General features: G+C 38.5%; 3 protein-coding genes and 1 long non-coding RNA gene across 6 annotated transcripts; 3 read left to right on the plus strand and 1 right to left on the minus strand.

Annotated features, from left to right (window-relative positions):
* Positions 1-8,843: 8,843 nt before the first annotated feature.
* Positions 8,844-24,012, plus strand: LOC122642723 (ER membrane protein complex subunit 2). The gene is made up of 9 exons (XM_043836292.1): positions 8,844-9,191; positions 10,473-10,537; positions 17,879-17,927; positions 18,023-18,117; positions 18,228-18,313; positions 18,414-18,473; positions 18,811-18,892; positions 23,198-23,311; positions 23,607-24,012. Exons 1-9 carry the CDS (start codon positions 9,005-9,007, stop codon positions 23,769-23,771), a joined length of 903 nt encoding a protein of 300 aa, XP_043692227.1. The 5' UTR covers positions 8,844-9,004; the 3' UTR covers positions 23,772-24,012.
* A 1,998-nt stretch (positions 24,013-26,010) lies between these two features.
* Positions 26,011-31,366, plus strand: LOC122642420 (40S ribosomal protein S3a). The gene is made up of 7 exons (XM_043835884.1): positions 26,011-26,113; positions 26,202-26,249; positions 26,345-26,450; positions 27,847-27,984; positions 28,078-28,263; positions 28,488-28,688; positions 31,115-31,366. Exons 1-7 carry the CDS (start codon positions 26,103-26,105, stop codon positions 31,205-31,207), a joined length of 783 nt encoding a protein of 260 aa, XP_043691819.1. The 5' UTR covers positions 26,011-26,102; the 3' UTR covers positions 31,208-31,366.
* A 2,294-nt stretch (positions 31,367-33,660) lies between these two features.
* On the minus strand, positions 33,661-46,239 carry LOC122642419 (protein NETWORKED 1D-like). Of its 3 annotated transcripts, none has more exons than XM_043835883.1 (6): positions 46,127-46,239; positions 45,677-45,749; positions 45,456-45,529; positions 45,261-45,365; positions 36,330-40,591; positions 33,661-35,115 (listed from the first exon to the last, which is right to left on the minus strand). In XM_043835883.1, exons 4-6 carry the CDS (start codon positions 45,361-45,363, stop codon positions 33,904-33,906), a joined length of 5,577 nt encoding a protein of 1,858 aa, XP_043691818.1. In that variant the 5' UTR covers positions 45,364-45,365; positions 45,456-45,529; positions 45,677-45,749; positions 46,127-46,239; the 3' UTR covers positions 33,661-33,903. The 3 variants fall into 3 exon arrangements, with proteins under 3 accessions (XP_043691818.1, XP_043691817.1, XP_043691816.1); XM_043835882.1 differs by lacking the exon at positions 46,127-46,239 and adding an exon at positions 45,914-45,929; XM_043835881.1 differs by lacking the exons at positions 45,677-45,749; positions 46,127-46,239 and having other exon boundaries at positions 45,261-45,529.
* LOC122642421 lies at positions 35,123-35,439 on the plus strand. The gene is made up of 2 exons (XR_006330040.1): positions 35,123-35,264; positions 35,321-35,439. It is a non-coding gene; the product is annotated as an uncharacterized LOC122642421 (long non-coding RNA).
* Positions 46,240-51,955: the final 5,716 nt, after the last annotated feature.

The raw sequence follows: 51,955 nt of genomic DNA on the forward strand, positions 1-51,955 counted from the left end.
TAGTTCTGGTGGATTGACCTAGATGACAGATATGTCCATAGGGATTTGAATGTAATTATTGAATCTATGCCTACATATTGGTGTGATAAATATATATAGATATACCTTAGAACCTTGGACTTGTGTGACTAGAGTGATTCTCTGGTACTACAAGTATGACTTACCTCGACCTTGCTGTGAAACTAGTTGGAGCCCTGACCTTGGTTGACCAAACCTTAGGGTAATGAATAATGAATTTAATGACCGGATAGGTTAAATTATGGAGACTGCTTGAAGAGTTGACTTGGACAAAAGCTAGTAAAGGTTGTTGGTTCTCGAAAGAGGACTGATGTGGATTCTTCCCTGTGGGATAACTGTGTAGTAGGTTTAAAGGTTGTGAAAGCTAAAACTGAAGGATGTAACAAGACCTTCTCCAACGACAGATATGAATGGGGTAATGGATCACCAAATGCGTTCCCTCCGTACTGGGAGTGAACAATAGGAGATTCCATCAATATTTCAAATCATTCTAAAGTTGGGTTAGGTAATGAGACAACCAGATGTGAAAGCCTTTAGAATGTGAACCCTATGTTGGGACATGGACAGGTTAAATCCTGTAACCCAAGACTGACCAGAGTAGTGAAGGCTAGAATGGTATCACCTGATCTGGAAGATTTAGGGAACTCTGTTCCTTGAGACTTAACTTAGTAGTTGGAACCCTGTTTTCTAGGGTTATTGTGAACCACACCCCCGTGGTAATGCGACCTGTAAGGAAAAGAGAATTGTGGAACCCGACTTGCCGTGTGCCACGTAGGCACTGCCTCATCTTGACCCGACCTTTGACTTAGTTCAAGATGTGGGTGACTTGGGATGTTGTTATCCAACAGCCCTTCTCACTTGAGACCCTAGCTGCCTCAAATTTCGGGGACGAAATTTCTTGTAAGGTGGGGAGGATGTTATACCCGCACCCCGGATCATAATTAAATATTATTTCTTCCCCGTGACGTGTGGTTATCACTGCCACGTGCTGGTGAGCTGTTCTCACTGGTGGTCAAACCCAGTTACAAATTATTGACCATGATACGGGCTTACCATTGACACACCATGGCAATGGAGAAGTAAGTTTTAGCCCTTGGCTTATTTATTTATCTTTTTCCCTCGATGCCCTCGAAGTGCGGGTCAAGATTTGGACAGCCCGGGCTATTTTAGTTGAGTTGGGAATATTCCATTTGTGGGTCCCACTTATTTAAGGGAGCGTGTGATGGGCTTATAATCCCATGGTGGATGGACCCATCCCCAAGTGGGTTCTTTTCTATTTGAAACCTATGGGCAGGCCCATTTAGTTAAGAGGCCCATTTGGCTCTATTTGACCCATCTAACTTAGAGTACCCATTTAACTTGGGTGACCCATTTAACTTAAACTACCCATTTAGCCTAATGACCCATTTAACTTGGATCCACCCATTTAACTCTTGACCCATTTAACTTAAACTATCCATTTAGCTATTTGACCCATTTAACTTAGAGGATCCAAGGTCCATTTTCTTTAAATAAGACAAAGGGGGGGGGGGAGAAGCATTCATTTCATTTCTTCTCCCATCTAACCTAAATCGTGGAGGAGAGAAAGAGGAGAGAAAGGAGAAAGAAGAAAGAAGAAAGAAGGAAGAAGGAAGGAGAGAAGGAGGAAGAAGGGTGGAGAAACTTGGTTGGAGGTTGGAAGAGCACTTCTTGGAGCCTCAACATGGAGCCTTCTATATTGGGGGTAGGTAAGTTATTCAAACCCACATCTCTTCATCTATTTTGATTTTTGAGGTTTGGGAAATGGGAGAAATTCAACCTAGGGTTCTCTTGGAACCCAAGGAATCGATGGAACCTCTAAACCTAGACTATGGTGGAGTTATTTCACTCCATTACAAGCCCTAAGCCTAAGTAATCTCTTTCCATTTAAGAAATTTAAGGTTTCTACCATATTATGTCCTAATTTAGGTTCTCTTTGTTTTCTCTTAAATCCATGGGATTACATGGACCTAATGAGGTCTTAGAACCCTAATGGACCTAGGAGGAAGCTTTCTTGAAGCCTCCCTACCTTTAAACCCCTTGGAAAATGAATCCCTAGTGAGAAACCCTTCAATTTTCGGTTCTCGCGGTATGTGGTTTTACACTCGGATTGATTTTGAAACCACACCGCAACCGACCTTGACTAAAACTATCCTAAGCCCCTGGTTAGCTAGGATTTACATGTGGTTTCAGACTGCAAGAAACCACCCTGAAATTACCTTCCCGAGAAGGATTCTGTGAAGGTCGGATTTACACTCGGATTCAGTTTTCTGAAACCACATCTGCATCCGACCTTGACAAAAATTGTCCCGAGCCCCTGTGAAGCTCGGATTTACACTCGGATTCAGTTTTCCAAACCACATCCGCATCCGACCTTGACTAAACGTCCCGAACCCCGGTTTCCTAGGATTTACATGTGGTTGCAGAATTTGGGCATGAAACCACTCCTGCAACCACTTTGTCTCGAAACCTTATACTTAAGTGTTTATGGGAGACCTTTTGGGGATCCGTTCCTTTCGCTCGTGTAACCTTATTCCACTCTTTGTGTAGGTTAATATATTCATTTTTGTGGCTTATTGCTTGATCGAGGCGACAACTGATAATCGTGGTGCTTGGCGTATACGTAGTGAGTGGGTTTGGTTGTTTGGGCTTGATATTATTATTGCATTGTATATTATGTCATCATTATAAATTATTAAGCATGCTTGCGCATATTGCATACTTTTATATATGAATGTTATGATGTTAATTGGAGATGTTTTACTTTGATGGGTCTCAGTGCGGTGGGTGCGGTCTGAAACCCGGATAATATATATATTTATGAAGAAATTATGTTGAATGTCATGTTGAATCGTATGCGCGTGCGTCTTGTGTAAGGCACTAAACCGGATGAAAAGTTGATGCGCCCGGATTACCTCTCGGGACGATAGGACTTGCATGTAGCGTGGCTAGGATTTTACACCCTTATGCTACGACCCTTACCAACAGGGGTTTAGGTGTTGGGTAATCAGTATACCGGATTCTGTGGAGGTGGGAGAGGCCATCATGGTAGTATTGGTTATCGTGGGTGCCACCGAGTGGTCTTGGAGGCTTCGATCGGCGTAGGTCCCAGGTGACAATTGAGGTTTCATTGTGGCGATAAGTTAAGTGACCCACAGTGTCTCCCGAGTTGTCACAGTAGCATATGCCATTGACTTAGTTGTGATGTTAGGTGGAAAAATTACTTAACATATGCATGCATCATTGGACTATGTGAATTGTGTGTTTGTGCATCCCCATCCCCTCACTGGCTCGTGGAGAGCTAACCCCTCGTGTACACAATTTTTAGATTATGATGCAGAACGGAGGAGCGAAGTCGTGTTAGAGGAACATGGCAACGGGTGTCCTTGTGACGATTGCGCCTACGGGCCGTGAGAATTCTAGGGACTTGTTCCCCTTTTGTTTATTTTAGGGCGTAGGCCCATGTAAAAACATTTACTGTTATACCCTTGTTAATCATTACTAGGTGGTAATGAAAAATGGATTAACTACAGTATTTATCATCTAGGCTTTGATCATCTTGTAACTATTGATTTTATACGCTTCCGCAAAACTACTGATCATTTGGAATGTAATATTTCCCTTTCCGCACTCTGATATTATATTGTTTTAATATTAGTTATGACTGTGCGTTGGGACACTGTGTCAGTGATCCTGGCAGCTTAGTAGGATGACAAGCGTCGTCCTAGTCACCCCTTATAATGTATTTTATTCCTTGTTGGGATGGGGGCGTGACACCAAGGGTGGGGGATAAGGAGTTGAAAGGGTTCGACAGATGGCAAGGGTGGGGGTTAGGGTTGGGGTGGGGTTGGAAGAACAAAGGGTAGGGGAGGGGGATAGAGATGCAAGGGATGGAGGTAGAGGTGAAGACAGAGGACAAATATGCGGGCAAAGGTTAGAGGAGAGGGGTGAGAAAATGTGCTGTGGTAAAATTGGGAAATATTTTAAATCTTAAACATCATTGATTAATGAAGAATCCCAAACATAATATTTCAAAGGGAGGTGGATCGTTGCTAAGCTATGTGGCCCCTGCACTAGCATGTGCAAGGGCATCCAACAATGGTTGAATTTTTCATTTTAGGGGGAGGGGGCAGGGCGATCATTTCGCCCTTCATGTGTCTGGGCATAGGCACCACCCAGCCTGAGTGCCTGACAACCTATTTTTTGCAATTTCAAATACGAGATACCTCAAATGTAATTTTCTTAAAGGGAAAAGGATCTTTGTCCAAGAGCGTGGCTTCTGCCAATGCTAACATGTGTCTCTCCTCCCTACATGAAAAGACATCTTTGCCCCTTTTTTGGGGAAGAGAGAGTTAGACACACATGTTCTTAAATATTGGGTATCCAGTTGGAATTTAACTATTTTATTTTTGGGAAAAAAGAACGTTGTCTGGTCACGTGGGACATAGGAGTGCATGAAATTACCGCCTCGACCTAGTGAAATAAAAAATCCCATCCATGTCGATGCCCAATGCGTACTCTCATTGTGCCCCGCATTGGTGCGAGGCCACACGATCAGGCAACAATCTCTTGCCCTTTTGGGAAGAGGTCCTTTGAGCAACGGGGTAGGGTACACTAGCACTTTGGTATCTATCTATATATCTCCTCCTCATATGAAATGACTTTGATGCCCTCCTATAGGAGAATCCTCTCCCTAATTATGGGTGGGGATTTGCTACTAGTTCTCATGGCCCCTACAATGAGACTCAAGAAGGGTGAAATGACCACTCCACCATGTGAGTCCACCAAGGACCAAGCGACTTGACATCATTCTTTTTCCAATTTTTTGTTTTTTTAAGTGCTTATGTTCTTTGTGCCGCAACGCAGGGTGCGCCCAGACACATGGGCCTGCTACTCAGGGGGACAGGGTGGTCATTGTGCCCACCCCCATCTGCGCCCAGACACAGAGAACATTCTCCCTTTTTTGATTTTGGGTAAATTTCACAGACACCCCCTATAAGTATATGAAATATCACGGACATACCAAACTTTGAAAAAATATCACAGACTACCCTTATTTTATGTTTTTATTTTAACTTAGTCCACTCGATTAGGTTTGTGCAGGTAAATTGCTGTTAATTCTTTTATAATGGCAAGATTACCCTTACCATAAGATGAATTTACCATAATACCCTTAAGGGTAAGACCACAAATACAAACCATTCATCGGCCATGTTGATTCCACCGGTAATCGATAGGGGCAATATTCCCTGCAAAGACAAGCAAAAATGGAGGCAACGAACCCAATTCGTAAATCCTCATTCTCTTCTGTAACTCCATCCACTCCACAATCTTGGTAGTGTAGTCCCCAGCATGCCATCGCTCGAGATCGATTACCATGACTCCGGTGTTAAAGTAGCAAGCTTTACGAATTACGACCCGCGAAGATCAAGGAGAGAGCAGGATTAGACCAGAAGGTTGGAGTGAAGTAAGAGGTGAAATTGGCATTGCAGTACTCCGAAGCGAAAAAAATCTGAAGCTGTTAATAATCTCCAATTCTCCAAAACAAACTCTGAAAAAATTCTAAACCTAATCTTTCTTAATTAAAAAATCTTATAATCTAACAAATATCCAAAACATAAACCATATCTAACTTGACTTCCCGTGTAATGGTGAAACTGAAGGAGCTTCTTTTTCTTCTTCTGTAGATGCGACGGTGACTTCGTCGTCGCTGCTATTAATCTTATCGACTTTCGTGTTTGCAAGCTGCGGGACCACCTGTAAGCAGACAACACGTGTCAAAGAGAAGGAATTCAATCGTTAAAGAAAAGTGAAAAAACAAAGAAAAGGCTCTGCGGCTTCACCGGAGGCGAGGTTGGAGTTAAAAACAGAGACTAATCGGTGTTATAGAACCTCACTGCCGTTTGATTTCGAGTTTAACGAGAAGGTCTTATAAGATAGTTTCGTAAGCAAAACACACAGTGATCGGTTCTTTACGATCAACCGGAATAATATCTTGGAACAGGCTAAGAAGTTATAATGACTCTCACCTGGTCTTCTGATGCATCGCGTGGCTGCCTTGACCGTCTTTTGTTACATTCCACCATTCTGGCGTCAGAAGTCATGTTCGGATGCAAGACATCAACACTGACTACTAAAAATTTCAACAAAAAAAAAAGAAGAGGAAGAGAAAGAAGGATTCCGTTTCTCGTGAAACAAGAGGCCGTTACACTACATAACTTAACTCTGATCTGCAACCAATCGAGAGAGCTGCTGGAACCGGCGAAAAGTAAAAAACAAAAAAGATGAGAGAAACAGAGAAAGAGATAATTACCAGGGAAATACACTCGTTTTCTCCAAAACGGTTAGAATATGGAAGAAGGGGAAGAAGATGAAATGACAGTTTTTTTATGAGGAAATTACTCCCCCCTCCTCTCGATTATGCTTGAATGACAATCCCCTCCCCTGGGTATTGAGTAATAACTCTCCCCTCCCCTGCATTAACAAGATTCTATCAACCATACCCATTCAGTTAAAAATGGCTGTTAAGTGATGACATCACCCAAAATATTTTCATTTAAACCCCAAAATGCCCTTAACTTTCTAATATACCAATAATACACTTTGTGATATACCAATAATACCCCTTAATAATAATAGACAAAATGACCTAAAATCTCTTCTTCTTCCTTTCGTTCCAACATTGCATGGGTACTATTTGTTTGGCTCTTTCTTTTTCCCCATCCACGAGCTAGAGTCCCAAATCCTCTGTTCGCCTCAAGCATCTCCATCTCCATCTCCTCTGCAACTCGGTGAAGCTAATCAAAGGCTCGACAAGCAAGTAACAGGTACACGTCTATCTGTTCCTCTTTCCTCTTATTTCTTCTCCCCCTCCTCCGACAGTGGCCGTGATGGTGGTCACTGTTGCTTCCTACTCTTCTTCTCTGGCACTGGCAGTGAGTCAGTTACGGAATTTTTGTTTCTGCTTTTTTTAATCTTATTTGTTTCTTCTCCGAGTAAAGTAGGCACATTATTTTCGTGGATTTCTTCTTTTTTTCATAAATTAACCAGAATTTTTATTCCTCCCCCCCCCTTATTTCATGTTTGAGTGCCTAAACAACTTGGCGACGATCTCTTAGGACTTTAAAAATCGCCTTGTCGTGTGAGCAGCGACGACGCTTGACAACTCCTGTACCAATTTCCTTAAGCTGGAACTCCACCGTTGTCATCGTCTTCCTCTCCGTTATTATCATCAATTGCTTCGTCACCCCCTCCATCGCTCATTCTAAGATCAGCAGTACCCCTCTCGTCTTCTTCTTCCGCTCCCTGTTTTTGAATCGACGCCATTTCCATCCACCCCAAGCCGAACCAACCAACGCAAGATAAACAGAACCCACAAACGGAAAAAGAAATTTATCCTTACCAAACCAAGTTTTCCCTCGGAGATTTTTCGTTGCAAGGTAGGAGAGAAAAATATAAATGGGATGAAAGAAAAAAAATTTGGCTTCCTCTGACATTGAGGAGATACCAAAGAAAGAAAAAGATGTTACCGATAACGTGCTTCAATCAATCAATCTACGAGAAGGTCTTCTTCAAAAGGCGCTCTCGCTCTCTTCTCCTTCTTGTTAATCCTCTTGTCTTCACTAACACGGAGGAGACACAGAAAAATTGAACTTTTATCCATAGAATTTTGCCTTACAATAATAATAATGAAAGAGGGAAAAGGGCAAAGAGAACAAACCCTAAGAAAACAACCTTTTAAGTTTTATCCCTTCTCCAAGTTCCAGCTCCAACCTTGAACAGAGACTTTTCCTCCCCCCTCCCAATTTCCTACTGTACCAATTTTCTTTAAAAAGATAATGAATTTCTATGGATTTCAGATTGCTTCTTTAATCATGGCTAATCTGTATTGTACTTTGCTCAATACACACTGAAAAAGAAAATATTTAGGGTTATGCACTCCCCAAAACAAGGTTCTCTTGAAGCTCTTCCGTTGTGGTCATATTCATGTTCACGTTGAGGGGAGTTGCAGGTCCAAGCCGAGCCAAGATGGGAGTCGCAGGTCCAAGCTGAGATGGGATGGTAGTTGCAGGTCCAAACCGATTTGGGAGGAGAGTTGCAGGTCTAAGCTGAGGTCGGAGGTGGGAGTTGCAGGCGGTTTGAGCTCCTCAACTTCGACTTTCTCTCTTCCGAGGGTTGAAGACGTTAGGGAAAGGAGAAAGAAGTAGAATGAATAGAATGTTTAGGGTACCCAATCCCAATGCTTTAACACTTAACCCTGGAGGGTAATATGATCTTTTTAAAACATGTAACTCTTAGAGGGTAATATGATCTTTTTAAATACTTAACTCTCAGAGGGTAATATGGTATTTTCCTATTACTTAACAGTCCTTTTTAACGGAATGGGTACGATTGATAGAATCTTATTAATACAGGAGAGGAGAGAGTCATTACTCAATACCCAGGGAGGGGTATGTCATTAGAGCATAGTCGAGGGGAGGGGGGAGTAATTTATTCTTTTTTTATTTAAATAATTAAGGGGTAAAATGGATATTTCATCTTTGGATCCTATGCTTAACGTCAGGGGGAAGGTTGCCATTTTGACCAAGTTTGGCAAGTCCATGACATATTGAATACTTAGAGGGGGTGTCCGTGAAATTTGCCCTTTTAATTTTATTTTTGGGGGTTGGGTTCTGGTTCTAGTGGAGGCCGTGTTGCAGTGGAGTAGCGTGGTACTTGTATGCTTTTCTCCGTTACAAATTTCAACCCTATAAAATTCTGGTAGTCATCTGTGTCTACTTGTTTGTTTTCTCTCCTCAATTGAATAGAATCCAACAGCAATCCCTCCAGTGTCAACTCTCCACCAATAGATCCAGAGCTGGGAAGCGGGTGAGCGAGCAAGCGCAGAGATCAATTCCTTCCTCTCTTGCATTCGCTTGTTGGGACGAGGCTTGTTGACTCCAGTAGTGTTATTGTGAATTTTGCGAAGATGGTGGGGGCTGCAGAGGAGACCCAATTGAACAGGCTTGAAAACCAGGTCGACAATGGTGGGGGAGGTGCTTGGGAGTATCTCTGTCTCGTTCGGAAGCTTAAGGTTCGGCGTTCGGAAAAGGTTTTGAAGCATGGCTTGTCTATTTTGAACGATACAAAGAAGCGATCCAAACTCGGCGGAGACGGTGAGTTTCGTTTTCTTCCATAGTCCTTAACATTAGGTTTGATCTTTTCTTCAAAATAATACTTTACTTTTAAGTTTCTAAATCTTTGAAACTCTGTAACTGGTTATCAAATTTAAACATCTACTGTATTTGCTCTGATTGGATAAATAATGATAAGGGTTGAAATATTTTGGATCTCTGTCACAAATGCTCGTTCTGATATGGTTCTTAACTGAAAATTCGCACAACTTTTATCAGTTCTTTGTCCCACTTCTGAATACTTGGTTCAGGGGAACTTCATTTTTTGTACATGTCCTGTAACTCAACAGCGATAATATGTTTCTTGTTATCTGGACTTATTGTACACCTGACCAAACTTCTACTGAATCACTGGAGATGATGGGATCTATCCTTAGTCAGCCAAGGGGGATTAGTACTGCATCTCAGCTTCTTTCCACTTTCAGGAGGAAAAATGGAAAATTCTCATCTTTCATTCCAAAGAGGAAATTGATTTATATTGGTATGAGTAGATTGTAAAGACAGAGCTTGTGGAGAGGTCATTTCTTTACTTTGTAGTACAGGTAGATTAGAGATGCTTCAGTTACATTTATTATCACTTGAAATCCACCTCAATAGTCAATAGTCTTCTGAAGTTCAAATTTCATGCATATGTTGTCAAAATAATTAACAGATTAAATAGTCAATGATAATACTAAACAAGCTATGCTTCTACCTTGTGAGAAAAATTAGGATCGACACTCAAAACTCTCCCAGCCAGTGGTTGACCTGCGAGAAAGCAAACTGGGGTGGACAGGCCCATGTTTGTGGAATATAAAACACATTAAGCCCCGATGTATAAATCTAATAAATTGGAATCAGCACCATCTCATTTGTTTGCAACAATAGGACTAAAAAATATATGATTCGGTAAATAGGCCACTGATCGCATCCAAGATTCCCAATGCTCTCCCCCCAAACCACTACCCACCCGAGCTGAGGGAGTGGGTCCTTCTTATTCCACTAATATAAGGTTTCTCTTTTCCAGAATTTCTTTTTCTTATCAAGTTATCCATAATCTATTCAGTTGATTTTGTTGTTCTAGATAGTTCTCTTGTTTCTCTTGAATTGTAGAATTGTTATATAAATGAATGGATAGTAGAGTCAGTACTTGCAGTGGTAGTGCATAAATATTTATTTTCTCCAAATTTTATACTAATCTCTAAATATTTTTTTTATACAGAATTTAATACTAATTCTTATCTTCTCGCTCACCCCTCTTTTTTTTGTTTTAAATAAATGTAGAGTGGACTCTTTATGAGCAGGTGGCTATCGCAGCCATGGACTGCCAATGCCTCGAAATTGCAGAGGTAACTATATATGTTTTTTATAAATTTTTCTTCCAAGGATCAATATTTCCTTTGGGATTTCATATTTGAATATGGTCTCAAATGCTTATTGAAAGGTGGAATTTTTATTGCGATGGTTTCAAAACACACACACACACATACAGTTAATGGTTTCACTTTATTGTTAATGGTTCTCACTTTAGGGCGTGCTTAATCATTTTTCTAATCTATGTCCATTGGTTATATGCTAGATGTTTATGGTTCTCACTTTATGACATCCTTAATTATTTTTCATATCTGTGTATGTGTGTAAATTCTCACATTGTAATTTATTCCACATATATATGATTCAATGTTCACAAGGTTGTCTGGCATAATTTACAAAAAACAGCGATAATCTGGCGCATGAATTGTGCTAGATAACTTTTGGCTTTGTGTGGTTTGCAGACATGTCAGCATAAGCCTATTTAACTGAATGTATTTTACTTATTGGACTCATTAAATATATATAAATATCTGCAGTAAAGGCGTCTAGGGAACATTGAGGTGCTCAAAAACCAATTCTACTCTTCGAATTCAGAAAATTTGAGCCTTTTTTTTTTTGACAGGGGGTAGAGCATACAGATATTGGCCATACTTTCAATCTATCAGGGGAAACATTGTTGCTAAGCCCAAAAGTGCATGGTCATGTCCTCTCTTATAAAACCACAGACAAAGCTTTTGAGGGAATGCCACACACATACACATACACAGAGTGAGAGAGAGAAACCTCTGGCAACTCTCAGCTTGAATGTTATTATATCCATCTGTCAGCTTTCAGCCCAAAATCAATTTTTCACAAGGATGCCTTTTTCCATGTGGCCATATAAAGCCTTGTAAAATAGTCGAGTAATCAACTTTATAATCTTTGATATTAGATAAATGGCTACAAGTTAACACTCAGTTTATTTCTCTTTAATACCCACTAGTTTTGTTTTTGAAAAATAAAATAAAATAAAAGACACTTTGAATTCTATTGTTAAGCTCCGGTCTGAACCCTGAGTTAGTTTTTTGAATTGTAACTAAATTATAGGTAGGAACTGGCTGTCTTATGTCTTGAAATATCATTTTCCACTGCTTAGCAATTAGCAATCGGGAAGTGTAAATACCATATCTTAAATGGAGTCAAACGAGTCTTTCTAGTGGAGGAAGTTATTTTACCAGTGGTTGGAAAGTCTGCATAATTACTTCTCGAGTTTTAGGTCTATATCCTATCTCCTAGGCTGTTACTCGATGCAATTTATGTCTTGAAAGCACCATTACCATATTTAGTTAATTTTAAAGAAAGCACCTTTATGCAGTAGCATTTCCGTGGATCGGCCTGAACCCGTTTGAAAGCCTAGACCAAGAACCAGGTTCAAATCTGATTTGGGTCTAGTAGGATTTTAGGCATTAATTGGGGTTGATATTGTAATTTTTTATTTTATTTGCTGGGTAGATTATGTAGGACTTATTTGGTAGTTTTCTTATTTGAGTTTATTTACTAGTAGAGTAGGTTTCCATATCGAGTTGGGTTTCTTAATTTATATGTAATGTAAGCACATCCAATGGAGTAGTAACTAGTGATAGGAATACAATGAATAGTGATTGAGTTGCAGTGGTGTGCAAGCGTGGTCTGTTGGCCAATGTTATCATTCTCTTTCTTTGTCTCATATCTCCTGTCCCTCACGTACAACCCTATTCTTTCCTCTTCCTTCCTCGTAGTTTCTTTACTTTATTTATTGATATTATTCTTTACTAGCTCATGGTGTTCTGGGCGGTAGTTTGCAGCCCAAAAGAATCAAGTTGATCTACTTCATCCTTTTTTCTTTCTTACTAAGAATTTGGGTGGGAGTTCCTTAACCTGAACTCCAATCATGACCACTTGCTTGTTGGAGTTCCTTTGGCTTGGATTCAATAAAGTTGGAGATTACGAACCCAAGGTACTAAAACTCGGGTCTCGGTACCAACTCGGCTCTTGGAAAAACCGAGACGAGTCGAGATCTCGCTGAGTTGGTGCATTTTTTTTTCCCAACTCGAAGCCTCAACTTTGGGTCAACCCGAGATCTGGACCCGAGATCCGAGATCTCGCCGAGATATGTGGAGTTTTGGCAAGTTAGGTAAGGTATTTAAGTGGTAGGTGGGGGTAAAAAAAGGGTCGAAACCGAGATCCAAACCGAGATCCGAGATCTCGGGTGAGATCTCGCCGAGATATTGCACTTTTGAGACTCGCAAGCAGTCTCGTCTTGGCTTTTCCAAAAACCGAGAAACTCGGCGAGATCTCGCGAGTTCTCGATCTATGTACGAACCTGATCACAGATTTTTCTGAGATTTGGAGCCTTGGTTAGGTGGCTGGATTGATTGCAAGGAATCTGGGTTACAGTCTCTGTTTTTCTTATTGCAAGGAAGAAGAAAGCCTTGTGTCTTTTTTTATTCAACACCATTTTTCCCTTGTCCCCAAAATATCCCTCGTCTTATCTCGAACTCTGGTTCTATACTTATTTTGTTTTAATTCCAGAATTACCTCCCATTTACAAGTCCACCTCCAGCCACGTACAATACATAACTACTTGCTTCCCCTTGTTAGTTTGAGTTTTATGCTATCCACATATTATTTGAGTTGTGTAGTATCTGGATGGGCCCATAGCGAACCCAAACAGGGTTTTCGGACCCGGGATTGTATCAATTTGTATCAATGCCCAATTTCCTCCTCCCTACCCTTTAGCCATGGATATCTTTGATTTACAAACTCGAGTTGTCTGCCCAAAAGATTTCTTCCCTAATTCATAATTGAAGGGCTTGGTGAACGTCTAGTTTCAAAATCGGTGGTAGATATGTTGTCGACAACTAGTGAAATCATCATTAATTCTGATGATTTTTGTTGAGTTCTTTATTTGCTCTTATTTCGATGGGGGCACAATGCCACATGTTTCCTTCTCCTAAACATGCAATTGTAGTGGGTCCATCACGGCTGGAAGCTCGACAAGGTGTTCTCGGTCTTGAAGCAAATTTATGTATGTTAAAATCCTCTCATTCACAACAAACTATTGTCTTGAAAGGGCTGCAACATGATAACTCTTAAAAGCCGATCGAAGCAACATCAATAGTGCAACCACAGAAAGAGTTGGAAAAGATCAAACAAGATGAAGAACTTGTTGTTTCTAGTTTCTACTGATGAGCTAACTGAAGATGTTCAATCCCTTCGAGCAGAAAATGAGTTTGTGAAAGATCCTATTACAACCGAAGTTGTTTCATATCATGAGTTCATTCTTCCTCACATGCTTCAAGACATGGACATTTGGTCGAAGCTTCATATTTTGGATTTTGTTTCAATTGAAGACAATGAACAACGAGCACCCTTTAAAGTGTTCTTATTCCTACCGTTCTACAAAACTCGAGGGTGAGTTTTTTTCAACACCGTGGGAATTGATGCAATACCACTTCCGTGGATTGGTCTGAACCCATTTGAAAGCCCAGACTGAGAACCGGGTTTAAATATGATTTGGGTCTAGTAGGATATTTAGGCATTAAATTGGTTGTTATTGTAATATACCCTTTATTTTATTATGATGGATAGATTACTTGTGAATTATTTTGTAGTTTCCTTATTTAAGTTTATTTCCTTGTTGAGTAGGCTTCCATATTGAGTTGGGTTTCTTAATTTATATGTAATGTAAGCACTTACAATGGAGTAGTGATTGGAATGGAATAAATAGTGACTAAGTTGCAGTGGTGTGCAAGTGTAGTCTGTTGCCCGATGGTATATTTCTCTTTCTCTCTCTCATATCTCCTCTCTCTGAACTACAACCTCTTCTTTCCTCTTCCTTCCTCCTAGTTTCTTTTCTTTATTTATTGATATTATTCTTTGCTGGTTCATGTTGTCTGGGCGGTAGTTTACAGCCCAAAAGAATCAAATCAGTCTCCTTTATGCCATTTTCTTTCTTACTAAGAATTTGGGTGGGAGTCCCTCTAGCCTAGGCGACCCTAGCCCTAGGTTGCTGGTTGCAGAAGCCCTTCCTGTTGAGAATTTCTTACTTGAACTCCAACCATGACCTGCAACTGCCGTTAATCCCAATTTCAGAAATTTATTGTTCAATTATTACTTGCTTGTTGGAGTTCCTTTGGCTTGGACTCAATAAAGTTGGAGATTACGACCCTATTCACAACTTTTTCTGAGGCCTCGGTTAGGTGGCTGGATTGATTGCAAGGAATCTGGGTTACCGCCTCTGATACTCTTATCACAAGGAAGAAGACGACCTTGTGTCTTTTTTTCTATTCAACACCATTTTTCTCTTCTTCTTAATATATCCCTCCTTTTATCTCAAACTCTAGTTCTATCCTTATTTTTTTTAATTCCAGAATTACCCCCATTTACAAGTCCACTTCCACCCACGTACAGTACATAACTAGTTCCTTTCTCTTGTTAGTTTGAATTTCATTTAATTGCAGAACTGCTGTCCACTTAGTATTTAAGTTGTGTAGTATCCAGGTGGGGCCCATAGCGAACCAAACAGGGTTTCGGACCTGGGATTGTATCGCACCTTCTTTTTGTTGTGGGGAGGGGGGGGGGAAACTCTGTTATCAGATCTTGTATTAATTTCTTTCTGAAACTAATATAAAAGAGTGGTAGGATAGGATGAAGCTCTATCATTTACCAGCTACCACCACATCCTATGTTGGTCCTCTATAACAAGGACATGTCAATAGCATCTCCTTTATGTATACCACAATTATTTACAATATCCAAGAATTTGGTTATAGCAGTGAGAAGCATCCAACATCCCATGGATTTTTTCTGGAGCCAAAGCAAGAGCATTACAATATTGACCTTCAATCATTTAAATCAAAAGATTGTTCAAAATGGAAAATACAAACATGTTTGTATATGCATATGCACATAAAGCATGAATAGATAGAGATGTGTGAGGTTCTTCTCCGGAGAACCCCAACAAGGGAATGACAGAATGGTTTCACATGTTTGAGTTCCCTCCCCCCCCAGCCTCTGTCTCTCACAGACGACAGTTTTTCTTTATATCCTGTTGCAGATTGATTTTGGGTGAAGTTAGGTTAAACTTGCACTGGTTCAAGTGAGACTAACGTGTATGAAAGTTTACCATGTTGCCATCCCTAACAGTATCTCTTAAAAATTAATAAAGAAGGAATTATCTTTTGTTGGCTATATTACTCATATGATGTTGGTCAAACCTCAGTTTTTTTAACCCTTGTACGGGGAACATTTTAATCACCCTTGATTTCCACGATGATGTATGATCACACCTTCATTCTTCAAGCTGTATTTATTCAACCCTTGTATCAAGCTTAGTTAGTAAGTTCGCGTATTATACATGTATCCGAATGTATCAATGTTAAAAATCGTTTTTTACGTATTTTTCATAGATACAGAAAAATTCGCTGATTTATAGGGGGACATATTAAACACGTATAATACACAATTATACGTATTTTATAGTAACACGTTTGTTGTTGGGAAGGCCAGTGGGGGATCTTTTTTCGCCACCTGCAAGTTGGGCTTCTTCTACAGCAACAAAAAAGAGGGGAAGAGGGAATGGAATCATGGATCTTCTAATATTTATCCAGCAGGCAGCGATGTCTCTTCTTCTTAAGACACCGTGGGAAAACAAAATAAACAAGATATATCTTTTTCTTAGATAAACCCCAAATCTGTTGAAGCTTAAAACTCCCCAAGAAACAGAAATGTAGCCGCGAATCCATCATGGAAGATCTCTCCATCGTAGTTGCAGATGCGGCGAAGTGGGTTTCGTTCAGCAAAAGGAGAGGAAAGAAGAAGAAAGAAGAGGGCATTGCCGAGAAGGAGTAGTGTTAGGGTTGAGGCGGTTTAGTTTGGCAGGAAATTGTGGGAGGCAGGGGTTGAGGTGAGAGAAAAGGGGTCTATTTATTTTCTTTAATTATTGAAGACACGTGATGATGATGGTCTATTTATTTTATTTAATTATTATTTAATGACAGTTCATCTCCCCCCAAACATTTGTAGGGTTAATTTAAGAATACCTTTTGCAATTATGAATTTATGATTAAAAAAGTGGAAAAGCATTTCTTTTGTCTTGTAAATATTTTTATTTTATTTTATTTCCACCCCCACTAGTAGGCCTCTGCCCCTCGATAGAAATGAAAACAAAAATTGTTTAGGGATGAAGATGCTAATTCAATAGCTATGATCAAGAATATATATCCAAAATTTTGCTCTTAAAAGAAACCGTATTAAACACGTATCGTATTATTGCCGTACGTGTTTTATTATGTCGGATTTTTTAAAAGTATTATTGCCGTCTGGTTCATTTAATTGCCGTACGTATCCATACCCGTTTTATTGCCGTTCCCGAACTTGCTAAGGTATCAAGTTGGGTTGTTTATCCATTACCTTTATGACTAGCTTTACCAACAATGCTGTTGTTATTATATTTAAAGTTTACAACCATTTTTGATAAACAGTGTCAATCCAAGAGATTGATTTTGTTGGGAAAGTACTGCCTAATTTGAAGTGGCCGTGATGTAGATTGAAATTCCTTGGCATTCCAAGTTGCATTTTGTATGCTGTGAATTTAATGTGGAAGGGGACCATATGGTTTAAAGCAATACAGTGCTACCACTAAAATTCTACTATCTGGCCAGGTTGGAATGCTTTCTTAGCAGTTAGAGAGTTGTGATGGATCCATCCCTGGACCCTGAGGATAGGGGAGCGAAAACCATGTCATGGGGAAGAAGACCCACTCGGAAAGGATGATAGTTTGTTCCAGAGCATTATGTCAAGGGTTGCTATTGGATTGGATCAGATTCAGTTCTAGTTATGAAATGCTTGGGTGAAACAGATCCTGACTTAAAAGGTTGTGATGAGTCAATCCAGAACCTGGAAATCCTTGGTGGTTCAGTTAGGGGTTGAATTGGATTAAGAATTGCTTCCCTGACTGCATCTCAACCTCCAAGTTCTTTTAAGTTGCTAGTCTACCTCATGAAAGCGAGGATACTCCCTTTGTTGGAGATTTTTCCCTAAAGTCAGCAGAACCCTCCTTTCTAGTCAGTCCTTGGTGCCTCAGGTAGAGTTGGGTCAAGAATGTCACTGCATCTTAACCTCAAGTTATTTGATAGAGCTAAACCACCTCATGAAGCAAGGGTATTATCCCATTAATGTCGCAGATGTTTCCACAAAAGCTAGCATGGTTCTTTTTCCGCTCGACAGCTTATTTCTTTGTCCTTGAGCTGTTTTTTCATTCAGCTCTTCTGTTGATTCTCGGTTGTCTCTCAAATTGTTATATCTTAGATCCAGTAAAGCTTGTTTAATTTTACACTTTGGATACTCTTTTGCAGGATTGTTTAAAGGCTCTTCAGAAGAAATTCCCTGAGAGTACAAGAGTTGGTGGGTTTACCAAATCCCCGTGTGATGTGTGTTTGTGTATGTTGTGTGTAAATCTTTGTGTTGATACATGGTTCTTGCTTTCCTGTAACCCACAGGTAGGTTAGAAGGAATGTTGCTTGAAGCAAAAGAATCATGGTCAGATGCTGAAAAAGTTTACTCAAGCCTTCTAGAGGATAACCCACTTGATCAAGTAAATCATTAGCAGGATGTTCCTGAATGATACACATTTTATGGTACAATGATGAATTTTATTGGTGTGCTTTTTCTAGGAAATGTGATTCAATTTTCTATTATTTTTAGGTAGTCCACAAGAGGAGAATTGCCATGGCAAAGGGACAGGGAAATATTTCTGGTGCCATTGAGTGGCTTAATAAATATCTTGAAATGTTAGTTCTCTGGATTTATCTCTTCATATTTATATGTGGTCTACTTTTAACAATGTTTGAATGTACAAATTCGGCTGATATTGTCTCATTTTTGTTTCAGATTTATGGCAGACCATGATGCCTGGAGAGAACTTGCTGAAATATATGTTTCCCTACAGATGTAAGACATACAAATCTTATATCACCATAGAACACGTAGTTCATAAACCACCATATTAAATGGTCTGCACCTTCTGGTTTCCAATGCTTTTGATCTCTCAAATTGTGGATTTTGAACCATAAATTGCTTATTCCAGACAAGCTCGAAGGGATGGCTTGTGGCAATTGTGACTATGGTCCACTTTAATGTGGCAATGTTAACAACCAATTGAAGCCTCTTTTATTGTTTCACCTTCTCATTGTTTTTTTTTCCAATGAAACTTTCTTAGTTTGTCATGTCTTGCTGGTACTGAACATTATGAAACATTGAAAGATCATTATTTTCTTTTCTTAATCAGGTATAAGCAAGCGGTTTTCTGTTATGAGGAGCTAATATTATGTCAACCAACTGTTCCATTGTATCACTTGGCCTATGCTGATGTAAGTACTTTTGATTGTTAACAATCCAAATGACTTTTTATGGGGAAGGATAATCATGGCATCACTGTTTTTTAGTCTCAAATATAGGAAGTGTACTGCTAAGTTTGAAAAGATGGAACTGAACTTAGGCTCTCTTTGGTGTAGTTTATATTTGTACTTATGACCTATTTATGAGATATCATTTATGATGATAAATTATGGACCATAAATAATAATCATTCTGTTACTACTATTTATATAATAGATTATATAATGAGAAATAAGTTTGGTATGCTTATGGACAAAATATATTGTATAATCCTGAAACTTTTATTAAAATCTTTAGCATATTTGAACAAAGGATTCCTGACCATCCTCATCCGCCAACCCCCACTCCCACTTCTCTTGGACCCTTAACAAACGCACATCATGGAGTACAATGAGAAATAACTTTGTCACTAGACTCACTACCATGATAACCTTGTCACATACCAAACTTACAATCTACATCCTTTTCCAATGGTGACGTGGATGGGTGAACATCACAATTGGAAAAGGAAAATCATCAGAGTGTTTGTCTCATACAACCTTTGGTTTGTAGATTGTATCATTGTAATTGATTGCATGATGAGTTCCTTCACTTCCTTGAACCGAATGGGTCACACATGTCTGCAAAACCTGAAATGGGTTTGACATGTTTCACTGGAGCATAACCTTATAGTAACACTTACACATGGTAGCCAAATGGTAATAATGTCATACCAGAGTTGTATGAAAAATATAAAAAAAAGTTAATCAAAAATAGTCTTTTACAAAACCATACCAAACAGTTAAATGAAAAATAAAAAACTTAATAGACACATCTTATTCATCATCTATCTTGGTAAGCCTCTCCATTCTGATCTGCAATTTGTCTTCGATATGCTTCCCATTCTTGCTGCTGCATACCACCTACCACATTTGCAAAGTTCACAACCTCGTTATTGTCACTATCTCTATTGCCGTCTTCAGATCAATCATTGAACTTTCCCCTCTTTGCTTTTTCAAAAAGCCAATCTGATGCCCCGCTTGTTTTTTAATGAAGTTGTGTATGGCTACAAACATAGTTGTCACGGCGGTTAGGCGACCCAAGGCGGTGGAGAGGACCAAAATTCAAGGCGACACCAACTAAACGAACAAGGCGTCCAAGGCACTTGCCTAGGCGGCCAAGGAACCCAAGGCGCCTGGACGCCTAGGCGTCGCCTTGACAACTATGGCTACAAAAGCAATCACAATCAAAACTTGTGTCTTGAAATCATATGTAGGCATCACCTTCAAAATGGGGAAACACTTCTTCAATACGCCAAATGACCGCTCAATAACGATTCTTAAAGATGAGTGTGCGAAATTGAATAGCTTCTCTGCTCCTTGTGGTCATCTATGGCTGAAATCATGTTGATGATATCAAACATTCCTGAAAGGAGCCATATACGGAGGCATATGTATGTATCCAGAATCAACAAGATAGTATTTCCCTGCAAAATTGAGATTAACAGTTAAAATTTCAACAGATTCACTTGCATATAAATTTTTTTTATAATGATTACAATAATTAGAATATAAAACACACCTGGTGGCAGATGGGGGAACTTCAAATGAGGAGTACAAAATAGCATGTAGTGATCATAGTTGAAAAATCCAGTTTTGACTTGGACAAGCCATCCGAGTCGAGTGAAAAAAAAACATGAAACCTTGTCAGGAGTCATGAAGACTCGTCCAGGTTTAAGAAATGACCAGACTAGGCCCGAGTTTTCATTGACTCGGGTACCCATTGTAAATAAAATAATATATAATAATAAAATATCAGAGAGCACATCATCATTTGGGTGTCATTCTCTTACCATCATCTAGGGAGGGTGAGGAATGAATCTTTGGATGGGTGACGAAAAATATATCCTGGAACTTTTCTTAGGAGTCTGGAAGAGGTCTGGAGGAAAAATGGATTCCTTCATGAGTACTACTTGATGAATTTGAAATTCTTTGGTTCTTGTTTTCTCCTTGCTAGTTGGACAGATGTCACCTGATATCATGGCTTCTTCAAGATCATCAAGAACAGGCTGTCAATAGAGCAAAGATCTTGTTGATTGTTCATGGAATAAAAATGTCTCGATGATAAGGTTCAAGGTATTGTAGGAAGGACAAAAAAGAATGAAAAACTCTAGATCAAAGCAACTGGGTATGCCTCATGTGCAGAACTGGAAATGACAAATGAAGGGGAAAAAGGACAGATTTTTTTAAATAAAAATAATAAATTAAAGTTTGTCCATGTTCATGCTCTTGCTTGTGGACAATAAGGGTGAACTAGAATCTAAATATCACAACATTAATGAGTCCCCACAAGCCCTTTCTGTATGGCATGTTATTACTTTCTGACCTTCCAAAGAATGTTAGAAATTGGCTAAAAATCATCCATATCTGTCATTTCTCTACTAATAAATTTCATAGCTGAGATGGATCATCCGAACAACATGGACCCCTGAGAAAACTTTCCAACCCCCCCCCCCCCCCAACAAAAAAAAAGAAAAGAAAAGGATTCCATCGAATTCACTAAGAAGAAACAAAGGTTTGAGAGAGGGATCAGGTGGTCATGTATTAGAAACAGCTACAAATTTTGTACATTTCCCCATATGATACTCTCATACAAAGAGTAACATGAATCTCTTTCCAAAACTTCAGTGGGGCTTGTTAGGATGATTGAACCAGAGATCAATTTACAGCTAAAATTCAAAGCTTGAATGCTTGATTGAAATACTCCAGGGACTTCTCTGCCACAGTTTAATTGATGTGTACATATGAGACCCTTCACCACATCTCTTGCAGTCTTGATCATGCGAGTTCAGTGATTGTCTCCACCATGTACAAACTGTTTAAATGCTCCAATTGGTCCCTGGATGCAGAAGGACCTTGAGGAAGCCTTGATGGCTTCAAGTTCTCATAACAGGTGTGTTCTGTTCAAGATATTTTCAATAACTTAGGACTGATCTGATAGGGCTAAACTCTGGTCAAGTGGTCTGGCATTAAAGCAGAATATGCCAGTCGAATTTCATTGAAATCTGACAGCCAGATTCAAAGTTATGAAATTTTCCTACTGTGATTTGGAAACAAAAATCCATACAGAATTTCTGAAATCAATAGCAAGGAAGTTAGGTTCAGAACAGAATTGATGAACTAATTTAATGATTAAAAAATAGTCTGACTTGATAAGAATCTGAAATCAAAACCAGAATATCGAAACCAGAAAACTGAGATTTAAAGAGTTGGAGTTCAAACAGGAAACCAGAAATTAATCTGTTTTAAGGGTTATAATACAAACTGAAACTAAAACTAGTAAAAGGTATTCAGAACAGAAAACTGTAGTAGAATATAAAAATAGAGTATTTGAAAAGTATAAACATGGTGGAAGTTACCTATTTACCCTTGATTTTGGAGTTGTTACGCATAAACCAAACTAATGGTTTGTGGTCACAAATCACAAATCACAAATTGCTCTTCAGCTATTTGTGATTTTTAATTTATTCTATTTTATATAAACATCTGCAAAAATAGAAATTAGTCAAATAAATACAAATATAAATTATACCAAAGAGAGCCTTAGAATTGCCTAAACCCTACTCTTGTTCCTCTGGTCATTGACTGACTCTGGAGCGCAAAAGCAAGCCAACTCCAATACGTGTTATTTATGAGACAAAGTTATGATTTTTGCACTTTCACAAAACACATTAGATAGATATCTAAGATGCATGAAAAATGGCATAAGCTTTCGAGATGGCAGCTTTATGAACCTCCAGCCTTCGCACCCGTGTGAAAGTTGTATTACAACAGAAGTCGGAAACTGGTATGGATGCATGTATCGCTGTGTTTCACTTTCTTTTAGATTAAGCAAAAGAGAAAAAGAGCGTCCCAGTGGACAAGGCTCCCACTGGGCCTCTAATGCAGGGTTTGGGAGGGCAAATGTACGCAGTCTTACGAGATTAAGCAAAAGAGAAAGTTGGATAAATAGGTTTTACCCCATTTGCATATGGCATTCTGAATAACTGAATTCTGAAGTGTTTTCCATGGAAATGTTTTCTAGAAAAGTAAATATGTCTACTATGTATGCACACATGTTAGAGCTTTTATGGTGAGCAATCCTCACACTTCCAGGTTAGTCGTTAAGGTCCCTTTTCAAGTCTCTCGTCATCCAGAAATATATACAAACGTGTCCTTCACTTTGAGTTTCATGTTAACTTATTTTTCAAAAATACTATTGGATTTAGCTCATTGTTTGGTTTTTTGTTGGCTTAACAGGTACTATACACACTTGGTGGGCTAGAAAATCTACAGACAGCTAAGAAATACTATGCCTCCACCATAGATTTGACTGGGGGGAAGAACACCAGGGCACTTTTCGGCGTTTGCTTGGTGAGACAACTCTCTCTTTTTCATCTTCCTCCCTGCCTCCCTCTCCCTAGGGCCTTGTTGAGACAGCCCCTATGTTGAAAATCAAAACATGTCAAGCAGTTGGTTCTATTGTTTAATCACAATTTTCGGCAACAGGTTGCCAATGTTGGATTTGCTCTATCATTACCAATGGAGTTGACCCTAGTGTAGCTGGATATGACATGGCTTACTCATCTTTGCTTGTTAATTTTGTTATGCCGTTCCTGTTCATCAATAAAAAGTCCAATGGCTAAGAGGTGTTTGTTCCATTATTCAGTGTAGTGTTGCAATCGCTCAGTTGACAAAAGGGAGGAACAAGGAAGACAAAGAAGGCTTAGAGCTGCAATCTCTTGCTGCAATGGCCTTGGAGAAACACTACAAGCAAAGGGCTCCTGGGAAGCTACCTCTGCTTACTGCCACTCTTAGAAACTTGAAGCTCTAATCCTGATTCTACTACTGGGACATCTCATTAGCCTGCTTGCAGCAACATTAAAAAGAATCATGTACTAGTCGTTGCAGAAATGGATGTGAATTGCAAAAAAGCTTCTTTAAGTTTTGGTTTTTATGCCCCCCTCCCTTTTTTTTGATCTTTATCTCTTCATCTCACTTTAATGTTGGGTTTTTCCCCCTCAAAACATAAAAATCTGCACTGGTAATATATGGTATGTGGTTTCTTTTTTAACACGACTCTTGGTATTTCAGAGTTTGTGTTTGTTTCGTAGCCCTCAAAAGTCAAATTATCTGTGACATTACATTGGACACCCATTGCGTCCTAAATGCTGTTTAATGATTTTTTATTTCTTTTGGCGAAAATGATGTAGGTTCTAAGGTTCACCTTGTATTGCACAATCTCTCTCACATTTTTAACTTCAATGGTTGAGAATTGTTCAAAGATTTGAATTTTTTTTTGTTAAATTTAAGAAAAATGACTGTTACACAACCGTTGTAAGGACAGGCATATGGATTGGGTTTTTATATATGGGACAATGCTCTGATCTTTTAGGGTGAAAACTTGGGAGAAAGAATAGGAAAGCTATGTTTGATCTCAGGCCTTGGGAGGAGGGGGGCAGAAAAAATTATTTAACTAAGATGTGATTGGATTGGTCACAGGATGTGAGTTCATCATTTTCGAAGAGAAAAAAAGTTGCTGGGTGATAGTTTTCCTTCGGCCGTAGAGAACGAAGATTTCCTTTACCATGGATGAAATAACATCATGATTAGACTTTGGGTCATCATTACACTCTAACTTTGTTGTTGATGAAGTAGAAACTACCCTTTTTCTTGTGGCCACCTGAGGTATTGATGAAAATGGTAAAGGAATTCTTCCTTCCCTTCCTTCACCATGGTTGAATGGAAATTCATAGTTCAAGTAATGACAGTTTGCAAAAAAATTTTTTAGGGTCCTTCTAGGTATCACTATGTTTGATGAGGTATAACGTTTTAATTATTTGGCATTTGATAGTGCATGGGCTATTCCATATGGTAGAAGACCTCACATAATCACATATATCTCAATGGCTAAATTTTAGTCCAAAGTAAGCAAAGAAAATTACTCAAAGTCTAACTCTGATTTAAAGTTTTAATAAAATTATCAAAATGCCATCAAATAGAGAATAGTATAAAATTTCAAAATGTCTAATCTTTTGTAATTTTAGTTACTTCCTTTACTCATTTTAAGTTGAAATTGTACAAATGAGATGTTTGCTTTCCTCTATTACATGGATTAACCCATGTACTACCATATGGCAAATAGTGAAAGCATTATATTTCATTGGGCATAGATGTTCACAAGAAGCACAAGCAAAAGGATTTATGCAATGGTTGCATTGAACTTTGGAATAAGAGTATGACGTGTGGATAGATATTGGCAAGTTAAGTAGATGATTTGACACCACTCAACCGTTCTGGATTGGAATGTTTTTGTATTAAATCTCTCGTCGCGTGGCGCACATCCGAAGACAAAGTCCATGTGTGGCTGCGTTGGATGGAATGAGTGTCTGTTTTTCCTTCTAATTTTATTGCAAATTTCAAGATATTATAAAGCTTTTTCAAGTAAATGATTACTTGTTTATCTTATTCCTCGACAAAGAGAGTGTCTGTGACATGTAAGACAGTTTGACCCATTTTGGATTCGTAGATTTTGGATCAATTTAATTGTCATCCATGAGGCACTCACTTTCATCTGAGTAAATTCGTTTTTTTCCAAAAAAAAAAATTCTAATTATATATTGAGCCTATAATTTCTCATGTCTGTTTGGTCAGCTTTTTGATGGAGTGAAGCCCAAATTTTTATCTCCTCAATTATAGTACACCTCGAGTGCACCAAAAAGGTACATCTGACGGTGCACTTTAAAGTGATTTGTTTAAAATGCTCCCCCAAGTGCATGTGTTGCACCGTCTGATGTATCATTTTTATGCACTTGAGGGTGTACTGTATTTGAAGGGATAAAGGTCCAGTGAAGCCCACGTACCTCTTGTATGAACCGTTCAATGCATGGACTTAAAAATCAAGACCATCAGATTGGAAGTTTTGTCTTTGGAGGGTCCTATTGCAAGGTTATCATAGACCGTCCCTTTGGCGCGGACCACTTCAATACAATAAGGCGATTATTTTGTATTTTGTTGATGGGCATTTTTGTATTTTAAAGCTGGACCTATATAAACAAAATTTTTTGTATATCTTAGGGTGAGAAGGGTTAGGGTTTATTAGCTACCAGAGTCGACTGCGAGCTCTGCCTTCGAAGCTACCCTTGGAACCTCATCTTCGTTCAACATGGCGGTTGGGTACGTAGCTTGCGCTCTCTATCTATATCTGGCTCTCTACTGCAGTTTTTGTTCAAGGTTATTTACTTATTTTCTTCGGATTCTACAGGAAGAATAAGAGAATATCGAAGGGAAAGAAGGGAGGGAAGAAGAAGGCGTGAGTTGCCTGAAACTTTTAAGAACGCTGAATTAAGATCTTAGTATGATGATTTCACATGCTGATCCTCTTAAGTTCTGATTCATATGTTGCAGGGTTGATCCTTTCTCTAAGAAGGACTGGTATGATATTAAGGCGCCTTCGATCTTCAGCAGTAGAAATGTTGGGAAGACCCTCGTTTCGAGGACACAGGGAACCAAGGTTTCGGTTTTCTCCTCTTGTCTCAACTTTTTAATTCTTGAGCTATTTATTATGCAATCTCTATACAAGTTTTATACCAGAACCGGAACTTATATATGCATTATCGTGGAGCTGACGTTTTTGAACGTTATGTTCATGGTTATTGAAGTTCTAGTTACTAGAAATCTTTAGATCTTATAATTAGTTACGTATACGAGCTTGTGATGACGGAAAGTCATGGAATTGTTTCCTTTATTCTCTTGCTGGAGAAAGGTGATTGATTCAGACCGTAATTAGAAAACGAGATTCTAGTTAATTGAATTTATGATGTAAAATCTTTTAATAGATTGGGCTTGCTGATACTTGATTTAAGCTACAAACTGTGTACTCCATCTGGATGTATATTTAATGATTTGTACGTGTTGATGTTTTCTCGGTTACGGTGGACTCCAGTATTATTTGTTATCTGCTGAATTTTTTGGATCTCTAATAAAAAATAATATTTTTTGGTGGTAGTGCCATCCTACATCTGCAGCTGGACGGTTGATTATTTTTCTACATTAGCTTGTAACGGTTTGATCAAGTAAATGGGGATAATCCAAAATGCATGATGGGGGACCAGAAAATTTGGTTAGCATCAGTGATGATATTTGGGATTCATCGTCTCAGAAGTCTCCCAGCATTCCATATTGTGTAACCCTTTGACAGGGGCAGAGAAACACCACTGTCCAGCATTTTGTTATCCTTCATTTGTATGCACACCTCCCTGTAGTGTGATTCAGTTAGTGTTGGAGCCTTCTTTGAACGGCCCGTTTTATTTATTTCGAAGTATCAGTTCTATGCTCTTCTTCTAAAAGGTGCTACTCTATGGCATGTTGATGGATGGGCCATTGTGACTTTTACAATAATTGGGAATTTTAACCAAGTGATTTCTCTTCCTTTATTTTTAGGGATGTTCTTATTGACAATCCTTTGTAATTTGTACCTTTATTTTTTTCCCCATTTGGTATCACACTTTTTATCCAATGAGGGTAATATTGTCATTTCATGTGTACTCGGAAAATGAGCATGACAATGACAACTTTTGATAAAGACAAAGATAAGTTACTTTCAAATTATTTTTTAGAACTCTTTTATATACCTACATAAAGAACTTTTGGGAATAGGACAAGGATCAATTAAAAGAAGGTATCAAGTTCTAAATACGCCGATAGAGGTGTCATTTAGATAGTCCCTTATTTTTACATTTTCCGAAGAAGAACAAAAGCATTGTTAGCCAAACTCCCATCTTTCCATACATGGCTATTTAATGATTGAGATTTTTTATTTCTATTGGTGGTTATTTTGTGTAATAGAATGTTTGATATACATGCTTTTCAAATAATCATAATATTTAATTGATTTTGTTTTCTCACAGATTGCGTCTGAAGGACTCAAGCACAGAGTATTCGAGATCTGCCTTGCTGATCTTCAAACTGATGAGGATCAGTCCTACAGGAAGATCCGACTGAGAGCTGAGGATGTGCAGGGAAAAAATGTCCTCACTAACTTTTGGGTAATTACAGGACACTAAAGTTTTCAAACCAACTGTAAAACAAGTTGTTGAAAAGAAATATGAAAAGGTACTAACACAATTAGGATTGTTTAGGGAATGGATTTTACAACAGACAAGTTAAGGTCTCTGGTGCGTAAGTGGCAGACTTTGATTGAGGCACATGTAGATGTGAAGACTACAGACAACTATACTTTGAGGATGTTTTGCATTGGATTCACCAAGAGGCGACCAAACCAGGTTAAACGAACCTGTTATGCTCAAACAAGCCAAATCCGACAGGTTAAATTGATTCTCACTAGTAACCTTCTCTCTCATTATGGGTGGTTATGTTCTTTGCATGGTATCATGCATGAAGATCTATTTTGTTGTTTGATGTATTTATTGCCTTTTATCCTCTTTATTGTGGTTATTTAATGCAACGTGTATTTAAATTCTATATGGATCAAATGAGTTCTGTTTGAACATGCGTAATGCTGACCAGTTTTTGGCCTTTATATTTTCAGATTCGCCGTAAGATGAGAGAAATTATGGTAAACCAGGCGACCTCATGTGACTTGAAGGAGTTGGTACAGAAGTTCATCCCGGAGATGATTGGGAAGGAAATTGAGAAGGCCACTTCCAGCATTTATCCCTTACAGAACGTCTTTATCCGTAAAGTCAAGATATTGAAGGCTCCAAAGTTTGATCTTGGCAAATTGATGGAGGCAAGTCTTACACCCTTTTAATTTCTTATCTTTGAATCCAAATTTGGCATATCCCAACGGTGCTTATTTTGTCTCTTCATCCAATTTGGGTTTTACTAATTTTGTTTGCCCTACCCACTAATGGTTCCAACTTGCAGATTTTGCCTCTCTTGCTTGAGATAAGAAAATACCAATGCCTGTTATCATTGCCTATAGTTATGGCTTCCTATTAAGTATATTCCCTTGGATAAAAGTTGTAGAATATGCCCCGAGTCTTGCTGTCTCTGAACCTCTGTTAGTTAAAATGCGTTTAAAAAGCAAATAAAATGCAGATCTTGAATTATCTGAATTAAAATGCATTTTTCTGTCTTGTGTTTATTGATATACCAAAAAAATTGGTTTGGCCCATGTAAATGGTTTTTACAATGCAAGAGCATGATCACCACCATTGGTTGTGGTTTGATCTTTTATTTTGGATCTGTTTTTATAGTATATAGTTATGGGTTTTTGTTTTAAGTGTTTTTAGTGGTAATTAGGTAGTTGGTATTAGTGGTGAGGCCCATTAGCTATTAGCGAAGAATTTGTCTTGTTAGATAAAGTAGTGAGGAGATGAGGTTAGTTTTGAGTTAGCTTAGATCTCTTTCTAAAGAGTCTTATGTATAGAAGGAGTTCTTTATCTATGTAAGTTATTTTTTATTATTTAATTGTTTGTCAAGTAGGAAGCTGAGGTTAGACTTCTATTTTATGTCTTTTAACCATGATTTGGAATTATGGGATAGAGTTTGTTTTTTAAAAAGTGAGGTCTGTGCTTCTCTTCCCCGTGATTTCTCTTTCCTTCCTTCTATTTTTTTTCTCTCATTATTCTCTTCTTTCTCACCACAAGCAGATCCTCCATCATCTGATATGCATCACGATTTTTTGAAAATAAAATAAATGTATTCTTTAATCTACCCATCTTCGAGTGTAAATCCCTGATCCACTTCCCTCGTTCCTCTGTTGCCCCTGAGACCCTCATTTTCATCCCTGCTCCTTAGTCCCCGAGTCCCTTGACTCTCAGTCTTTCTACTCTGCCTCTGTCTGTGAGGGCAGCGGCAGCACCATTGACCTGAGATTGGACTCTGCAACTAAGGTTAGAAATCAGAATCTCACTCTCTCTCAACAGGAATCCTTTAATCAGACTATACCATGTATGGCAATACAGGTCTGCATCATGTCTAAGAGGGGAATTGGTTGCCTAGTTACACAGTGCACCATGTCTGCTTCCCCAACCAATCGAGCATCTGATGACTGTATGTGGAGTAATCCACATCCATCCATTTTGGAAAAAACTGAATAGAGCTACACAGTTGTCTCAAACTCACAGATATATCCACCCTCAGGGAAAGACATTGCAAAAGTAAATTGAATTCGATTATTTCGATTAAAGGAAGTTAATAAATTGAGTGACAATGAAAATATAAAAACTTCTTAAAATTCTATAATTAGAATTCAGATTATTCATGAATCATCCATTTGAGTCAGGTCCACTGATTGGATGAATTATTCACTGGCAGAAAAAAAAACGAATATTCTAGTAATAGGAAAAACTCAATTAGAAATCAAATAGAAAAAATCACAAAAGACAAGAAAAAATATATCTGTTGATTCATACCTGCTGATTTAAACAATTGTGTTAACATAAGCCCTGCTCCATCTGCATTCACATTTGCATAGATGTTGCGAAATCTATCCTGGGCAGATGCCTTGCACAAAAATGGTGATTGCTGCATGCCCAAATCCTGCATTAGGATATGTCTCAAAGGGAGAGCGAGATTCTTGATATACCTTTATAAATAAAACGTTCCGGTCTTATTCACTTCAGATCAGAAGCAAGAATCCTAATAAAAATTCCCACCACATGCTTGTTACTTAGCACTAGAGGGAGCATGCCCTGTGCATTTGCATTACTGTAGCCCCAAATAGATGGATAAATTAGATTCCCCAAAAACTCGGAGCTATTTCAATGAAAAGAAAGTATGAAATAAGAATGGGAGATATGTCCTGTTGACGGTTAGCCCAAGCCTTCTAACTCACTATTGACCAGCTATCCTAGGAAAAATCTTCAATTTTACGGTCTCCATATTAAAATGACTGCTCTCTTTGAGCTTTTGATATCTCTCATGGCCTTCTTTATTGTAAGTTGACAAGTGTTCAAAGTAATTAATTGTTGGCTTGAGAATGGATCCTTGGGCTGTGGATATTATATGCATATCTGCAGTCATTTAGGTTATTATTTCTCAATTTATATGTGCATATTGCCGTTTTTTGGGTCCCGTAGTTTCAAATCTAATGTTTAAATACCTGTGCTGTCCTTTAATTTCTGTATTTTGCTGTTCTCTCAAATGTTGCTACCCGTATTATTGTTTGGAAGTGTCTTCAGTTATTTAGTCAGTTTGGATTCTTTGCAGGTTCATGGGGACTACTCAGAGGATGTCGGAGTCAAGGTTGACAGGCCAGCAGAGGAACCAATAGCAGAGGAAACCGAAGTAGTTGGAGCATAGATGAAGGTTCAGCCTATTTTCCTTTGTTCATGTTTATCAAATTTTGGAAGTGTAATGTATACATTTATTATTGAGAAACTTATTTAGGTAAAGGATTTTGTTTGGCTTAGATTGTGACTGTTGATTGACTTTGAGATAGAGGAACATGTTTTTTCCTCTTAATATATTATCTATAGTATCCATCACTTAATCATTTTTAGAACCTTTTTTTGGTTGGGGGGCGGGGGAGAAAGTGGTTGGGATTTGCAGAGAAGCATCAACTTCAAGTATATCTTTTTCTGGGTCTTGGTCGCGTGGTTCCAGTGCTCAGACACCGGAGTGCATGAAATTACCGCCTGGCCCCGCATGTGCTCTTATTGGCCCTTGCTCCGGTGCAGAGGCTACATGACCAAGCAGCGATGGTTGGGGGGGGGGGGGGAAGAAAGTGGTTGGGATCTGCAGAGAAGCATCAACTTCAGGTATATCTTTTTCTGGGTTTTGGTCATGTGGTTCCAGTGCTCAGACACTGGAGTGCATCAAATTACCGCCTGGCCCTGCATGTGCTCTTATTGGCCCCTGCTCCGGTGCAGAGGCTACAAGATCAAGTAGCGATGGTTTTGTTTATTTTCCAATCGAAACAAAACAAATTGAGATTTGAGTAGGTTTTGTTATTCTTTTTGGGGGTCGAGGACTGAGGTGGTTGGGATGAACAGATGAAATCTTGATTCTTTCGTTGCAGTAGGCAGTGTGGTTCATACAGTTGCTGATCTATGTAGGGTTTTGGTTTCGGATCTTGGTGAGCTTAGAAATCTCATTTGTGTTCTGAGTTTGGAAAAATAAATTTAATGTGAATTTATCATATCTAACCCCTTCATCCCAATGAATGCAAGTTAAGTTTAGGGGTAACGAATCTTTTAGTAAGAGTTTTAAATTAATGGAAAATATAATTTTCATTTGTGAAATATAATTTTTGTTACTAATAAGGCCCATTAGTTCCAATTATAAAGTTGTTAGGTTGGGCCAAGATCTAGCGATTGATTGAAACTATCTTATATCTTCTCTGTTTGGGTTTTATTATATGACTCAGAGACTTCCAGCATTGGCAGTGGAAGGTCATTGGTGATCTGATTTTCTCTACTGGGAGGGCTGATTGATAATTGTAGGATAGAAATGCTTGTTGACAACCTCACGTCAATTTTGAATGGCTCCTCTCAAGTAAGTGTGTGAATTGCAAATCGAAACGGTTAAATCGAAATTGAAACGAATCTTTTAAATCAGAATCGACAAATTATTTATTAATTGGTTTAATTTTGGTTTTAAGAAATGAAACCATTTATTAAACACTTAAAATTATTTATTAAACGATTTGATTTTGAACCAATTATTCATACTAAACTAATAAAAATCGGTTAGCTCTAGCGTTCTATATACGCTCGTGAGTGTTTTGTAATGGATATATTTTAAATTATTTTAGTTTCTTAATAGTCATACATGGTTTAAGGCCAACAACATTATATTTATTTATTGTGTTTCAAAAATAGGTTTGTACCCAGTTGGATTCAAAATTGTTAACTTGGACCGGCATCAAAATCAAAACTGAAACTGTTTATAAAAACCGTTTAATTGTAACCTATTTATTAATTGGTTTTGATTTGGGATATTAGAACTGTTTATCAAATGGTTCGATTTTAGTTTCTATCCTTCACACTCTTGAATCGAATTGAAACCGAACCGCTTAACACCCTTAGTCTCTAGTTTGATCTCTAACCAAATTTCTCTTTCGTTTTTTCTAAATGAAATTTGTGACTTGTGGAGCTCAACCTTTTTGTTGATGCGTGCCAAAATCCTAATCTAGTTTAGGTACCCCAAACATAATTTCTAAAACATTGGACACCTAAACTACAATTTCTCAAAATACTAGGTATCTTAGGTGTCATTTGCCTTTAGCAATTGTATTCTAGTTATCTAAAGTATTTAGAACACCGGACACAAGGACCTTCCAGAGCCATAGAAAATGGGTTCCACAAGAAGTCAGAACACCTTGATCATCATTGCCTCGCCTGCTTCGAAGTGACAAAATCAATGTCTACACACATAAAAGACCAACTATACACATCCTATTTCATACTAGGAGGGTGATGGTTTCTTAGATGAGCTGAGGGAATCCTCCTTGTACGGCCTAAATAGCCACTACCACCAAATTATGTGGGGTAATTTTTTCTTTGTAGAGTGGTAGGTCACGATCCTTAATAAGAAAAAAAACCTCTACAGTGCCTTAATCTGCCTTGCAGTTCAGGCCTGAGAGCTCAACAGGTGGAAGATGTGACATCCAACAATATCGAGCTCGAAAAGAAAGAACAAAAAAACTGGCTCAATTGAGCTTGCACCCATTTTGTACGACATATTTTACAACAAAATGTATTGGGCAAAGAGGAGAAACTTGTAATGATTAAGCAGCCAAAATTTGTGCAAAATTTCAGGAAACAAAGCTCATAAGAGCAGCTTCTTTTGATTATCAGGCTTCAAAATGTACAGTTCTATTAACTAGAGAAGACCCAGCTACAAACTAATTCCTGAAAAAAGGGGAGGGGAAATATCTCTAGATGGAAATGCTATCTTCTAGGAATGAAAGTGTAGACAATAGAAATAGAGGGTTTAATCAGTTCACAGAGTTTATCATAAATATGATTGCATAAGTATGCTTACCACTCTATCCTTTAGTTCTTAGTTGCAGGTCTGACACATGCACAAAATGGAGTCTTCTTTCGCCGGGGGCTGCTGCTTTTGCCACTGTCATACAGATAGTCCTTCAAGAGAATTTTCAATCTTCTGTCTGTGACTTTTGTTTTTCCTTTGCTTCTATGCTCATCAAGCTTCAACAAATCAAACTGGATTTTCTGAAGCAGAACTTGCAGCCGTCCAATCTTTTCAGACACTCGCCGTGCTTGTTCTGAGACTTTCTTCCTTCGGACGTTCCCAGTCTCCTCCATTTCTAACACAGACTTTTCATTAGAGGATAAGAGATTCTCCTCAGCACTCTTCATCAATTTGCTGTTAACATCAGACAGCTCCATGATGGCCTCTTCAAATTCCTGTAACTGCCCTTTCACACTACCATACTCAATATCCTTGGAATTTTTGCTCTTCCCTGACATTTCCACCTTCTTTTTCAATTCTTCCAATGTTATCTGAAGGTTCGTCAACTTCTGAGCATCGGAAGCAAGTCTTGTTAGGATCTTCCTACTGTTCCCCTGTTGATGTGGCTCTGTAACCCTCCTAGATACCTCCAGTTTGTCAACACCCAACTCCTTCTCAAATTGCAACTCTGAAGAGGGACAATTGCTCCTCTGCTCCTCTACTTCAGTCTCTCCCTTGGGAGGTGCAGAGGGCAGCTTCTGTCCCTTGTTGACTTTGAGATCTAGGCTGTAGTCCTGTTCAACAGTTTCCCATATCTCAAGCATTTCATTATCTGTATCAACATTTCTTTTCTTGTTCAGACCATATTGTCCAACTCCATGATCATAGAATGATTGTTCGGAAACCTGATCAAGCGGAATATCTTTCATCAGTAGTCCATTCCTTACTTTTGATATTTCAGGTTCTGTCTTCTGTGGATGATCATCGCTTGACTCATTCCCAAGTTCTGGGCCTTCTAATTGCAAAACAATATCCCTGTTTGTTTGAACTTCTTTTTCTTTGAGGCTGCTCCTAGATTTTAACTCTTTGATCTCTTTCATCGCAGCCTCTTGTTTGACTTTGTCTAAGCTTTCCAGCACAGCAAGCCTCTCCTCCATCACTGCCTTCTCAATAACTTTGACCCTATTCAACAATTCCTGCAAATCAGAAGCTCCGTTTGGCCGCTCAGCACTGTGATTTCCACACATCAGTCCATGGCTCTTCTCATGATATTGATTTTCCAATTCCACATCCTGGAAACATGCACAGCAAGTTATGTGATGCTGTTAAGATCACTATTATAAAGACATAAAATATATATTGGGAACCATAGAACAATGGAAGAGCTAGAACAAGCTCCATTAAGTTGGTAATGTTGCTAGGACTAAATATATCTCAAAAAGTAATAACCTACCTAATAATCTCAAAAAGTAATGACAAACCTAATTATCTCAAAAGGTAATAGTAAAACTGAAAGATACTAAAATCATGAAGAAAAAACACTCCAATATCATACCATTTCTTTTTGACATTTTCTATTAAATCATATTGAAGAACCAAGATAATATGGATGAGGAGAAAAGTTAAATTAAGTACTCAAGGGAAGGAAGTTCTCCCCAATTCTCAAACAAATTGAATGTTAGAGGCCCATCATGCTAATTGGTTTACTAACTGACTGATCAACTGGATCCTAAAGCCAACTGCTATGGGACCTAGTTGGCCATGATTGCAAGTGAAAATTTTTTGATTGACCTATCCAACTGATTGTCTATCTTGGTTCAACCCAAGTCTGGACAGAAATACTTTGTCCAGATTGAAAAGTAGACGGGGTCTGGCTTGGGCAATTCAGACATATTCATCCAGTTTATCCAAATTAGAAACAATGAGATAAAATAGAATTGAAGGACGTTTTAGTAATTGAGTATTTTCCTAGTGAGCAAGATTTGTTTAATTTATCTGTTAGGTTTTGAGTTCAAATGTTCAAAATAGCATTTAGGGCATTAATTATGCTTCATTATATACCCATTAAAAAGACTTGTTTCATTAGTCCAGGTTGGCTAAAAAGCCAGAGATATGCCTCAACATCCAACCTGGACCCTGATTTGTCTATATTTTTGCCACCCTAATGATGCTACTAAAGCTCAGACAATACATGGGAATTCACTCAGATGCACTTGGCCCACAAATTAAACCAAAAAAACTACTAATCAATGTGCTGGCCAACTAAAAGATCTCGTAAGTAGTCAGAGAATATCCTTTATCCTTCCTTTCTTCCTGTCCAAATCAAACAATGAAAATCAGGGGTTGTAATAAGCTCAATCAGTCAAAGGAAGTGTTCAATCTTTTTTCTTAAAGCTTAAAGGTATATAACCCTAATAAGGTTCTGAAACCTCATTATAGCTTGTGCCAGAGGAAGAGTTTCTGAATAGAGAATAAGATTATACCATACGCAGAGAAAGTAACATACCATTGGTTCCATCTTTGTCTGAAAAAGAGCATGGTCTTCAAGAGATAAGATACTATCCCTCAAAGAAACTATGACAGGCAAATATGCAGCCAGCTCAGCTTTGAGTCCTCCATTTTCACCTTCCAAAACACACAGTTTTCCACTCAGCTGTTCAATCTCTACAGTTTTTGAAGCACTTTCACCTTCAAGGATCTCCAATGCTCCAATAAGCTCGTGAACCTTCTGCTCAAGTACAGCTTCATGAACTCTGGACATTTGGAGGCCCCTGTAGAATTCTTCAGCATCAGCCTCCAGGAGTATGACTTCACCTCTGTTCTCTTGCAACTCATAACTCAAATTCTCCTTTGCACTTTTAAGTTCTATATTTTCTTCACGTAATTTACACAGTTCAGATCCAAACTTCCAATTTGCTTCATTAAGGCAACCAATCTCCATGGTCTGACGGTTTTTATCCTCTGACAACTCAAGGATATGCTTCTCTAGCTCCCGCCTTATCATCTCAGACTCATTCAGTTCCTTCTTCAGATCCTCAACATCTCTGCATAACGTTTTGTTCTCACTTTGTGTAATTCTAAGCTTCTGTTCTGCATCTGAAAGTTCCACTTCCTTCTGATAAAGTAGATCCTTTCCTGTAGTAATTTGATGATTCAGCTGGTCATTTACATTCCTGACTCCATTCATCTCACTCTCCAGTTCCTCAACAGACTCCTTGAGATGCAGCTTTTCCCTCTCAACCATTATCAAATTTTCCTCTATTACTCTTTTCTCATTCTGGAGGCCACTGTTAATTCCATGTAGACAGTCCACATCTTCACTAAACCCTTTCAGTTTCACATCTTTCTCAGCATTGAAATTCTCAAAAATCAAGGAGAGATTTTCCAAAGCAAACGCTTCACCAAGAAGAACACTATTTTCCTCTTCTAGCGTGTGTCTCTCCTCCTTCATGTCTGACAATTCATTCGTCAAAACTCCATTTCCTTCAAGCAATTTGGAATTTTCATTTTGTGATACTAGGTAAGCTTCCTGTAAATCCGAGAACTTAGCCTGTAGCTTCTCCATTTCAGCCTTTAGGACCTCCTCGCTGTGCTCTCTCATCCTGATTTCCGATTGCAACTGCACATTCATCTCCAGAAGTTCATGTTTCTCATTTTGCAGCATCAATAGCTCCTCCGTCCGGAGTTTGTACTCCTCATCAAGGGTGTTTCTTTCATGCTCAAGATTTGCTGTCTGTAGTCTCGTTTGTTCTAGCAGAGTAAGCAGAACCAAGTTCTGAAACGACAGCTGTTGCTTCTCATCCTGAGCATTCAAGAAAGAACATTCTCTATCTTCAATTTTCCTCAAAATATTCTTCAGCAGAGTTTGATCTTCTGTGATCATATCAAGACTCCAATAATCTGGACCAACTTCAAGGGAATTCAAGATCTCACTAATCCCTGTTCTCAGCTTTTCAATTTGGTCAGACAGGAATTTTGTATCTACATGGAGTTTGTGATTTTCTTGTTCCAGTTCAGAAATCAATATCTCTGATAAATTGGAATCCTCAAAGTGTTTCTGACACTCGATCAACAGAGAGAAGTTCTTTTCTTCCATGTCTCGGATAAATCTCTGCAGGATGAAGATCTCAACCTGAGTGTTTATGGATCTGTCAAGTTCTTCCTCAAATTCTTGCTTCCTCCAATGACCTTCTTCTTGCAGGACATGGACATGCTTTTCTAGAGCTGCTAGCTTGGTTTCACTTGACTCTGCAAAATTTGCACGTTCTTGTTTTTCTAGATCCAAGGAGACACGTAGCTCTTTAACTTGACAAAGTGTGGTTTCTCTCTCCTTCTCCAGGCCCAAGTACTGTTCTTCTAATCGTGTGCATTTGCACTCTAGCTCCTCAAGCCTTTGCAGAATAATTTGTAGCTGAGAGACCATAGATTCTTTTTCAGAAAGGAGGGCAGACTTCTCACTTTTAAGAGACTGGCAGGATTCTCCTAAGCTCTTAGCTTTTATCTTTGACCCTTCAAGTTCAGCAACCACATCAGAGAGGGAGTTCTCAAGTAGTGTGTTATTCTCCAAGAGCTTCTGCACCTTCTCAGCCATAATCTCTAACTGGGAAACCAGGCTAACCTTCTCAGCAACAAGAGCAGATTTTTCTTCGCAAAGAGACTGGCAAGATCCATCTAAAAGTTTCACCTTTTCTCTCAACCCTTCTAATTCGGCAGTTGCATCTGAGAGGGAATTTTCTAAGAGAGCATTTTTCTCCAGAATTTTATCCATGTTTTCCAACTTCTCCAAAAGAGTTATTTTTTCATCTCTGTCACTCTCACAGATTTCTTTCAGCTTTAAGTTCTCATCCTGCAAGTTCTTCACAGCTGAACCAAGGCACTCGGGGTTCAAACCCACTGACTCAATTTGCTCCATCATAGCCAGGAGACGCCTACTCAAGTCATTTATTTCCTCTTTCAGACAGTAAATCTCTTGTTGAAGAGCATTTCTTTGATCCAAGCGCAGTTCAACCTCCATTTCAAGCTTTCCTTTGGTCTCCTTCAACCCAAAGATCTCTTCCTGCAGACTCTTCATTGATCTGGCAGAACATAAGTTCTGGTCCTTCAGGATCTTGTTGTCCTCCTTGATTTGTTGGACTTCGTCCTCCAAAACCTGCTTCTGAAGCTCCACATCCTTCAACACTTGAACGGCCTGTTGGAGCTCCACTGCCAAAGTTCTCTGCTCTTCCTCAGATTGGCAGTGCAAACTCTGCATCGTTTTTAGAGCAGCTTCTGCCTGCAAGAAGTGCAAGTGCTCTTCTTGTATGTGAGTGTGAAGTCTCTGCAACTCCTCATGCTTATCTTTAAGTTCCAGAGTTTGCATCCCCATTTTCCGTACCAAGGCTTCCAACTCTGACCGCAAAGATTGATTTATACTCTCCAATAGAAGACGATGTTCTTCAGAACTGTGTAATTTTGCAACCCCTGTCTCTATCTCAGCGTTAAGTCTAATGGCCTCCTCTTGTGCACGAAATGCTTCACTCTCCAGATTAGATATTCTATCCAAGCACTGCTTATACTGAAGAGCAGATGCTTCCTTATCTTCCTCTAATTTTGCAAGGGCTTGCTTTAGGGTCTGGACTTCAGTTTCAGCCCTTTCAGCTCGCTTATTAAGCTTTTTGGCTTCCTCCTCGGTACAAGAGATTTTGATCTCTAAATTAGATATCATCTCTAAACACTCCTTATATTGAAGAAGAGCAGCTTCCTTCTCACTTTCTAATCTGGCAAGGGCTTCCTTTAAGTTTTCAGCTTCAGTTTCAGCTTTACCCGCTTGCTCGTTAAGATTTTTGGCCCCCTCTTCTGCATTAGCAATTTTGGCCTCCAAACTAGATATCCTCTCCAAACACTGATGGTATTGAAGAAGCCCAGCTTCCTTTTCAGCTTCCAGCTTAGAAAGCATTTCTTTTAATTTTTGAACTTCTGTTTCTGCTTCACTTGCTTGTACATAGAGCCCTCTTGCACTTTCTTGGGCACTTAAGACTTCAGTCTCTAACTGGGATATCTTCCCCAAGCTTTGCTGGTACTGAAGAAGGCCTGCTTCCTTTTCAACTTCCAATTTGGCAAGAGCTTCTTTAAGCGTTTGAACCTCCATCTCAGCTTTACTTGCTCGCTCAGACTCCGATGCGATTTGGGTCTTGAGATTCTGATTCTCAGTTGATAAATGAGACATCCCATTATTCAACCTTTGTTCTTGCCCATCAACCTCCTGGAAATTCAGGCCTTTTCTCACCCTACCGTCTGCAAACTTTGCATGATTCAGCAACACTTCAACCGATCCAAACATATCATTGAGCTGTTTCAACCCCCTTTTGCTTGTTTCAACATCGGATTCTTCAGAAGGGCCTCCATTCCTTTTCATGGTATGCATAGGTGATGAGGAAAGCCCCAGAGCATCCTTATGCAAGTCATCAGGTTCATACAATGCACGTATAGGGTGTGACATTTCAGGTGTGTGAGGCTCAACCTCAGTGGTGGAAGAGCCAGTGGGTGCATCATCAGCCAGTGCAAAGGGGACTTGGTCGGGAAATGCCTCAGCCATAGTACGATGGGCTTGACGAAGTGCCCCAGTTGCATGGTCATATCTTTCTGCCAAAGCACGGTATGCTCGGTAGAACTCCTCAACCAATTTCATAAGCTCTGGACGCTTCCTATAGTACATCTCTGCCCTCCTTGCAAAGGAATCTGCATCTTCTTCAATGAGCTTGATCATTGCTTTGACCTTGACATCCATATCTGTCCATGGACGCATTACATCTTTTGATTAGTGGCCAAACATGTGCCTTGGAAGAAAGGACAAATCTAAGAAACCACAGAATATACATGATCACAATCAACTGTAGTGTTGACCATGGATCCCAGAAGCATAAACCAAGTTTAAGATGTCTATAAAAAAAAGGACCACACAATATAAAGAGAGACATAATCTGCCAACTTCAGGAGCAATACTCATTCTTACAATGATGAACCACCTACATTATTGCATCGTTACATTTACCTAAAGAAATGACATGTCAGAATCTAAGTTCAAAACCAACCAACAGTAGACCTTCTTGTTTGCTCATGCCGTTTGCTTCTACTCCACTCCTTGCATATTCTTCCTTTTTCGCTTTTTTTTGGGTCCTTTGTTGTTCTTTTTGGGAACAGTGTACAAGAGAAGGTGGGTCGGAAAAGGATGTCGGAAGGTAACTCTTCTAGGTGGCAATGTTAGGGAGGATAAAGTTGGACAATTGGAGAGGCTCTGCCACTTTGGAGGCGATGAGGAGTGGGGCTTGGTGTCCTCCCCCCCCTATTATTATTTAATAATAAAATAAAATAAAATAAATTAACTTCCATATCCACCTTACTGGTTCAATTGGCTAAGAATCACTAGCTAAACCAATCTTGAGCAGCATGCATTCCAAGGGGCAGCATACTTTCTTTAACACCAAATCTCATTTATTAAAAACTGATGTAAAATACAAGTATGTCAAGAAAAAAAATGTCAATGAAACTTATGGAAATGGTAATTGTCTGGCTTAATTCTCTCACTAACAAGATCAGTTAACTTGACACAGCTTCATCCCATCTTTCTGGTTCAGCTCTGCAAATATACTGCCATGCAATTTCATGTCATTTAAAGTAATATCTTTATTAAGTCATCAGCCACAAATTTCCAACCAAATCAACCTACACATCCTTTTCAGCCTTCAACCTTTGGAAGTATTTCAAAATGCTCCAGAATGGCTTCCCTACATTTAACTGATAGAAGACATAAAATTTCATAGATTGAACAAAACCTTTACCTGGTTATATGCCCCAATTTCTTCTTTGCTTTTATCAATAAGAAAGTGTGGTTTGTTGAAAGAAAGACGAACACCTCCTAGGGCAGGCTCGTTAACATTCAGGGAGAAATGCAACTGAATTATACTTTATCAAAGAGATCCACAAAGTTTGGGGTGCCTTTTCTATTATTCATGAGGCCCTAACAGCACCTAGGTCAATCCACCCCTCACCAAAGTTGACATGAGGCCCACCAACATTTTCCCAATATGCATTTCGATCTAAGGTCTTCTAAATAATTACGAGGCCCTAACAAGGTCATACCAAATCTCTAACCCACTATAAGATCATGTCGAATCATTAATAACAGCATTTGTTTTTGGTAGATATATCATCAAAATTCAAATCAGTTCTAGAAAAGGCAAAATTCATTTACACAGACAGTTAAAGAAATGCTTCCTTCACGGTCCACCATCATTGTGCCAAATGGACAGATGATGTAGCAATTCTGACTGTTGGAAAGAGAGGAAATGTTGTGGATTAGGCACATGTCAAATTTCAGGCCTAGTCGATCAAATATCTTTCTGTGTATTAACAAGGATCCCCATGTATATTTATGCACCTCTATGGTATTCCGACCACTCCTGTGCACTCTACCATAGTCCTAGATTTTAGAGCTCTGTTTTTCAACTTAGAAAAGTCTAATAGGGCTGAAACTTGGCATGTGGGCATGGGGCCTTGGGGTCTACTGGCCCACAAAATTTGGGCCATATCTGATCTGCAATGTGGCAGATTTATGTAGGCTTTTAGGGAAAAGCTTCCTTAACAGCCCCATGTAGGAAACACAAGCCCTTAGAAGATTTTTTTTTTGGCATAGAAATTCTTTTCCACATCTTAGTTTATTAGTACTGACACATTCATCCACTTAGAGAGGTAGCCCATTAATATTTTATAATTTTCAGAGTCTGCCACCACACTAATCACATTTGACTCATGGTAGGTTTTAGGATGAGCGGAACAAAAATGGAGTATATGATGTAACAAAAACAGAGTATATCGATGTAATTCTAGTAAAAATAACATTTGAAAGTAGGGTGATGAGAATTCATGATAAGGAGAAACCTCAAAGTGATGGTTTTGGATACTTAGGTTCAATCATTAACAAAGAAGGCGAAATAGAGGATGATGTTGCACATAGAATTTGAGCAACGTGGATGCAGTGAAGAGGTGCTTTCCAAGTGTTTTGTGCCCAATGCATTCCACCAAAACTGAAAAGGAAAATTTTACAAGACAGCTATAAGACTAGCAATGATGTATGGAGCTGAATATTGGGCAGTTAAGAAGCAACATACAAACAAAATTAGAGTAGCTCCAATGAGGATGTTGAGATGGATTAGCGATAAACTAGAAAAAGATAAAATAGGAATGAACTTTATAGGTGATCATGCATGGTTTTGACTAGAGTTGATTGGGAAACAAGATCCATGTAGCCGACCCAATTTAAATGGGATTATATTTAGTTGAGTTGAGATGAGTTGTTAAGGGAGTTCATCATAACTTCTCGATGTTTCATTGTTATTCAAGAATTAGTAAATCAATTTGCAATATAGCCCCACTTCTATAAAGATCAATTCAGTGGAGAGGACCTTTTTAAGAACTTTGAAGGCATATGCATGGGTTCCTCTGCTTTTTTTAGTAGGCATATCGTATGATACTTTTATGGACTGAGTTTCCTTTAAGAAACGGAGATAAACTCACACAGGATTACTTTTCCTCTTCCCCACCCCCATTCAGTGGTTGCTATCTAAAAATTATAGGAGCTGACCATTCCTTACAAGAAGATCCAGAATGATTCCACCTTTTCCGACCATTTTCAACTCAAAATACATATATTCCATTGATAAGGACACATCAGATCATGATAAATACGTTTTTGTTTGTTTATTTATTTTTGATGGAATGCAATGTTGCAGAATATGATGCAAACCCACAAGCATAGATATATTCAGGAGTTTGGATATTACAATGAGCTCCCCAGTTCATAAATAGCAAATCTAAGTATGTTGGGAAAAGGCTAAGTGAGTTGACTTCCACTTGCATTTTTAACAGCAAGACTTTGCCTTGTCCAAATTAATGCCTCATACCTCCATCATGGTTTCACATACAACATAACAGAAATTAGATGAAGGATACAAGTTAACAGAGTGCCCACTCAACTTGGAAATGTAAGAATCTCTATACAAAACAACAACAACGGCTAAGTGAGTTGACTTCCACTTGCATTTTTAAGAGCAAGACTTTGCCTTGTCCAAATTAATGCCTCATATCTCCATCATGGTTGATGGAAATCAAGTCATAATTTTGTCAAGCAATTATTCCTTTGGTTCACATACAACATAACAGAAATTAGATGAAGGATACTTGTTAACAGAGTGCCCACTCAACTTGGAAATGCAAGAATCTCTATACAAAACAACAACAACAACAAAGTCAGCCTTATCCCAACTAAATGGGGTCATCTACATGGATCCTTGCAAAAAGTAGGGAAAACTGACTGAAAGGAAGAAATGAGAGACGAGAAGTTTGAAATGAGAAATGAAAGTAAGAGGACAAAGGCACAGCACAGGAAGTCAGGAAAATCTCAGCTAAATGGGGTCGGCAACATTGATCCTTGCCCTCGAATAGGCTCTATCCAAGGTCATACTTGGGACAAGACCCAGTTTGTAAGAACACCTCTATATGAACCAATAATTGAACTGTCCAAGGAATCATTCATAACTACAATAACAACACCAATAAGGGGTAGCTCAGCCAGACTGCCCAACTGGTCTAAACATGTTTGGAAGCAAAACGTGTCAGGCTGGGCACAGATTTCCATGCCCTGACAGGTTAAGCATCTTATATGCATATATGAATGCATTATATAATTAAGCAGAGCTACATTCCAATGATATTTTAAGTCAAGGTAAAAGAGTGTCATAGCAACATGGTAAATAAATTGAACCCCAAAAGAAAATGATTGTACCAGATAGAACCTTTTTTGGGAGGTTTGGGTTGGGGGAGTTTGGTTGGGTACTTAATGGACAGTAGTGCTTCCATCAACTATAACTGACCTGGGTTTAAACCACAAACCTGATGCAAGCTAAAGCTCATTCATCATCTATGGACAATACCTTCTCTTCAAACATAGGAAGTACAAAGCATCCAGAAGGAAACTCCAACGAAGAACTAAATCACATTGAACCAGATTTGGAGTTGTTCCCGTCGACCCATCTAAAGGATTAAAGAAGAAAAAATTATCTACTCCCTTATTCTTTACTGAACAAGGAAAGTTAATGCGCATGGCCTGTAAGAAGTCATTCTCTTACAAAGTGATGGCTAAACTGCAATTTGGATCAGGAGAATCCAAATTAATTTCCATCCCAGTCCTCAGACCATAGTATCATTTGAGACCCCCCAATGAATGTGTTTCAGCAAAATCTAGAAACTAACTTCTAAATGAAAATAATGAGTTATTGTCATGCTTCCCTCTAACAACGAAAAATATGCTACTCTGGTCTCAAGAAAACTACACAGAAGGTATTTGGACAACACAAAGTGTCAAAAAACACCCACCAACCAAACGTGAAAGGGGGAGCAATACCTGTAAGATTCTCCTGAAGCCATTTGGAATTCTTTGGGCTTATATGACTATCCCACCACCAGGAGTACAAGCGTCTCGACTCAGACTGTAACATGGTTGCCATGACTGCAGCAAAGACCACCAACCCTATCTGTTTTGGCCGATCCTTGTACCAGTTATAAAAAATCAGGTAAGAGATCCGAGCCAGAATCAAACCTGATTGGACTTAAAAACACCCGAAATGACAGTGAAAAGAGAAAATTTGAAGCTTTAATCTCTCAGTCCTTGTGCCTGCTGACAGAAAAAAAGGAAAATAACAAAAATTAATACATAAGTCCGAACTAAAATATCAGTTTCAGAACCACGACAAAATGAAATAAGCTTCTTAACTTAAGTCCATGCTACATGGAATGTAATTTCTTACAGAATGCCAACTATCTGATCAACAGAGAACAACTCCAGAAATTACAACTACAACGTCTTCCTCTCTTTCAAACTCGTCAAAACTACCTGATCGACAACCAGATCCGAAACAGAAGATTAGATAGCACAAAAGCTTGGAATTCAGAATCACAAAATATATAACATTACAAATACTTGCAGACTTTCTCACTCAATCAAAACAAGATCGAAATAACACGATCATGCAAAATCACTGACACTCCCTCACTCACCAAAACCAGGAAAAAAAAAAGTCTTAAACCAGAGTAACCTTTACAGCATTGGAACCACCGATCAACAAAAACCATGCCAAATATATCCAAAAAAAAAAAAAGCTGAGATCAGAATGACTCCCATATCCCACCCAATTAACACATAAGGATGGCCTTTTTCATTCAAATGAGATCAAAATCAAAACTTTACGAACTGAAAGTCGAAGATCTCACCATAAAATCAAGAATTGGTCTTGGAGTTCTTAAACGCAGCTGTGAGACACAGCTGCTTCCTCCCTTTCACCCCATTGTATGAAAAATCTCTCTCTCTCTGGTTCTCTCTGATTCACTCTCGTTGCTTATTCTGTGCTCTGTGAATCTGGAATCTGGACTCTGGAACCTTGTGTGCAGAGTTGTGTGAAGAACAGTAGAAGAGAGAGAAATAAAAAAACAGTAGGAAAGAACAGAGTAAAGACTACAGAGAAATCTTACCCATTATAAAATACAAAATTTCCTATTTTTCTTCTTTGAAAAAAGAAATTTTTTGTTTTCTTTTTTAATCTAATTCCGAAACTGTGTAAGAAAGACAGTACAAGTTCAACGCCCGTAAACGACACGAGTTTGGAAAACCTCTTTCCTTTCCTGTGGGACCCAACTCCTTGTATTAAATCGAAACTTTGAAAGTGGGTCCACAGTAAAAGTCCACTCCGTGCACTGTGCGTGCGTTGCTTTTCAGATTTTTTTACTTTCCTTTTCAGTTTCTTAGTAAAAAAGTAGACCCTAGTTGTATAGTAATCCCATAGACACCTCAAATTGCAACGCTCGTACGGTGATCTTGAACTTTAGAGCGTCAGATTGGAATCACATGGATACAACCCGGTCATTATTCGTATTAAATCAATACCCATAATTAATCCTATTTAATAGTCGGATTACATTTACTATTATTACATGTTTCCGTTATGAGCTCGAGAAACCACAATGATTAAGATAGCACATGTAGGAAAGATATGTGAGACGTCAGATTAGAATATTTAATCACACAAAGGCACGGATTTCAATCGGACAGTCAGCATGGAATTTAATAATAAGCACGTGCAATATGCATCATTTCACCGTAGCTTTAGCTGTCTTTTGTCCTTAACCCAAGGAGGAACATGGATCTGTCTTTTTATTAAGCCCTAAAACAAAATAGTGTTTCTGTTTGGGAAGACTGAAGTGCTAAATTACTGAACCAGCCTTCCCTAGGTTTTCCAATATGCATTTTCTTGGGTTTTCAGTTTCCACTTTCTATTCCTTCAAGTAAATGCTTCGACTTTTACGTTCCAGCCCACCAAAAATGAACTTTGACACCCATAAGAAGAAGAGGGTGACGTATCCTTCAATAAATAAATTTTGGGGAGCAGTTTTCTGTACGAGAGTGTAATCTACGTCACTACTCTCATGTGTCTATCTCTCTCTTTCTTAAAACAAAGGGGTAGAGGTGTCTTTTCATATGGGAAGGAGAGAGATAGACTCATGAGAGTGCTGGCGTAGACCACACTCCCGGACAGAGAACTTTTTCCCATAATTTCTCTTCCTACCTTAAAAAAGAAAGGGTTTACCCACACTGACAGTATGAAAGGAAAGAATCTCTCAAGCCACACCAATCAAAATGTGGGAAATGGTTTCATCAATAAAAGGATCTACATTGTTATGTAGGAGTCATTATAAGTCCTACATGATCAGGATATGAGCGAGTGTAAGAAAAAATACCAACATTGTCGGCATGGGATTATTTTTCTTGTAAGAAAATTTTGGTATGACATATAAATTATAAGATAAACCCATAGATTGTTCTTCATGTTGCTAGTGTGGGAGGAATCTCTCACGTCACACCAACCACAATGTATAAAACAATTTAGTCAATCAAAAGACCCATATAATAACCTTTTGGGATTGGTGTGTGGTTTGTGAAATTATACTTTCATAAAAAATAAAAATAAAAAAAAAGACCCATATAGTCATAGAGGAGTGAGAGTATCAATGTGGGTCTCAGATGACCAAGATGTGAGAGTGTGAGAAAATATCCCAGTGTCAATGAAATGGAATCTAAATTACCGAATAAGCCCATGCTTAATCAATATTCTGAAAGATTCTCATGTACATAATATATACAAAATTACCACTTAGTCTCAGTGAACTAAAAAATCACATTCAATCAAATGCTCCTCCACGCACACTTATTGGCTCTTGGCGCTAGTACAGGTGTTACACAACTAGACAATGATCTGTTGCCCTTAGTGTTAATATATAATTACTAAAAAGATTAGCCTAATTATATAAGAAATGACATGAGAAATGCATTAGTCAATTTGATGCATATGATCATATTATTATATTATGGCAAAAGATTCCATGCATGGCCATGCATGGTGGTGCATGACTGTACTTGCAACCGTTGAATGGAGATGAAGAACCGTGTATTATATACGATCATGCCCATTCAATAATTGAAAGCATGACTATGTATCATACACGACCGTATACAAAAACTCTCCCCTTATATTATTATAATTTTACTTTGCCGACTCATCAGCTATGTTGAATCAACTTATCAAAATAATGCTTATCAAGCTGGCGTTACCTTTTCTTTCACATGAGAACCAAGTTTTGGATTGTCTTTTATAGTGATATCAAATTTGCTGATGGAATATGGTTGGACCACCAATCGTCTAAGTGACAAAAACTTCCACTTTAATTCCTTTTGAACTTCCAATGTCACCATCACATGAGGACCATATAGTGGACCCTTAATTCATTAGTTTAGTTTAAGTGGAGATTAGCGAGTAGATAGGAATTAGCATCTAAGCATCCTTAATTTGAGATATTAAATAGAACATAATGTTCTACTTATATATCTTATAGGTCAAACAAAGATAAGGTTTGAGAGCAATTTGGATCCTCTATTGCTGAGTTGTCCGGCAGGATCCTACTGTCAAGACGCAGCAAGGTGGTAAATGACTGCCTTACCCTCACTAGGGCAAGGCACTCGGGTAAAGGTAAGGTGATCATTTACCACCTTGCTATGTCTTGACAGTAAAATCCTGCAGGACAGCTCGGCAATAGAGGATCAGGATCCAGTGTGAGAGACGCAGTGTATGTAAAACCATTTCAAGCTTTCTATTGGATGAAGGGCTGAAGTGTCGGTCGTGTACATAAACAACTTGTTAGTGCTGTTACCCAAAAAAAATAAAAATGGACCCAACCCTATAATCATAAATAAAAAAGTTTAGAGTTGCATTAATTTATCCAACTGTTATTGTTTTTTAATTTATTATTGCAATCTCAATTGAGTTGAAGTTAATACTGTTATATAACTTCTTTGTTTGTCTCATAATTTATGACAAGTTCAAATTTGATGAAATGGATTGAGTTTTCTTTCACTTGCATTGAAACGGGAATCTTTTCATCAGTGTCGTCGGTCTGTTTGGTTGGATTAGAGAGGGATATTTTCGATCCTGTACAATTGGGTGTGAGAATTTTTAATGACATAAGAATCCAATCATAAGATCAAATCACTTATAATGACAATATTTCCTTCTTCAACAACGGTGAAGAGAATGCACCATAATTTCTCTCTCTCCCTCTATAAAATGATAAAATCTACCTGGTTCCTAGAATCCCATCCAATGACAATAAAGATAGGGAATCTCTTCATGGGTCCATTAATTAATACCTCAAGATGATATGAATCAGTAACAAAACTGCGGATAGTTTGGTAAGCTTATTTTGTAGGAAAATGTATGGGTGATATTCCATTCATTAAAGGTGGACAGCTTTTGGACAACCTTTGAGCAATTGAGGTAAGGTACGCTAGTACTTTTGTGTCCATCTCTCTTCTTCTCACATGAAATGACCTTACTACCCTTTAACGTGGGATATCATTTTGCCACATCTCATTTGGTGTGTTCCTTTATTAACCCCAAAGAGATACAACAAAGTTTGAAACGTCATACCCCACCCCAAAGTTTCACCATTCACTCCTTGCTTCCTTCTCTAGGAAGCAAGCTAGTAAGCCCTATCAAACCAATGTTTCAACATTTAAGAGGGAAGTGCTTCAAATTATTTCAACCCAATTCAATGTCAAACAGTATTTTAAAAAACCCATCAAATGGCCAAACCACATCTCTAGATTTTGTAATCAATGAATACAACTTCTCAATACCTATTCATTCCTCTACTAATAGAAATCCCAACCTCCTACTTGCTTCAATCCCTTGAAGTAGACTCTGGCATCTATCTTGACCTCATCACCTGCCATGTCACACCCAAATTTTGCAAAAATAAATTAGTTTTGAAATAGAAAAGAAGTGTCTCACCCAACCTCAGAAAAGTTAATCACTAGAGAATTTGACGTAAGTATATTAAGGGTTTTGACTTCATCGATTAAACATATGGGATCAAGATCAATTTCTAAGAGAAGGGAATTTAGCTCGCCTCTGGGGAACCCAACACGCCCAGGGTGCTGCCAACCGTTGGGCTATACCGCACACATCCCTAAGTGTGCACTGAACGAGAATGTGTGAATAGGCATAGATCCTTAATTAATAGTAAATTAAAGATCATTTAAAATTGGGGAAAAAATTTAAAGGCCTGGGTTTTCCTTTGAGAGAGGAATTCCTGCAATGAGGGCCTTCTTTATAGATCTTTGGGCATTGTCAAAGTTTTTATTGTGTTTTGACCACTTAATTGAGTTGTTCTCTTATTATAATGTACAACTTGTAAAGATGATATTACTTCCACCGGCTATATTTTGCGGGGTGATTTAATAAGGACTCATCTTGATAGCCAAACAGTCCCTAAAAGAGACTTTTGACAATGAGATGTGAATGGTCAAGATGGTCCAATCAGTTGTGCAATTATGCCCCCACAAATTAATCTTTCCGCTTTTTTAGTTGATGCATTAACTCCAAGATCTAATAATCGGCAACTGTCTCGGTGCAATGGTAAGGTTGTTTCATTACAATTTAGTGGTTGGGCGGGTTTAAACATTAAGATTTCATATATTATGTATAATCATACCTTGTAGTGGTGGGAGTCTCGTACACTAAATACATCTTTTTAACGTTTTCACCGATTTTAACCGATTCCAACACTCCAAAGAATCGGAATCAATGAAGGCCGATTCCTCTTTATTTAAATGTAAGGTCCAAAGCCCATATACAATGGCCCACCATAGACATGCTTCTAATTTATACTTTTTTGGTATGATTAGTAAACACCAAAATCCTGACTCGGTAGCTAACAGGGATTGCTTGGGCAAAGAAGGTTGTTACAGATAGAGACTTTTTTGTTTTTCCAATTTATAAATTTCTTATTGAAGATTAAGAAATATTCAAGGGAAAGTTTGAGCTTAGAATGGTGTGGTGGGTTTTGGTTGTTAGGTAACAAAGAAGGAAGAGGGAACGTTTGTAGTCAAATTATATAATGATTTTGTCATATATTATTATTATTATTATTATTATTATTGTTGGTAAATTAAAAGGGTTTTGGGTTTTGTTTTGAACTAAGAAATGTTGGACATGACATGTGAAATCTATAGAGCTATTAGCTATATATATATATATACACATATGGTCTGTATAAATTGAAGAAAGGTTTTAAAATCTTGACCTTATATTTCAAGTGGGGGGCTATATGTCATGTAGGTGATAGAGTGACATTTTAAGGAGGAGTCTCTTTAAACTCCAATGGGGTCGTCTGGTCTATTTAAAGGCAAACAAACAAATAAATTCTTTGGAATGGTCTGTGTCTCTCTCTCTCTCTCTCTCTTTTCTTTCCTTCGTGTTGTGGAAGTAGCAATTATTTTCAACTGTTCTAAAAATAAAATAAAAAAGGTAAAAGAATGCTATACGGTTGCGTTGCTCGCATGGCTTTTGTGTCTAGACACAAAAGGATCATGTTATATCATGGAAAGGCAAAAATCTCGTCCAAGGCGATGCTTATATGTACACTTCCATTGACCAACGTGTATGCAGGCTCTAGAGGCTCAGTCAGTGATCTTTTTCCCTAAAAATATCA

The sequence above is a fragment of the Telopea speciosissima genome, chromosome 10, assembly GCF_018873765.1.
Source record: "Telopea speciosissima isolate NSW1024214 ecotype Mountain lineage chromosome 10, Tspe_v1, whole genome shotgun sequence".
NCBI classification, from domain to species: domain Eukaryota; kingdom Viridiplantae; phylum Streptophyta; class Magnoliopsida; order Proteales; family Proteaceae; genus Telopea; species Telopea speciosissima.

Bases quoted from the DNA above. Each gene is read 5' to 3' on its own strand.
- LOC122642723 (XM_043836292.1), top strand. From the start codon at position 9,005: ATGGTGGGGGCTGCAGAGGAGACCCAATTGAACAGGCTTGAAAACCAG. The intron at 10,538-17,878 runs GTAACTATATAT...ACTCTTTTGCAG, and splicing joins AATGCCTCGAAATTGCAGAG to GATTGTTTAAAGGCTCTTCA. The intron at 18,474-18,810 runs GTAAGACATACA...TTTCTTAATCAG, and splicing joins ATATATGTTTCCCTACAGAT to GTATAAGCAAGCGGTTTTCT.
- LOC122642420 (XM_043835884.1), top strand. The intron at 26,250-26,344 runs GTGAGTTGCCTG...CATATGTTGCAG, and splicing joins AAGGGAGGGAAGAAGAAGGC to GGTTGATCCTTTCTCTAAGA. The intron at 27,985-28,077 runs GTAATTACAGGA...AGGATTGTTTAG, and splicing joins ATGTCCTCACTAACTTTTGG to GGAATGGATTTTACAACAGA.
- LOC122642419 (XM_043835883.1), bottom strand. From the start codon at position 45,363: ATGGCAACCATGTTACAGTCTGAGTCGAGACGCTTGTACTCCTGGTGG. The intron at 40,592-45,260 runs GTATTGCTCCCC...GTCCATGGACAG, and splicing joins GCTTCAGGAGAATCTTACAG to ATATGGATGTCAAGGTCAAA. The intron at 35,116-36,329 runs GTATGTTACTTT...GCATGTTTCCAG, and splicing joins AGACAAAGATGGAACCAATG to GATGTGGAATTGGAAAATCA.